Below are 72,089 nucleotides of genomic sequence, written 5' to 3' on the forward strand. Positions count from 1 at the left end.
CACACTCAGCCTTTGTTCTAACTGAATATGGACTCAGTCTATGTTTAAAGAATACTCACTCATCCTGTGTTTTAACAGAATACTCACTCAGCTTGCGATCTAACAGAATATCTACTCAGTCTAGGTTTAAAGTATACACATTTCTCCTGTGTTCTAACAGAATATGGACTCACTCTATTTTTAAAGAATACTCACTCATCCTGTGTTTTAACAGAATACTCACTCAGCTTGCGATCTAACAGAATATCTACTCAGACTAGGTTTAAAGTATACACATTCAGCCTGTGTTCTAACAGAATATGGACTCACTCTATTTTTAAAGAATACTCACTCATCCTGTGTTTTAACAGAATACTCACTCAGCTTGCGATCTAACAGAATATTTACTCAGTCTAGGTTTAAAGTTCACTCACTGAGTCTGTGTTCTAACAGAATATAAACTCAGTCTATGTTTAAACAATACTCACTAAACCTGTGTTTTAAGAAAGTACTCGCTCAGCCTGCGTTCTAATAGAATAGTTACTCAACCTGTGTTCTAACAGAATATGGACTTAGTTTATGTTTAAAAATAGTGACAGCCTGCGATCTAACAGAATACACACTCAGCCTTTGTTCTAACTGAATAGGGACTCAGTCTATGTTTAAAGAATACTGCCTCATCCTGTGTTTTAACAGATTATGAACTCAGCCTGTGTTCCGAATAAATATGGACTCAGTCTATGTTTAAAGAAAACTCACTGAGCAAGTGTTCTAAGAGAATACTCAGTAAACCAGTGTTTTAACAGAATATGGACTCAGTCTATGTTTAAAACATACTCACTCTCCTGTGTTCTAACAGAAATTGGATTTAGTCTATGTTTGAAAAGAACTCACTCGGCCCGTGTTCTAAATGAATAAGGACTCAGTCTAGGTTTAGAGAACACTCAATGAGTACATGTTTATTGAATACCCACTCAGCCTTTGTTCTAACAGAATATGGACTCAGTCTATGTTTCAAGAATACTAACTCAGCCTGTGTTCTAACAGAATATGAACTCAGGCTATGTTTAGGGAATACACCCTCAGCCTGTATTTTAACAGAATCTGGACTCAGTCTATGTTTAAAAATTACTGCCTCAGCCTGTGTTCTAACATAATACACACTCAGCCGGTGTTCTAACAGAATATGTACTCAGCCTGTGTTCTACCAGTGTACGGACTCAGTCTAGGTTTAAAGTATACACATTCAGCCTGTGTTCTAAAAGAATATGGACTCACTCTATTTTTAAAGAATACTCACTCATCCTGTGTTTTAACAGAATACTCACTCAGCTTGCGATCTAACAGAATATTTACGCAGTCTAGGTTTAAAGTTCACTCACTGAGTCTGTGTTCTAACAGAATATAAACTCAGTCTATGTTTAAACAATACTCACTAAATCTGTGTTTTAACAAAGTACTCGCTCAGCCTGCGTTCTAATAGAATAGTTACTCAACCTGTGTTCTAACAGAATATGGACTTAGTTTATGTTTAAAAATAGTGACAGACTGCGTTCTAACAGAATACACACTCAGCCTTTGTTCTAACTGAATATGGACTCAGTCTATGTTTAAAGAATACTGCCTCAGCCTGTGTTTTAACAGATTATGAACTCAGCCTGTGTTCCGAATAAATATGGACTCAGTCTATGTTTAAAGAAAACTCACTCAGCAAGTGTTCTAAGACAATACTCAGTAAACCAGTGTTTTAACAGAATATGGACTCAGTCTATGTTTAAAACCTACTCACTCTCCTGTGTTCTAACAGAAATTGGATTTAGTCTATGTTTGAAAAGAACTCACTCGGCCCGTGTTCTAAATGAATAAGGACTCAGTCTACGTTTAGAGAATACTCAATGAGTACATGTTTATAGAATACCCACTCAGCCTTTGTTCTAACAGAATATGGACTCAGTCTATGTTTCAAGAATACTAACTCAGCCTGTGTTCTAACAGAATATGAACTCAGGCTATGTTTAGGGAATACACCCTCAGCCTGTATTTTAACAGAATCTGGACTCAGTCTATGTTTAAAAAATACTGACTCAGCCTGTGTTCTAACAGAATACACACTCAGCCGGTGTTCTAACAGAATATGTACTCAGCCTGTGTTCTACCAGTGTACGGACTCAGTCTAGGTTTAAAGTATACACATTCCTCCTGTGTTCTAACAGAATATGGACTCACTCTATTTTTAAAGAATACTCACTCATCCTGTGTTTTAACAGAATACTCACTCAGCTTGCGATCTAACAGAATATCTACTCAGTCTAGGTTTAAGGTATAAACATTCAGCTTGTGTTCTAACAGAATATGGACTCACTCTATTTTTAAAGAATACTCACTCATCCTGTGTTTTAACAGAATACTCACTCAGCTTGCGATCTAACAGAATATTTACTCAGTCTAGGTTTAAAGTTCACTCACTGAGTCTGTGTTCTAACAGAATATAAACTCAGTCTATGTTTAAACAATACTCACTAAACCTGTGTTTTAACAAAGTACTCGCTCAGCCTGCGTTCTAATAGAATAGTTACTCAACCTGTGTTCTAACAGAATATGGACTTAGTTTATGTTTAAAAATAGTGACAGACTGCGTTCTAACAGAATACACACTCAGCCTTTGTTCTAACTGAATAGGGACTCAGTCTATGTTTAAAGAATACTGCCTCATCCTGTGATTTAACAGATTATGAACTCAGCCTGTGTTCCGAATAAATATGGACTCAGTCTATGTTTAAAGAAAACTCACTCAGCAAGTGTTCTAAGAGAATACTCAGTAAACCAGTGTTTTAACAGAATATGGACTCAGTCTATGTTTAAAACATACTCACTCTCCTGTGTTCTAACAGAAATTGGATTTAGTCTATGTTTGAAAGGAACTCACTCGGCCCGTGTTCTAAATGAATAAGGACTCAGTCTATGTTTAGAGAGTACTCAATCTGTACATGTTTATAGAATACCCACTCAGTCTTTGTTCTAACAGAATATGGACTCAGTCTATGTTTCAAGAATACTAACTCAGCCTGTGTTCTAACAGAATATGAACTCAGGCTATGTTTAGGGAATACACCCTCAGCCTCTATTTTAACAGAATCTGGACTCAGTCTATGTTTAAAAAATACTGCCTCAGCCTGTGTTCTAACAGAATACACACTCAGCCGGTGTTCTAACAGAATATGTACTCAGCCTGTGTTCTACCAGTGTACGGACTCAGTCTAGGTTTAAAGTATACACATTCAGCCTGTGTTCTAACAGAATATGGACTCACTCTATTTTTAAAGAATACTCACTCATCCTGTGTTTTAACAGAATACTCACTCAGCTTGCGATCTAACAGAATATCTACTCAGTCTAGGTTTAAAGTATACACATTCAGCCTGTGTTCTAACAGAATATGGACTCACTCTATTTTTAAAGAATACTCACTCATCCTGTGTTTTAACAGAATACTCACTCAGCTTGCGATCTAACAGAATATTTACTCAGTCTAGGTTTAAAGTTCACTCACTGAGTCTGTGTTCTAACAGAATATAAACTCAGTCTATGTTTAAACTATACTCACTAAATCTGTGTTTTAACAAAGTACTCGCTCAGCCTGCGTTCTAATAGAATAGTTACTCAACCTGTGTTCTAACAGAATATGGACTTAGTTTATGTTTAAAAATAGTGACAGCCTGCGTTCTAACAGAATACACACTCAGCCTTTGTTCCAACTGAATAGGGACTCAGTCTATGTTTAAAGAATACTGCCTCAGCCTGTGTTTTAACAGATTATGAACTCAGCCTGTGTTCCGAATAAATATGGACTCAGTCTATGTTTAAAGAAAACTCACTCAGCAAGTGTTCTAAGAGAATACTCAGTAAACCAGTGTTTTAACAGAATATGGACTCAGTCTATGTTTAAAACATACTCACTCTCCTGTGTTCTAACAGAAATTGGATTTAGTCTATGTTTGAAAAGAACTCACTCGGCCCGTGTTCTAAATGAATAAGGACTCAGTCTATGTTTAGAGAGTACTCAATCTGTACATGTTTAAAGAATACCCACTCAGCCTTTGTTCTAACAGAATATGGACTCAGTCTATGTTTAAAGAATACTGCCTCAGCCTGTGTTTTAACAGATTATGAACTCAGCCTGTGTTCCGAATAAATATGGACTCAGTCTATGTTTAAAGAAAACTCACTCAGCAAGTGTTCTAAAAGAATACTCAGTAAACCAGTGTTTTAACAGAATATGGACTCAGTCTATGTTTAAAACATACTCACTCTCCTGTGTTCTAACAGAAATTGGGTTTAGTCTATGTTTGAAAAGAACTCACTCGGCCCGTGTCCTAAATGAATAAGGACTCAGTCTACGTTTAGAGAGTACTCAATCTGTACATGTTTATAGAATACCCACTCAGCATTTGTTCTAACAGAATATGGACTCAGTCTATGTTTCAAGAATACTAACTCAGCCTGTGTTCTAACAGAATATGAACTCAGGCTATGTTTAGGGAATACACCCTCAGCCTCTATTTTAACAGAATCTGGACTCAGTCTATGTTTAAAAAATACTGCCTCAGCCTGTGTTCTAACAGAATACACACTCAGCCGGTGTTCTAACAGAATATGTACTCAGCCTGTGTTCTACCAGTGTACGGACTCAGTCTAGGTTTAAAGTATACACATTCAGCCTGTGTTCTAACAGAATATGGACTCACTCTATTTTTAAAGAATACTCACTCATCCTGTGTTTTAACAGAATACTCACTCAGCTTGCGATCTAACAGAATATTTACGCAGTCTAGGTTTAAAGTTCACTCACTGAGTCTGTGTTTTAACAGAATATAAACTCAGTCTATGTTTAAACAATACTCACTAAACCTGTGTTTTAACAAAGTACTCGCTCAGCCTGCGTTCTAATAGAATAGTTACTCAACCTGTGTTCTAACAGAATATGGACTTAGTTTATGTTTAAAAATAGTGACAGCCTGCGTTCTAACAGAATACACACTCAGCCTTTGTTCTAACTGAATATGGACTCAGTCTATGTTTAAAGAATACTGCCTCAGCCTGTGTTTTAACAGATTATGAACTCAGCCTGTGTTCCGAATAAATATGGACTCAGTCTATGTTTAAAGAAAACTCACTCAGCAAGTGTTCTAAGAGAATACTCAGTAAACCAGTGTTTTAACAGAATATGGACTCAGTCTATGTTTAAAACATACTCACTCTCCTGTGTTCTAACAGAAATTGGATTTAGTCTATGTTTGAAAAGAACTCACTCGGCCCGTGTTCTAAATGAATAAGGACTCAGTCTAGGTTTAGAGAACACTCAATGAGTACATGTTTATAGAATACCCACTCAGCCTTTGTTCTAACAGAATATGGACTCAGTTTATGTTTCAAGAATACTAACTCAGCCTGTGTTCTAACAGAATATGAACTCAGGCTATGTTTAGGGAATACACCCTCAGCCTGTATTTTAACAGAATCTGGACTCAGTCTATGTTTAAAAAATACTGCCTCAGCCTGTGTTCTAACAGAATACACACTCAGCCGGTGTTCTAACAGAATATGTACTCAGCCTGTGTTCTACCAGTGTACGGACTCAGTCTAGGTTTAAAGTATACACATTCCTCCTGTGTTCTAACAGAATATGGACTCACTCTATTTTTAAAGAATACTCACTCATCCTGTGTTTTAACAGAATACTCACTCAGCTTGCGATCTAACAGAATATTTACACAGTCTAGGTTTAAAGTTCACTCACTGAGTCTGTGTTCTAACAGAGATATAAACTCAGTCTATGTTTAAACAATACTCACTAAACCTGTGTTTTAAGAAAGTACTCGCTCAGTCTGCGTTCTAATAGAATAGTTACTCAACCTGTGTTCTAACAGAATATGGACTTAGTTTATGTTTAAAAATAGTGACAGCCTGCGATCTAACAGAATACACACTCAGCCTTTGTTCTAACTGAATAGGGACTCAGTCTATGTTTAAAGAATACTGCCTCATCCTGTGTTTTAACAGATTATGAACTCAGCCTGTGTTCCGAATAAATATGGACTCAGTCTATGTTTAAAGAAAACTCACTGAGCAAGTGTTCTAAGAGAATACTCAGTAAACCAGTGTTTTAACAGAATATGGACTCAGTCTATGTTTAAAACATACTCACTCTCCTGTGTTCTAACAGAAATTGGATTTAGTCTATGTTTGAAAAGAACTCACTCAGCCCGTGTTCTAAATGAATAAGGACTCAGTCTAGGTTTAGAGAACACTCAATGAGTACATGTTTATAGAATACCCACTCAGCCTTTGTTCTAACAGAATATGGACTCAGTCTATGTTTCAAGAATACTAACTCAGCCTGTGTTCTAACAGAATATGAACTCAGGCTATGTTTAGGGAATACACCCTCAGCCTCTATTTTAACAGAATCTGGACTCAGTCTATGTTTAAAAAATACTGCCTCAGCCTGTGTTCTAACAGAATACACACTCAGCCGGTGTTCTAACAGAATATGTACTCAGCCTGTGTTCTACCAGTGTACGGACTCAGTCTAGGTTTAAAGTATACACATTCCTCCTGTGTTCTAACAGAATATGGACTCACTCTATTTTTAAAGAATACTCACTCATCCTGTGTTTTAACAGAATACTCACTCAGCTTGCGATCTAACAGAATATTTACACAGTCTAGGTTTAAAGTTCACTCACTGAGTCTGTGTTCTAACAGAGATATAAACTCAGTCTATGTTTAAACAATACTCACTAAACCTGTGTTTTAAGAAAGTACTCGCTCAGTCTGCGTTCTAATAGAATAGTTACTCAACCTGTGTTCTAACAGAATATGGACTTAGTTTATGTTTAAAAATAGTGACAGCCTGCGATCTAACAGAATACACACTCAGCCTTTGTTCTAACTGAATAGGGACTCAGTCTATGTTTAAAGAATACTGCCTCATCCTGTGTTTTAACAGATTATGAACTCAGCCTGTGTTCCGAATAAATATGGACTCAGTCTATGTTTAAAGAAAACTCACTGAGCAAGTGTTCTAAGAGAATACTCAGTAAACCAGTGTTTTAACAGAATATGGACTCAGTCTATGTTTAAAACATACTCACTCTCCTGTGTTCTAACAGAAATTGGATTTAGTCTATGTTTGAAAAGAACTCACTCAGCCCGTGTTCTAAATGAATAAGGACTCAGTCTAGGTTTAGAGAACACTCAATGAGTACATGTTTATAGAATACCCACTCAGCCTTTGTTCTAACAGAATATGGACTCAGTCTATGTTTCAAGAATACTAACTCAGCCTGTGTTCTAACAGAATATGAACTCAGGCTATGTTTAGGGAATACACCCTCAGCCTGTATTTTAACAGAATCTGGACTCAGTCTATGTTTAAAAAATACTGCCTCAGCCTGTGTTCTAACAGAATACACACTCAGCCGGTGTTCTAACAGAATATGTACTCAGCCTGTGTTCTACCAGTGTACGGACTCAGTCTAGGTTTAAAGTATACACATTCCTCCTGTGTTCTAACAGAATATGGACTCACTCTATTTTTAAAGAATACTCACTCATCCTGTGTTTTAACAGAATACTCACTCAGCTTGCGATCTAACAGAATATTTACACAGTCTAGGTTTAAAGTTCACTCACTGAGTCTGTGTTCTAACAGAATATAAACTCAGTCTATGTTTAAACAATACTCACTAAACCTGTGTTTTAAGAAAGTACTCGCTCAGTCTGCGTTCTAATAGAATAGTTACTCAACCTGTGTTCTAACAGAATATGGACTTAGTTTATGTTTAAAAATAGTGACAGCCTGCGATCTAACAGAATACACACTCAGCCTTTGTTCTAACTGAATAGGGACTCAGTCTATGTTTAAAGAATACTGCCTCATCCTGTGTTTTAACAGATTATGAACTCAGCCTGTGTTCCGAATAAATATGGACTCAGTCTATGTTTAAAGAAAACTCACTGAGCAAGTGTTCTAAGAGAATACTCAGTAAACCAGTGTTTTAACAGAATATGGACTCAGTCTATGTTTAAAACATACTCACTCTCCTGTGTTCTAACAGAAATTGGATTTAGTCTATGTTTGAAAAGAACTCACTCGGCCCGTGTTCTAAATGAATAAGGACTCAGTCTAGGTTTAGAGAACACTCAATGAGTACATGTTTATAGAATACCCACTCAGCCTTTGTTCTAACAGAATATGGACTCAGTCTATGTTTCAAGAATACTAACTCAGCCTGTGTTCTAACAGAATATGAACTCAGGCTATGTTTAGGGAATACACCCTCAGCCTGTATTTTAACAGAATCTGGACTCAGTCTATGTTTAAAAAATACTGCCTCAGCCTGTGTTCTAACAGAATACACACTCAGCCAGTGTTCTAACAGAATATGTACTCAGCCTGTGTTCTACCAGTGTACGGACTCAGTCTAGGTTTAAAGTATACACATTCAGCCTGTGTTCTAACAGAATATGGACTCACTCTATTTTTAAAGAATACTCACTCATCCTGTGTTTTAACAGAATACTCACTCAGCTTGCGATCTAACAGAATATTTACGCAGTCTAGGTTTAAAGTTCACTCACTGAGTCTGTGTTCTAACAGAATATAAACTCAGTCTATGTTTAAACAATACTCACTAAATCTGTGTTTTAACAAAGTACTCGCTCAGCCTGCGTTCTAATAGAATAGTTACTCAACCTGTGTTCTAACAGAATATGGACTTAGTTTATGTTTAAAAATAGTGACAGACTGCGTTCTAACAGAATACACACTCAGCCTTTGTTCTAACTGAATATGGACTCAGTCTATGTTTAAAGAATACTGCCTCAGCCTGTGTTTTAACAGATTATGAACTCAGCCTGTGTTCCGAATAAATATGGACTCAGTCTATGTTTAAAGAAAACTCACTCAGCAAGTGTTCTAACAGAATACTCAGTAAACCAGTGTTTTAACAGAATATGGACTCAGTCTATGTTTAAAACATACTCACTCTCCTGTGTTCTAACAGAAATTGGATTTAGTCTATGTTTGAAAAGAACTCACTCGGCCCGTGTTCTAAATGAATAAGGACTCAGTCTAGGTTTAGAGAATAGTCAATGGAGAGGTAAGATGGCGGAGGAGTGAGGAGAGGTTGCGGTTTTAGGCTCCGGAGACCCGTCTACAGTTTGGTCTAATTGCAGACAGAACATCTCAGTGAGCAGCTGGACATTGGCGGGAGTTGAGCCAAGGCACTGCTGGATTAGAGAAAATCCACCTGGAAACAACCTGTTTAGTGAGGATAGCGGAGAAAAAGGGGACGAAACGGGATTCCTGACTGGGGCGGCTGCCCGAGCTGTGGCGGGAAGCACACAAAGGATTTTTGGCGACCACAGGCTACCCCAGAGAGGAGTCAGGAGGAGAGCGGATCTCTGCCCGCTGGCAGAGACGGGACTCGACCAAGTGGCATTGGCGCTGAAGGACAGGAGACAGCGTGCTACCGGGCAAGTGAGAACATAATTCTCCTTTATATTTTTCTCTAGTGGATGGTGGAGACGGGAGGAAAGTTTGGGTGGGGTAGGCCGTTCTGGAGGAGCCCAGGCGCAGGGGCGCGCTAATCCACTCCTCAACCCTACCATTGGGTCGCGGGGGCGCACATAGGGAAGTGCTCTCATTCACTGGCCCAGGTGCGCGGGGCCGTGAGTCCAGGCGTCCCTCGGACATTCCCCAACGGACATAAGATCAGTGCCCCAACGGGCACAGGGAGGGCCCACTGAACACGCAGAGGACTGTGCACAGACACCCCTAGACAGCTCCCGTGGGCGTAGGGCCCCAGGCCGGAAAGCAGACCACTAGCGCAGGTTCTGTTTGTGCCCGCCCAGACGGGTGAGGGAAGGCGGGCGGCTGCAGCACGGGAACAGCGAGAGGCGGCGACCCACGGACGCTCGATTCCACTGAGCGCAAGTGTCCCTGGCCCTGCCCTAAGAGGCGAGAGACCAACTCCCGGAGCTCGGCTCAGCGGGACTGAGGGCACGGGGCAGCGTGCGAGCGTGAAAGCACCTCAGCCCGGGGTCAGTGGGAGCTCTCTGGCCGCCTGTGCGGGCAGGGTCACCTTGGCGCAAACGGGGAACCGCCGCGGCCCAGCGAAAGAAGGAGCCAATCCCGGGGAAAGCGCTCGGGCCGTCCGCGCGGGCAGGGTCACCTCGGCGCGAACGGGGAACTGCCGCGCCCCAGCGAAAGAAGGAGCCAATCCCGGGGAAAGCGCTCGGGCCGTCCGCGCGGGCAGGGTCACCTCGGCGCGAACGGGGAACTGCCGCGCCCCAGCGAAAGAAGGAGCCAATCCCGGGGAAAGCGCTCGGGCCGTCCGCGCGGGCAGGGTCACCTCGGCGCGAACGGGGAACTGCCGCGCCCCAGCGAAAGAAGGAGCCAATCCCGGGGAAAGCGCTCGGGCCGCCCGCGCGGACAGAGACACCTTGGCACGAACGGGGAACCACCGCGGCCCGGCAGCAGTGGGCTCCAACCGCGGGGCAAACTCTCGGGCCGTCAGAGCGCGCAGGGGCTTACGCGCAAGGGCACCTCAACTGGCTACAGCGGGCAGCAAGGTAGCGCGCCGCGCCGGCAATCGCGGGCGCGCACCATAGCGGCAACCGGGTGCGCACACCAGTCCGGCAAAAGAACAAGAACCTCTGACCTGCCACACTAGACCAGCTGCGGACCCAGAAAAAGAAGGCAACACACCAAGGCTAAAACGCAGTAAAAACATCGTTTTTTTTTTTTCTCCAAATTTTTTCTCCCAAATTTTTTCTCCCTTGTTCTTTCTTTCTTCTTAATAATTTCTTTTCTTTCCTTCTTTCTTTATTCTTTTCCTGGGGTTTTTTTGGGGGGGGGTTTTGGGGGGTATATATATATATATATATATTTTTTTTTTTTTTGGTTCAATTTTTTTTTCTCTCTCTTTTTTCTTTCTTCTGTATTCTTTCTTTTCTATCTTTCTTTGTTCCTTTCTTGCTAACCTTTTGGGGTTTTTTGGGGGGGTTGTGGTAAATTTTTTATTTTCTTCTCTTTCTCTCTTTCTTCTTTTCTTTCTCCTATTTTCTTGGGGATTTTTTGGGGGAGTGTTTTTCCTCCACCTCTTCCAATAATAACAAACTTTATCTCTAACGTGTTGCATATAACCTCTCCTTCTCATCCTTTCTCTTTAATAGTGGTTTATTCGTTTGTGTGTCTAGCTTAGCCCCCCTATTACTTTAAATAATACAATATAATTACTATATAAACCCAAATACAATACAATCCCACTTTCTTACTATACTAAGTATTTTTCTATCCTTTTCTTCTATTTTTCTTAACATACAATGTAAATATTACTAACTGGCTTGCACAGTCTCAACTATTATTAATCTATCAACCCCTCTATCAAAAATTATATTTTTCCTCCCCAAAAACAACTCGTATCTATTCTTCTTATAGTATAAAAGCTCAAATCTCTTTACATTTATATTAATACGGGCTAGTTGGCTAACGATAGCAGGATAGAGTGGGGGATACTTTCTGAGGGTGTGGGTCTCCTGCCTGGGCTGTGTGTTTATGTCTTTAACAGCATATCCACAAAAGAACTCAAGACAAAGCAGATAGAGTGACTCTCAACCAAGTAGCCAGAAGGAAGATCCTATCAAAGAACATCTGAAATATAACCGAACAGCATAAACAAACGACATAAAGGGTAACTTAAGACCATCAGGCTCAGGATATCAAAGAGACTGCACCACTGAAACTCCCAGACCTTCGATAAAGAATATTACACCACAAAGGAGGGAAGTCAAAGCAGACTACCCCCCCAATAAATAAATAGATAAATAAATAAATAAATAAATAAAAACAAAAAGAATCCAACATGGTAAGACGCAAAAATAACCCCTCAATGAAAAGAAAAGAGGAATCCTCAGAAAGAGAGATAGACGAAATAGACATAGCCCAAATGTCAGACATGGAATTCAAAACAATGGTGGTAAAGAAGCTCAATATACTCGACATCCTTAAAATCAACTATGACAACCTTCAAGGAAGTTACCAGCAGCTCCAAGAAAATTACAGGGAACTGGCAGAGAACTACACCAGCATAAAAAAAGACATAGAAATCGTTAACAAGAACCAGGAAGAACTTAAGAATACAATCTCTGAACTGAAAAACACAGTAGAATCAGTCAAAAGCAGACTAAACGAAGCAGAAGATCGGATTAGTGAGTTAGAAGATAATGTAGAGAAAAACTCCCAGACAATACAGCAAAATGAAAAACGATTGAAAAAATATGAACAAGATGTAAGGGAATTACAGGATAGCATTAGGAAAAATAATTTAAGGATCATCGGAATACGAGAGGAAGAAGAAAAGGAACATGGAATTGAAAATCTGATAGGAGAAATAGTGACAGAAAATTTTCCGAACCTGATGAGAGGAAAAGCTATGCAAGTCCAAGAAGCACTGAGAGTTCCAATCAAGAGGAACCCCCAAAAACCCACTCCAAGGCACATCATAGTTAAAATGGCAACATTCCAACACAAAGAGAGAATCCTAAAAGCAGCAAGAGAAAAGCAGCAAATAACATACAAGGGAGCTCCGATAAGGCTATCAACTGATTTCTCAACAGAAACATTACAAGCCAGAAGGGAATGGTCAAAAATATTTCAAGCAATGAAAAACAAAGGCCTACAACCAAGAATACTCTACCCAGCAAGGCTCTCATTCAAAATAGAAGGTGAAATAAGGAGTTTCTCAGACAAAGGAAGACTGAAAGAATACATCTCCACCAAACCAGCATTGCAAGAGATGCTAAAGGGACTGTTCTAGGAAAAAACAAGAGAGGAGAGGAACAGAGGTACAAAGGGAAATGAATAAATACACGTCAATAATAACCTTAAATGTAAATGGATTAAATGCTCCAATTAAAAGACATAGGGTAACGGAATGGATAAGAAAACAGGACCCACATATTTGCTGTCTACAAGAAACACACCTCAAAACAAAAGATTTACACAGACTGAAAGTAAAGGGATATAAAAAAATATTCCAAGCAAACGGACCGGAAAAAAAAGCCGGGGTAGCAGTTCTCATATCAGACAAAATGGATTTCAAAGCAAGGACAATAAAAAGAGACAAAGAAGGACATTTCATAATACTTAAAGGAACAATCCATCAAGAAGATATGACTTTGATAAACATATATGCACCCAACATAGGAGCACCCAAATACATAAAGCAAATACTAGAAGACCACAAAAAGGATATCAACAACAACACACTCATAGTAGGGGACTTCAACACTCCATTATCAACAATAGACAGATCATCAAAGCAAAGAAACACCAAGGATATACAGGCATTGAACAACACACTAAACCACATGGATCTAACTGATATATATAGAACTTTTCACCCCAAAGAAGCAAAATATACATTCTTTTCAAGTGCACATGGGACATTTTCAAAGATAGACCACATGATAGGTCACAAAACAAGCCTCAACAAATTCAAGAAAATTGAAATCATATCAAGCATCTTTTCAGATCACAATGCCTTGAAACTAGAAATCAACCTCAGAGGAAAAAATCAAAGACACCCAAACTCATGGAGATTGAATAACATGCTATTAAATAATGAATGGGCTAACAATGACATCAAAGAAGCAATCAAGAAATTTCTAGAAACTAATGATAATGAGCACACAACAACCCAAAACCTGTGGGACACAGCAAAAGCAGTCCTGAGAGGGAAGTTTATAGCAATACAGGCATATCTGAAAAGGCTAGAAGAATCTCAAATAAAAAACCTAACCACAATGCTACAAGAACTAGAACAACAACAACAAACAAAGCCTAGGGCAAGAAGAAGGAATGAAATCATCAAGATCAGAGCAGAACTAAATGACATAGAGACTAAACAAACAATCCAAAAGATCAACGAAACTAGGAGCTGGTTCTTCGAAAAAGTCAACAAAATCGACAAGCCTCTAGCCAGTCTAATCAAGAAAAAAAGAGAGAAGACACAAATAAACAAAATCAGAAATGAAAGAGGAGAAATCACGACTGATACCTCAGAAATACAAATGATAGTTAGAAATTACTTCAGACAACTGTATGACAAGAAATTTGACAATCTAGAAGAAATGGACAAATTTCTAGAAACATACAACCTTCCAAAACTGAATCAAGAAGAAGTGGAAAGTCTCAACAGACCAATAACAAAGAAGGAAATTGAAACAGTAATCCAAAATCTCCCGGCACACAAAAGCCCTGGACCGGATGGCTTCACAGGCGAATTCTACAAAACATTCAGGGAAGAACTAACTCCTATCCTCCTCAAACTGTTCCAAAAAATCCAAGAAGAAGGGAAAATCCCAAACTCTTTCTATGAAGCCAGTATTATCCTAATCCCCAAACCAGGTCAAGACACAACAAAGAAAGAAAACTACAGGCCAATATCACTGATGAACATCGATGCTAAAATCCTCAATAAAATATTGGCAAACAGGATCCAGCAACACATCAAAAAGATCATACATCATGATCAAGTGGGCTTCATTCCAGGGATGCAAGGATGGTTTAATATTCGCAAATCAATAAATATAATACATCACCTAAACAGAATGAAAGACAAAAATCACATGATCATATCAATAGATGCAGAAAAAGCATTTGATAAAGTTCAACACCCATTTATGATGAAAACACTCAGCAAAATGGGAATAAAGGGAGCATATCTTAACATAATTAAGGCTATATATGAGAAGCCTGAGGCCAACATCATACTCAATGGACAAAAACTGAAAGCATTCCCCCTGAACTCAGGAACGAGACAAGGTTGTCCACTCTCTCCACTCCTTTTCAACATAGTGTTGGAAGTCCTAGCCACAGCAATCAGACAAGAAAAAGAAATAAAAGGAATCCAAATTGGGAAAGAGGAAGTGAAACTTTCATTATATGCAGATGATATGATAGTATACCTAGAAAATCCTATAAACTCCACTAAAAGACTACTCAATATAATAAGTGAATTTGGCAAAATCGCAGGGTACAAAATAAATATACAGAAATCCAAGGCATTTCTGTACACCAACAATAAAATAGCAGAGACAGAGACAAAAAAGAAAATACCATTTACTATAGCAACAAGAAAAATAAAGTACCTAGGAGTAAACTTAACCAAAGAGATAAAAGACCTGTACTCTGAAAATTACATAACATTGAAGAAAGAAATTAAGGAAGAAACAAATAAATGGAAGCAAATACCATGTTCTTGGATGGGAAGAATCAACATCATCAAAATGGCCATACTACCCAAAGCAATTTACAAATTCAATGCAATCCCTATTAAAATACCAATGACATATTTCACAGACCTAGAACAAATACTCCATAAATTCATATGGAACCAAAAAAGACCCCGAATAGCAAAAGCAATCTTGAGACAGAAGAACACAGCAGGAGGAATCACAACACCAGATATCAAACAATACTACAAAGCCACTGTAATCAAAACACTATGGTACTGGCATAAGAACAGACATATAGATCAGTGGAACAGAATAGAGAGTCCAGAAATAAACCCAGGCCTCTATGGTCAACTAATCTTTGATAAAGGAGGAAGGAACATAAAATGGAGTGAGAAGAGCCTCTTTAACAAATGGTGCTGGGAGAACTGGATAGGGACCTGCAAAAAAATGAAACTAGACCACCAACTTACACCACACACGAGAATAAACTCAAGATGGATCAAAGACTTAAATGTAAGCCGTGACACCATAAAAGTCCTAGAGGAAAACATAGGCAAGAAAATATCAGATATCTCACGTAACAATCTCTTCACGGATACATCTCCTAAAGCAAGAGAAATAAAGGAAAAAATAAATAAATGGGATTACATCAAACTGAAGAGTTTCTGCTCAGCAAAAGAAAACAACAGCAAATTGAAAAGGAAACCAACCATATGGGAAAACATATTTGCCAATGACATCACAGACAGGGGACTGATATCCAAAATATATAAAGAGCTGATACGACTCAACATCAAGAAAACAAACAACCCAATTAAAAAATGGGCAAGGGACCTGAACAAACACTTCTCCGAAGAGGACATACAGAAGGTCCATAGACACATGAAAAAATGCTCAACATCATTAGCCATCAGGGAGATGCAAATAAAAACCACAATGAGATACCACCTTACACCAGTCAGAATGGCCATCATCAACAAATCAACAAGCAACAAGTGCTGGCGAGGATGTGGAGAAACGGGAACCCTACTGCACTGTTGGTGGGAATGCAGACTGGTGCAACCACTATGGAGAACAGTATGGAATTACCTCAAAAGATTAAAAATGGAACTGCCTTTTGAACCAGCGACTCCACTACTAGGATTATACCCGAAGAATCTTGAAACACCAATTCAAAAGAACTTATGCACCCCTATGTTCATAGCAGCACTGTTTACAATAGCTAAGTGCTGGAAACAACCTAAGTGCCCATCTGTAGATGAGTGGATCAAAAAACTGTGGTACATTTACACAATGGAATACAATGTAGCAGAAAGAAAGAAGGAACTCCTACCATTTGCAACAACATGGATGGAACTAGAGAGGATTATGCTTAGTGAAATAAGCCAGGCAAAGAAAGAAAAATACCATATGATATCACCTAATACAGGAAACTAAAGAACAACACAGACAAAGGAACTAAATAGAACAAAAAGCAGATTAGCAGTCAATAGGGGGGAGGGGAGAGGGAGAGAAGGGGGATAAGTAAGGGAAGGGTTTAATTAAAGAGCCTGTATGAAGGACTCATGGACATGGACAGCGGGGAGGGATATGATTGCGGGAGAGGGGGTGGGCTGGGTGGGGGAGAGAAATTGGGGGAAAAGGGGACAACTGTAATTGAAAAACCAAAATAAAAAAAAAAAAAAAAAAAAAAAAAAAGAGAATACTCAATGAGTACATGTTTATAGAATACCCACTCAGCCTTTGTTCTAACAGAATATGGACTCAGTCTATGTTTCAAGAATACTAACTCAGCCTGTGTTCTAACAGAATATGAACTCAGGCTATGTTTAGGGAATACACCCTCAGCCTGTATTTTAACAGAATCTGGACTCAGTCTATGTTTAAAAAATACTGACTCAGCCTGTGTTCTAACAGAATACACACTCAGCCGGTGTTCTAACAGAATATGTACTCAGCCTGTGTTCTACCAGTGTACGGACTCAGTCTAGGTTTAAAGTATACACATTCCTCCTGTGTTCTAACAGAATATGGACTCACTCTATTTTTAAAGAATACTCACTCATCCTGTGTTTTAACAGAATACTCACTCAGCTTGCGATCTAACAGAATATCTACTCAGTCTAGGTTTAAGGTATACACATTCAGCTTGTGTTCTAACAGAATATGGACTCACTCTATTTTTAAAGAATACTAACTCATCCTGTGTTTTAACAGAATACTCACTCAGCTTGCGATCTAACAGAATATTTACTCAGTCTAGGTTTAAAGTTCACTCACTGAGTCTGTGTTCTAACAGAATATAAACTCAGTCTATGTTTAATCAGTACTCACTAAACCTGTGTTTTAACAAAGTACTCGCTCAGCCTGCGTTCTAATAGAATAGTTACTCAACCTGTGTTCTAACAGAATATGGACTTAGTTTATGTTTAAAAATAGTGACAGCCTGCGTTCTAACAGAATACACACTCAGCCTTTGTTCTAACTGAATAGGGACTCAGTCTATGTTTAAAGAATACTGCCTCATCCTGTGATTTAACAGATTATGAACTCAGCCTGTGTTCCGAATAAATATGGACTCAGTCTATGTTTAAAGAAAACTCACTCAGCAAGTGTTCTAAGAGAATACTCAGTAAACCAGTGTTTTAACAGAATATGGACTCAGTCTATGTTTAAAACATACTCACTCTCCTGTGTTCTAACAGAAATTGGATTTAGTCTATGTTTGAAAAGAACTCACTCGGCCCGTGTTCTAAATGAATAAGGACTCAGTCTATGTTTAGAGAGTACTCAATCTGTACATGTTTATAGAATACCCACTCAGCCTTTGTTCTAACAGAATATGGACTCAGTCTATGTTTCAAGAATACTAACTCAGCCTGTGTTCTAACAGAATATGAACTCAGGCTATGTTTAGGGAATACACCCTCAGCCTCTATTTTAACAGAATCTGGACTCAGTCTATGTTTAAAAAATACTGCCTCAGCCTGTGTTCTAACAGAATACACACTCAGCCGGTGTTCTAACAGAATATGTACTCAGCCTGTGTTCTACCAGTGTACGGACTCAGTCTAGGTTTAAAGTATACACATTCAGCCTGTGTTCTAACAGAATATGGACTCACTCTATTTTTAAAGAATACTCACTCATCCTGTGTTTTAACAGAATACTCACTCAGCTTGCGATCTAACAGAATATTTACGCAGTCTAGGTTTAAAATTCACTCACTGAGTCTGTGTTTTAACAGAATATAAACTCAGTCTATGTTTAAACAATACTCACTAAACCTGTGTTTTAACAAAGTACTCGCTCAGCCTGCGTTCTAATAGAATAGTTACTCAACCTGTGTTCTAACAGAATATGGACTTAGTTTATGTTTAAAAATAGTGACAGACTGCGTTCTAACAGAATACACACTCAGCCTTTGTTCTAACTGAATATGGACTCAGTCTATGTTTAAAGAATACTGCCTCAGCCTGTGTTTTAACAGATTATGAACTCAGCCTGTGTTCCGAATAAATATGGACTCAGTCTATGTTTAAAGAAAACTCACTCAGCAAGTGTTCTAAGAGAATACTGAGTAAACCAGTGTTTTAACAGAATATGGACTCAGTCTATGTTTAAAACATACTCACTCTCCTGTGTTCTAACAGAAATTGGATTTAGTCTATGTTTGAAAAGAACTCACTCGGCCCGTGTTCTAAATGAATAAGGACTCAGTCTAGGTTTAGAGAACACTCAATGAGTACATGTTTATAGAATACCCACTCAGCCTTTGTTCTAACAGAATATGGACTCAGTCTATGTTTCAAGAATACTAACTCAGCCTGTGTTCTAACAGAATATGAACTCAGGCTATGTTTAGGGAATACACCCTCAGCCTGTATTTTAACAGAATCTGGACTCAGACTATGTTTAAAAAATACTGCCTCAGCCTGTGTTCTAACAGAATACACACTCAGCCGGTGTTCTAACAGAATATGTACTCATCCTGTGTTCTACCAGTGTACGGACTCAGTCTAGGTTTAAAGTATACACATTCCTCCTGTGTTCTAACAGAATATGGACTCACTCTATTTTTAAAGAATACTCACTCATCCTGTGTTTTAACAGAATACTCACTCAGCTTGCGACCTAACAGAATATTTACGCAGTCTAGGTTTAAAGTTCACTCACTGAGTCTGTGTTCTAACAGAATATAAACTCAGTCTATGTTTAAACAATACTCACTAAATCTGTGTTTTAACAAAGTACTCGCTCAGCCTGCGTTCTAATAGAATAGTTACTCAACCTGTGTTCTAACAGAATATGGACTTAGTTTATGTTTAAAAATAGTGACAGACTGCGTTCTAACAGAATACACACTCAGCCTTTGTTCTAACTGAATATGGACTCAGTCTATGTTTAAAGAATACTGCCTCAGCCTGTGTTTTAACAGATTATGAACTCAGCCTGTGTTCCGAATAAATATGGACTCAGTCTATGTTTAAAGAAAACTCACTCAGCAAGTGTTCTAAGACAATACTCAGTAAACCAGTGTTTTAACAGAATATGGAATCAGTCTATGTTTAAAACATACTCACTCTCCTGTGTTCTAACAGAAATTGGATTTAGTCTATGTTTGAAAAGAACTCACTCGGCCCGTGTTCTAAATGAATAAGGACTCAGTCTACGTTTAGAGAATACTCAATGAGTACATGTTTATAGAATACCCACTCAGCCTTTGTTCTAACAGAATATGGACTCAGTCTATGTTTCAAGAATACTAACTCAGCCTGTGTTCTAACAGAATATGAACTCAGGCTATGTTTAGGGAATACACCCTCAGCCTGTATTTTAATAGAATCTGGACTCAGTCTATGTTTAAAAAATACTGCCTCAGCCTGTGTTCTAACAGAATACACACTCAGCCGGTGTTCTAACAGAATATGTACTCAGCCTGTGTTCTACCAGTGTACGGACTCAGTCTAGGTTTAAAGTATACACATTCCTCCTGTGTTCTAACAGAATAAGGACTCACTCTATTTTTAAAGAATACTCACTCATCCTGTGTTTTAACAGAATACTCACTCAGCTTGCGATCTAACAGAATATCTACTCAGTCTAGGTTTAAAGTATACACATTCAGCCTGTGTTCTAACAGAATATGGACTCACTCTATTTTTAAAGAATACTCACTCATCCTGTGTTTTAACAGAATACTCACTCAGCTTGCGATCTAACAGAATATTTACTCAGTCTAGGTTTAAAGTTCACTCACTGAGTCTGTGTTCTAACAGAATATAAACTCAGTCTATGTTTAAACTATACTCACTAAATCTGTGTTTTAACAAAGTACTCGCTCAGCCTGCGTTCTAATAGAATAGTTACTCAACCTGTGTTCTAACAGAATATGGACTTAGTTTATGTTTAAAAATAGTGACAGACTGCGTTCTAACAGAATACACACTCAGCCTTTGTTCTAACTGAATATGGACTCAGTCTATGTTTAAAGAATACTGCCTCAGCCTGTGTTTTAACAGATTATGAACTCAGCCTGTGTTCCGAATAAATATGGACTCAGTCTATGTTTAAAGAAAACTCACTCAGCAAGTGTTCTAAGAGAATACTCAGTAAACCAGTGTTTTAACAGAATATGGACTCAGTCTATGTTTAAAACATACTCACTCTCCTGTGTTCTAACAGAAATTGGATTTAGTCTATGTTTGAAAAGAACTCACTCGGCCCGTGTTCTAAATGAATAAGGACTCAGTCTACGTTTAGAGAATACTCAATGAGTACATGTTTATAGAATACCCACTCAGCCTTTGTTCTAACAGAATATGGACTCAGTCTATGTTTCAAGAATACTAACTCAGCCTGTGTTCTAACAGAATATGAACTCAGGCTATGTTTAGGGAATACACCCTCAGCCTGTATTTTAACAGAATCTGGACTCAGTCTATGTTTAAAAAATACTGCCTCAGCCTGTGTTCTAACAGAATACACACTCAGCCGGTGTTCTAACAGAATATGTACTCAGCCTGTGTTCTACCAGTGTACGGACTCAGTCTAGGTTTAAAGTATACACATTCAGCCTGTGTTCTAACAGAATATGGACTCACTCTATTTTTAAAGAATACTCACTCATCCTGTTTTTTAACAGAATACTCACTCAGCTTGCGATCTAACAGAATATCTACTCAGTCTAGGTTTAAAGTATACACATTCAGCCTGTGTTCTAACAGAATATGGACTCACTCTATTTTTAAAGAATACTCACTCATCCTGTGTTTTAACAGAATACTCACTCAGCTTGCGATCTAACAGAATATTTACTCAGTCTAGGTTTAAAGTTCACTCACTGAGTCTGTGTTCTAACAGAATATAAACTCAGTCTATGTTTAAACTATACTCACTAAATCTGTGTTTTAACAAAGTACTCGCTCAGCCTGCGTTCTAATAGAATAGTTACTCAACCTGTGTTCTAACAGAATATGGACTTAGTTTATGTTTAAAAATAGTGACAGACTGCGTTCTAACAGAATACACACTCAGCCTTTGTTCTAACTGAATATGGACTCAGTCTATGTTTAAAGAATACTGCCTCAGCCTGTGTTTTAACAGATTATGAACTCAGCCTGTGTTCCGAATAAATATGGACTCAGTCTATGTTTAAAGAAAACTCACTCAGCAAGTGTTCTAACAGAATACTCAGTAAACCAGTGTTTTAACAGAATATGGACTCAGTCTATTTTTAAAACATACTCACTCTCCTGTGTTCTAACAAAAATTGGATTTAGTCTATGTTTGAAAAGAACTCACTCGGCCCGTGTTCTAAATGAATAAGGACTCAGTCTACGTTTAGAGAATACTCAATGAGTACATGTTTATAGAATACCCACTCAGCCTTTGTTCTAACAGAATATGGACTCAGTCTATGTTTCAAGAATACTAACTCAGCCTGTGTTCTAACAGAATATGAACTCAGGCTATGTTTAGGGAATACACCCTCAGCCTCTATTTTAACAGAATCTGGACTCAGTCTATGTTTAAAAAATACTGCCTCAGCCTGTGTTCTAACAGAATACACACTCAGCCGGTGTTCTAACAGAATATGTACTCATCCTGTGTTCTACCAGTGTACGGACTCAGTCTAGGTTTAAAGTATACACATTCAGCCTGTGTTCTAACAGAATATGGACTCACTCTATTTTTAAAGAATACTCACACATCCTGTGTTTTAACAGAATACTCACTCAGCTTGCGATCTAACAGAATATCTACTCAGTCTAGGTTTAAAGTTCACTCACTGAGCCTGTGTTCTAACAGAATATAAACTCAGTCTATGTTTAATCAGTACTCACTAAACCTGTGTTTTAACAAAGTACTCGCTCAGCCTGCGTTCTAACAGAATAGTTACTCAACCTGTGTTCTAACAGAATATGGACTTAGTTTATGTTTAAAAAATAGTGACAGCCTGCGTTCTAACAGAATACACACTCAGCCTTTGTTCCAACTGAATAGGGACTCAGTCTATGTTTAAAGAATACTGCCTCAGCCTGTGTTTTAACAGATTATGAACTCAGCCTGTGTTCCGAATAAATATGGACTCAGTCTATGTTTAAAGAAAACTCACTCAGCAAGTGTTCTAACAGAATACTCAGTAAACCAGTGTTTTAACAGAATATGGACTCAGTCTATGTTTAAAACATACTCACTCTCCTGTGTTCTAACAGAAATTGGATTTAGTCTATGTTTGAAAAGAACTCACTCGGCCCGTGTTCTAAATGAATAAGGACTCAGTCTACATTTAGAGAATACCCAATGAGTACATGTTTATAGAATACCCACTCAGCCTTTGTTCTAACAGAATATGGACTCAGTCTATGTTTCAAGAATACTAACTCAGCCTGTGTTCTAACAGAATATGAACTCAGGCTATGTTTAGGGAATACACCCTCAGCCTCTATTTTAACAGAATCTGGACTCAGTCTATGTTTAAAAAATACTGCCTCAGCCTGTGTTCTAACAGAATACACACTCAGCCGGTGTTCTAACAGAATATGTACTCATCCTGTGTTCTACCAGTGTACGGACTCAGTCTAGGTTTAAAGTATACACATTCCTCCTGTGTTCTAACAGAATATGGACTCACTCTATTTTTAAAGAATACTCACTCATCCTGTGTTTTAACAGAATACTCACTCAGCTTGCGATCTAACAGAATATCTACTCAGTCTAGGTTTAAAGTTCACTCACTGAGCCTGTGTTCTAACAGAATATAAACTCAGTCTATGTTTAATCAGTACTCACTAAACCTGTGTTTTAACAAAGTACTCGCTCAGCCTGCGTTCTAACAGAATAGTTACTCAACCTGTGTTCTAACAGAATATGGACTTAGTTTATGTTTAAAAAATAGTGACAGCCTGCGTTCTAACAGAATACACACTCAGCCTTTGTTCCAACTGAATAGGGACTCAGTCTATGTTTAAAGAATACTGCCTCAGCCTGTGTTTTAACAGATTATGAACTCAGCCTGTGTTCCGAATAAATATGGACTCAGTCTATGTTTAAAGAAAACTCACTCAGCAAGTGTTCTAACAGAATACTCAGTAAACCAGTGTTTTAACAGAATATGGACTCAGTCTATGTTTAAAACATACTGACTCTCCTGTGTTCTAACAGAAATTGGATTTAGTCTATGTTTGAAAAGAACTCACTCGGCCCGTGTTCTAAATGAGTAAGGACTCAGTCTACGTTTAGAGAATACCCAATGAGTACATGTTTATAGAATACCCACTCAGCCTTTGTTCTAACAGAATATGGACTCAGTCTATGTTTCAAGAATACTAACTCAGCCTGTGTTCTAACAGAATATGAACTCAGGCTATGTTTAGGGAATACACCCTCAGCCTCTATTTTAACAGAATCTGGACTCAGTCTATGTTTAAAAAATACTGCCTCAGCCTGTGTTCTAACAGAATACACACTCAGCCGGTGTTCTAACAGAATATGTACTCAGCCTGTGTTCTACCAGTGTACGGACTCAGTCTAGGTTTAAAGTATACACATTCAGCCTGTGTTCTAACAGAATATGGACTCACTCTATTTTTAAAGAATACTCACTCATCCTGTGTTTTAACAGAATACTCACTCAGCTTGCGATCTAACAGAATATCTACTCAGTCTAGGTTTAAAGTTCACTCACTGAGCCTGTGTTCTAACAGAATATAAACTCAGTCTATGTTTAGTCAGTACTCACTAAACCTGTGTTTTAACAAAGTACTCGCTCAGCCTGCGTTCTAACAGAATAGTTACTCAACCTGTGTTCTAACAGAATATGGACTTAGTTTATGTTTAAAAAATAGTGACAGCCTGCGTTCTAACAGAATACACACTCAGCCTTTGTTCCAACTGAATAGGGACTCAGTCTATGTTTAAAGAATACTGCCTCAGCCTGTGTTTTAACAGATTATGAACTCAGCCTGTGTTCCGAATAAATATGGACTCAGTCTATGTTTAAAGAAAACTCACTCAGCAAGTGTTCTAACAGAATACTCAGTAAACCAGTGTTTTAACAGAATATGGACTCAGTCTATGTTTAAAACATACTCACTCTCCTGTGTTCTAACAGAAATTGGATTTAGTCTATGTTTGAAAAGAACTCACTCGGCCCGTGTTCTAAATGAATAAGGACTCAGTCTACGTTTAGAGAATACCCAATGAGTACATGTTTATAGAACACCCACTCAGCCTTTGTTCTAACAGAATATGGACTCAGTCTATGTTTCAAGAATACTAACTCAGCCTGTGTTCTAACAGAATATGAACTCAGGCTATGTTTAGGGAATACACCCTCAGCCTCTATTTTAACAGAATCTGGACTCAGTCTATGTTTAAAAAATACTGCCTCAGCCTGTGTTCTAACAGAATACACACTCAGCCGGTGTTCTAACAGAATATGTACTCAGCCTGTGTTCTACCAGTGTACGGACTCAGTCTAGGTTTAAAGTATACACATTCAGCCTGTGTTCTAACAGAATATGGACTCACTCTATTTTTAAAGAATACTCACTCATCCTGTGTTTTAACAGAATACTCACTCAGCTTGCGATCTAACAGAATATCTACTCAGTCTAGGTTTAAAGTTCACTCACTGAGCCTGTGTTCTAACAGAATATAAACTCAGTCTATGTTTAATCAGTACTCACTAAACCTGTGTTTTAACAAAGTACTCGCTCAGCCTGCGTTCTAACAGAATAGTTACTCAACCTGTGTTCTAACAGAATATGGACTTAGTTTATGTTTAAAAAATAGTGACAGCCTGCGTTCTAACAGAATACACACTCAGCCTTTGTTCCAACTGAATAGGGACTCAGTCTATGTTTAAAGAATACTGCCTCAGCCTGTGTTTTAACAGATTATGAACTCAGCCTGTGTTCCGAATAAATATGGACTCAGTCTATGTTCAAAGAAAACTCACTCAGCAAGTGTTCTAACAGAATACTCAGTAAACCAGTGTTTTAACAGAATATGGACTCAGTCTATGTTTAAAACATACTCACTCTCCTGTGTTCTAACAGAAATTGGATTTAGTCTATGTTTGAAAAGAACTCACTCGGCCCGTGTTCTAAATGAATAAGGACTCAGTCTACGTTTAGAGAATACCCAATGAGTACATGTTTATAGAACACCCACTCAGCCTTTGTTCTAACAGAATATGGACTCAGTCTATGTTTCAAGAATACTAACTCAGCCTGTGTTCTAACAGAATATGAACTCAGGCTATGTTTAGGGAATACACCCTCAGCCTGTATTTTAACAGAATCTGGACTCAGTCTATGTTTAAAAAATACTGCCTCAGCCTGTGTTCTAACAGAATACACACTCAGCCGGTGTTCTAACAGAATATGTACTCAGCCTGTGTTCTACCAGTGTACGGACTCAGTCTAGGTTTAAAGTATACACATTCAGCCTGTGTTCTAACAGAATATGGACTCACTCTATTTTTAAAGAATACTCACTCATCCTGTGTTTTAACAGAATACTCACTCAGCTTGCGATCTAACAGAATATCTACTCAGTCTAGGTTTAAAGTTCACTCACTGAGCCTGTGTTCTAACAGAATATAAACTCAGTCTATGTTTAATCAGTACTCACTAAACCTGTGTTTTAACAAAGTACTCGCTCAGCCTGCGTTCTAACAGAATAGTTACTCAACCTGTGTTCTAACAGAATATGGACTTAGTTTATGTTTAAAAAATAGTGACAGCCTGCGTTCTAACAGAATACACACTCAGCCTTTGTTCCAACTGAATAGGGACTCAGTCTATGTTTAAAGAATACTGCCTCAGCCTGTGTTTTAACAGATTATGAACTCAGCCTGTGTTCCGAATAAATATGGACTCAGTCTATGTTTAAAGAAAACTCACTCAGCAAGTGTTCTAACAGAATACTCAGTAAACCAGTGTTTTAACAGAATATGGACTCAGTCTATGTTTAAAACATACTGACTCTCCTGTGTTCTAACAGAAATTGGATTTAGTCTATGTTTGAAAAGAACTCACTCGGCCCGTGTTCTAAATGAATAAGGACTCAGTATACGTTTAGAGAATACCCAATGAGTACATGTTTATAGAATACCCACTCAGCCTTTGTTCTAACAGAATATGGACTCAGTCTATGTTTCAAGAATACTAACTCAGCCTGTGTTCTAACAGAATATGAACTCAGGCTATGTTTAGGGAATACACCCTCAGCCTCTATTTTAACAGAATCTGGACTCAGTCTATGTTTAAAAAATACTGCCTCAGCCTGTGTTCTAACAGAATACACACTCAGCCGGTGTTCTAACAGAATATGTACTCAGCCTGTGTTCTACCAGTGTACGGACTCAGTCTAGGTTTAAAGTATACACATTCAGCCTGTGTTCTAACAGAATATGGACTCACTCTATTTTTAAAGAATACTCACTCATCCTGTGTTTTAACAGAATACTCACTCAGCTTGCGATCTAACAGAATATCTACTCAGTCTAGGTTTAAAGTTCACTCACTGAGCCTGTGTTCTAACAGAATATAAACTCAGTCTATGTTTAATCAGTACTCACTAAACCTGTGTTTTAACAAAGTACTCGCTCAGCCTGCGTTCTAACAGAATAGTTACTCAACCAGTGTTCTAACAGAATATGGACTTAGTTTATGTTTAAAAATAGTGACAGACTGCGTTCTAACAGAATACACACTCAGCCTTTGTTCTAACTGAATATGGACTCAGTCTATGTTTAAAGAATACTGCCTCAGCCTGTGTTTTAACAGATTATGAACTCAGCCTGTGTTCCGAATAAATATGGACTCAGTCTATGTTTAAAGAAAACTCACTCAGCAAGTGTTCTAACAGAATACTCAGTAAACCAGTGTTTTAACAGAATATGGACTCAGTCTATGTTTAAAACATACTCACTCTCCTGTGTTCTAACAGAAATTGGATTTAGTCTATGTTTGAAAAGAACTCACTCGGCCCGTGTTCTAAATGAATAAGGACTCAGTCTACGTTTAGAGAATACTCAATGAGTACATGTTTATAGAATACCCACTCAGCCTTTGTTCTAACAGAATATGGACTCAGTCTATGTTTCAAGAATACTAACTCAGCCTGTGTTCTAACAGAATATGAACTCAGGCTATGTTTAGGGAATACACCCTCAGCCTGTATTTTAACAGAATCTGGACTCAGTCTATGTTTAAAAAATACTGCCTCAGCCTGTGTTCTAACAGAATACACACTCAGCCGGTGTTCTAACAGAATATGTACTCATCCTGTGTTCTACCAGTGTACGGACTCCGTCTAGGTTTAAAGTATACACATTCCTCCTGTGTTCTAACAGAATATGGACTCACTCTATTTTTAAAGAATACTCACTCATCCTGTGTTTTAACAGAATACTCACTCAGCTTGCGATCTAACAGAATATTTACGCAGTCTATGTTTAAAGTTCACTCACTGAGTCTGTGTTCTAACAGAATATAAACTCAGTCTATGTTTAAACAATACTCACTAAACCTGTGTTTTAACAAAGTACTCGCGCAGCCTGCGTTCTAATAGAATAGTTACTCAACCTGTGTTCTAACAGAATATGGACTTAGTTTATGTTTAAAAATAGTGACAGCCTGCGTTCTAACAGAATACACACTCAGCCTTTGTTCTAACTGAATATGGACTCACTCTATGTTTAAAGAATACTGCCTCAGCCTGTGTTTTAACAGATTATGAACTCAGCCTGTGTTCCAAATAAATATGGACTCAGTCTATGTTTAAAGAAAACTCACTCAGCAAGTGTTCTAAGAGAATACTCAGTAAACCAGTGTTTTAACAGAATATGGACTCAGTCTATGTTTAAAACATACTCACTCTCCTGTGTTCTAACAGAAATTGGATTTAGTCTATGTTTGAAAAGAACTCACTCGGCCCGTGTTCTAAATGAATAAGGACTCAGTCTAGGTTTAGAGAATACTCAATGAGTACATGTTTATAGAATACCCACTCAGCCCTTGTTCTAACAGAATATGGACTCAGTCAATGTTTCAACAATACTAACTCAGCCTGTGTTCTAACAGAATATGAACTCAGGCTATGTTTAGGGAATACACCCTCAGCCTGTATTTTAACAGAATCTGGACTCAGTCTATGTTTAAAAAATACTGCCTCAGCCTGTGTTCTAACAGAATACACACTCAGCCGGTGTTCTAACAGAATATGTACTCATCCTGTGTTCTACCAGTGTACGGACTCAGTCTAGGTTTAAAGTATACACATTCAGCCTGTGTCCTAACAGAATATGGACTCACTCTATTTTTAAAGAATACTCACTCATCCTGTGTTTTAACAGAATACTCACTCAGTTTGCGATCTAACAGAATATTTACGCAGTCTAGGTTTAAAGTTCACTCACTGAGCCTGTGTTCTAACAGAATATAAACTCACTCTATGTTTAATCAGTACTCACTAAACCTGTGTTTTAACAAAGTACTCGCTCAGCCTGCGTTCTAACAGAATAGTTACTCAACCTGTGTTCTAACAGAATATGGACTTAGTTTATGTTTAAAAAATAGTGACAGCCTGCGTTCTAACAGAATACACACTCAGCCTTTGTTCCAACTGAATAGGGACTCAGTCTATGTTTAAAGAATACTGCCTCAGCCTGTGTTTTAACAGATTATGAACTCAGCCTGTGTTCCGAATAAATATGGACTCAGTCTATGTTTAAAGAAAACTCACTCAGCAAGTGTTCTAACAGAATACTCAGTAAACCAGTGTTTTAACAGAATACGGACTCAGTCTATGTTTAAAACATACTCACTCTCCTGTGTTCTAACAGAAATTGGATTTAGTCTATGTTTGAAAAGAACTCACTCGGCCCGTGTTCTAAATGAATAAGGACTCAGTCTACGTTTAGAGAATACCCAATGAGTACATGTTTATAGAATACCCACTCAGCCTTTGTTCTAACAGAATATGGACTCAGTCTATGTTTCAAGAATACTAACTCAGCCTGTGTTCTAACAGAATATGAACTCAGGCTATGTTTAGGGAATACACCCTCAGCCTGTATTTTAACAGAATCTGGACTCAGTCTATGTTTAAAAAATACTGCCTCAGCCTGTGTTCTAACAGAATACACACTCAGCCGGTGTTCTAACAGAATATGTACTCAGCCTGTGTTCTACCAGTGTACGGACTCAGTCTAGGTTTAAAGTATACACATTCAGCCAGTGTCCTAACAGAATATGGACTCACTCTATTTTTAAAGAATACTCACTAATCCTGTGTTTTAACAGAATACTCACTCAGCTTGCGATCTAACAGAATATATACTCAGTCTAGGTTTAAAGTTCACTCACTGAGTCTGTGTTCTAACAGAATATAAACTCAGTCTATGTTTAATCAGTACTCACTAAACCTGTGTTTTAACAAAGTACTCGCTCAGCCTGCGTTCTAATAGAATAGTTACTCAACCTGTGTTCTAACAGAATATGGACTTAGTTTATGTTTAAAAATAATGACAGCCTGCGTTCTAACAGAATACACACTCAGCCTTTGTTCTAACTGAATATGGACTCAGTCTATGTTTAAAGAATACTGCCTCAGCCTGTGTTTTAACAGATTATGAACTCAGCCTGTGTTCCGAATAAATATGGACTCAGTCTATGTTTAAAGAAAACTCACTCAGCAAGTGTTCTAACAGAATACTCAGTAAACCAGTGTTTTAACAGAATATGGACTCAGTCTATGTTTAAAACATACTCACTCTCCTGTGTTCTAACAGAAATTGGATTTAGTCTATGTTTGAAAAGAACTCACTCGGCCCGTGTTCTAAATGAATAAGGACTCAGTCTACGTTTAGAGAATACCCAATGAGTACATGTTTATAGAATACCCACTCAGCCTTTGTTCTAACAGAATATGGACTCAGTCTATGTTTCAAGAATACTAACTCAGCCTGTGTTCTAACAGAATATGAACTCAGGCTATGTTTAGGGAATACACCCTCAGCCTGTATTTTAACAGAATCTGGACTCAGTCTATGTTTAAAAAATACTGCCTCAGCCTGTGTTCTAACAGAATACACACTCAGCCGGTGTTCTAACAGAATATGTACTCATCCTGTGTTCTACCAGTGTACGGACTCAGTCTAGGTATAAAGTATACACATTCCTCCTGTGTTCTAACAGAATATGGACTCACTCTATTTTTAAAGAATACTCACTCATCCTGTGTTTTAACAGAATACTCACTAAGCTTGCGATCTAACAGAATATCTACTCAGTCTAGGTTTAAAGTTCACTCACTGAGCCTGTGTTCTAACAGAATATAAACTCAGTCTATGTTTAATCAGTACTCACTAAACCTGTGTTTTAACAAAGTACTCGCTCAGCCTGCGTTCTAACAGAATAGTTACTCAACCTGTGTTCTAACAGAATATGGACTTAGTTTATGTTTAAAAAATAGTGACAGCCTGCGTTCTAACAGAATACACACTCAGCCTTTGTTCTAACTGAATAGGGACTCAGTCTATGTTTAAAGAATACTGCCTCAGCCTGTGTTTTAACAGATTATGAACTCAGCCTGTGTTCCGAATAAATATGGACTCAGTCTATGTTTAAAGAAAACTCACTCAGCAAGTGTTCTAAGAGAATACTCAGTAAACCAGTGTTTTAACAGAATATGGACTCAGTCTATGTTTAAAACATACTCACTCTCCTGTGTTCTAACAGAAATTGGATTTAGTCTATGTTTGAAAAGAACTCACTCGGCCCGTGTTCTAAATGAATAAGGACTCAGTCTACGTTTAGAGAATACCCAATGAGTACATGTTTATAGAATACCCACTCAGCCTTTGTTCTAACAGAATATGGACTCAGTCTATGTTTCAAGAATACTAACTCAGCCTGTGTTCTAACAGAATATGAACTCAGGCTATGTTTAGGGAATACACCCTCAGCCTGTATTTTAACAGAATCTGGACTAAGTCTATGTTTAAAAAATACTGCCTCAGCCTGTGTTCTAACAGAATACACACTCAGCCGGTGTTCTAACAGAATATGTACTCATCCTGTGTTCTACCAGTGTACGGACTCAGTCTGGGTTTAAAGTATACACATTCAGCCTGTGTCCTAACAGAATATGGACTCACTCTATTTTTAAAGAATACTCACTAATCCTGTGTTTTAACAGAATACTCACTCAGCTTGCGATCTAACAGAATATATACTCAGTCTAGGTTTAAAGTTCACTCACTGAGTCTGTGTTCTAACAGAATATAAACTCAGTCTATGTTTAATCAGTACTCACTAAACCTGTGTTTTAACAAAGTACTCGCTCAGCCTGCGTTCTAATAGAATAGTTACTCAACCTGTGTTCTAACAGAATATGGACTTAGTTTATGTTTAAAAATAATGACAGCCTGCGTTCTAACAGAATACACACTCAGCCTTTGTTCTAACTGAATATGGACTCAGTCTATGTTTAAAGAATACTGCCTCAGCCTGTGTTTTAACAGATTATGAACTCAGCCTGTGTTCCGAATAAATATGGACTCAGTCTATGTTTAAAGAAAACTCACTCAGCAAGTGTTCTAACAGAATACTCAGTAAACCAGTGTTTTAACAGAATATGGACTCAGTCTATGTTTAAAACATACTCACTCTCCTGTGTTCTAACAGAAATTGGATTTAGTCTATGTTTGAAAAGAACTCACTCGGCCCGTGTTCTAAATGAATAAGGACTCAGTCTACGTTTAGAGAATACCCAATGAGTACATGTTTATAGAATACCCACTCAGCCTTTGTTCTAACAGAATATGGACTCAGTCTATGTTTCAAGAATACTAACTCAGCCTGTGTTCTAACAGAATATGAACTCAGGCTATGTTTAGGGAATACACCCTCAGCCTGTATTTTAACAGAATCTGGACTCAGTCTATGTTTAAAAAATACTGCCTCAGCCTGTGTTCTAACAGAATACACACTCAGCTGGTGTTCTAACAGAATATGTACTCAGCCTGTGTTCTACCAGTGTACGGACTCAGTCTAGGTATAAAGTATACACATTCAGCCTGTGTCCTAACAGAATATGGACTCACTCTATTTTTAAAGAATACTCACTCATCCTGTGTTTTAACAGAATACTCACTCAGCTTGCGATCTAACAGAATATTTACGCAGTCTAGGTTTAAAGTTCACTCACTGAGCCTGTGTTCTAACAGAATATAAACTCAGTCTATGTTTAATCAGTACTCACTAAACCTGTGTTTTAACAAAGTACTCGCTCAGCCTGCGTTCTAACAGAATAGTTACTCAACCTGTGTTCTAACAGAATATGGACTTAGTTTATGTTTAAAAAATAGTGACAGCCTGCGTTCTAACAGAATACACACTCAGCCTTTGTTCTAACTGAATAGGGACTCAGTCTATGTTTAAAGAATACTGCCTCAGCCTGTGTTTTAACAGATTATGAACTCAGCCTGTGTTCCGAATAAATATGGACTCAGTCTATGTTTAAAGAAAACTCACTCAGCAAGTGTTCTAACAGAATACTCAGTAAACCAGTGTTTTAACAAAATATGGACTCAGTCTATGTTTAAAACATACTCACTCTCCTGTGTTCTAACAGAAATTGGATTTAGTCTATGTTTGAAAAGAACTCACTCGGCCCGTGTTCTAAATGAATAAGGACTCAGTCTACGTTTAGAGAATACCCAATGAGTACATGTTTATAGAATACCCACTCAACCTTTGTTCTAACAGAATATGGACTCAGTCTATGTTTCAAGAATACTAACTCAGCCTGTGTTCTAACAGAATATGAACTCAGGCTATGTTTAGGGAATAAACCCTCAGCCTGTATTTTAACAGAATCTGGACTCAGTCTATGTTTAAAAAATACTGCCTCAGCCTGTGTTCTAACAGAATACACACTCAGCCGGTGTTCTAACAGAATATGTACTCATCCTGTGTTCTACCAGTGTACGGACTCAGTCTAGGTTTAAAGTATACACATTCCTCCTGTGTTCTAACAGAATATGGACTCACTCTATTTTTAAAGAATACTCACTCATCCTGTGTTTTAACAGAATACTCACTAAGCTTGCGATCTAACAGAATATCTACTCAGTCTAGGTTTAAAGTTCACTCACTGAGCCTGTGTTCTAACAGAATATAAACTCAGTCTATGTTTAATCAGTACTCACTAAACCTGTGTTTTAACAAAGTACTCGCTCAGCCTGCGTTCTAACAGAATAGTTACTCAACCTGTGTTCTAACAGAATATGGACTTAGTTTATGTTTAAAAAATAGTGACAGCCTGCGTTCTAACAGAATACACACTCAGCCTTTGTTCTAACTGAATAGGGACTCAGTCTATGTTTAAAGAATACTGCCTCAGCCTGTGTTTTAACAGATTATGAACTCAGCCTGTGTTCCGAATAAATATGGACTCAGTCTATGTTTAAAGAAAACTCACTCAGCAAGTGTTCTAAGAGAATACTCAGTAAACCAGTGTTTTAACAGAATATGGACTCAGTCTATGTTTAAAACATACTCACTCTCCTGTGTTCTAACAGAAATTGGATTTAGTCTATGTTTGAAAAGAACTCACTCGGCCCGTGTTCTAAATGAATAAGGACTCAGTCTACGTTTAGAGAATACCCAATGAGTACATGTTTATAGAATACCCACTCAGCCTTTGTTCTAACAGAATATGGACTCAGTCTATGTTTCAAGAATACTAACTCAGCCTGTGTTCTAACAGAATATGAACTCAGGCTATGTTTAGGGAATACACCCTCAGCCTGTATTTTAACAGAATCTGGACTAAGTCTATGTTTAAAAAATACTGCCTCAGCCTGTGTTCTAACAGAATACACACTCAGCCTGTGTTCTAACAGAATATGTACTCATCCTGTGTTCTACCAGTGTACGGACTCAGTCTGGGTTTAAAGTATACACATTCAGCCTGTGTTCTAACAGAATATGGACTCACTCTATTTTTAAAGAATACTCACTCATCCTGTGTTTTAACAGAATACTCACTCAGCTTGCGATCTAACAGAATATTTACTCAGTCTAGGTTTAAAATTCACTCACTGAGCCTGTGTTCTAACACAATATAAACTCAGTCTATGTTTAATCAGTACCCACTAAACCTGTGTTTTAACAAAGTACTCGCTCAGCCTGCGTTCTAACAGAATAGTTACTCAACCTGTGTTCTAACAGAATATGGACTTAGTTTATGTTTAAAAATAGTGACAGCCTGCGTTCTAACAGAATACACACTCAGCCTTTGTTCTAACTGAATATGGACTCAGTCTATGTTTAAAGAATACTGCCTCAGCCTGTGTTTTAACAGATTATGAACTCAGCCTGTGTTCCGAATAAATATGGACTCAGTCTATGTTTAAAGAAAACTCACTCAGCAAGTGTTCTAAGAGAATACTCAGTAAACCAGTGTTTTAACAGAATATGGACTCAGTATATGTTTAAAACATACTCACTCTCTTGTGTTCTAACAGAAATTGGATTTAGTCTATGTTTGAAAAGAACTCACTCGGCCCGTGTTCTAAATGAATAAGGACTCAGTCTACGTTTAGAGAATACTCAATCAGTACATGTTTATAGAATACCCACTCAGCCTTTGTTCTAACAGAATATGGACTCAGTCTATGTTTCAAGAATACTAACTCAGTCTGTGTTCTAACAGAATATGAACGCAGGCTATGTTTAGGGAATACACCCTCAGCCTGTATTTTAACAGAATCTGGACTCAGTCTATGTTTAAAAAATACTGCCTCAGCCTGTGTTCTAACAGAATACACACTCAGCCGGTGTTCTAACAGAATATGTACTCATCCTGTGTTCTACCAGTGTACGGACTCAGTCTAGGTTTAAAGTATACACATTCCTCCTGTGTTCTAACAGAATATGGACTCACTCTATTTTTAAAGAATACTCACTCATCCTGTGTTTTAACAGAATACTCACTAAGCTTGCGATCTAACAGAATATCTACTCAGTCTATGTTTAAAGTTCACTCACTGAGCCTGTGTTCTAACAGAATATAAACTCAGTCTATGTTTAATCAGTACTCACTAAACCTGTGTTTTAACAAAGTACTCGCTCAGCCTGCGTTCTAACAGAATAGTTACTCAACCTGTGTTCTAACAGAATATGGACTTAGTTTATGTTTAAAAAATAGTGACAGCCTGCGTTCTAACAGAATACACACTCAGCCTTTGTTCTAACTGAATAGGGACTCAGTCTATGTTTAAAGAATACTGCCTCAGCCTGTGTTTTAACAGATTATGAACTCAGCCTGTGTTCCGAATAAATATGGACTCAGTCTATGTTTAAAGAAAACTCACTCAGCAAGTGTTCTAACAGAATACTCAGTAAACCAGTGTTTTAACAGAATATGGACTCAGTCTATGTTTAAAACATACTCACTCTCCTGTGTTCTAACAGAAATTGGATTTAGTCTATGTTTGAAAAGAACTCACTCGGCCCGTGTTCTAAATGAATAAGGACTCAGTCTACGTTTAGAGAATACCCAATGAGTACATGTTTATAGAATACCCACTCAGCCTTTGTTCTAACAGAATATGGACTCAGTCTATGTTTCAAGAATACTAACTCAGCCTGTGTTCTAACAGAATATGAACTCAGGCTATGTTTAGGGAATACACCCTCAGCCTGTATTTTAACAGAATCTGGACTCAGTCTATGTTTAAAAAATACTGCCTCAGCCTGTGTTCTAACAGAATACACACTCAGCCGGTGTTCTAACAGAATATGTACTCATCCTGTGTTCTACCAGTGTACGGACTCAGTCTAGGTTTAAAGTATACACATTCAGCCTGTGTCCTAACAGAATATGGACTCACTCTATTTTTAAAGAATACTCACTCATCCTGTGTTTTAACAGAATACTCACTCAGCTTGCGATCTAACAGAATATTTACGCAGTCTAGGTTTAAAGTTCACTCACTGAGTCTGTGTTCTAACAGAATATAAACTCAGTCTATGTTTAAACAATACTCACTAAACCTGTGTTTTAACAAAGTACTCGCTCAGCCTGCGTTCTAATAGAATAGTTACTCAACCTGTGTTCTAACAGAATATGGACTTAGTTTATGTTTAAAAATAGTGACAGCCTGCGTTCTAACAGAATACACACTCAGCCTTTGTTCTAACTGAATATGGACTCAGTCTATGTTTAAAGAATACTGCCTCAGCCTGTGTTTTAACAGATTATGAACTCAGCCTGTGTTCCGAATAAATATGGACTCAGTCTATGTTTAAAGAAAACTCACTCAGCAAGTGTTCTAAGAGAATACTCAGTAAACCAGTGTTTTAACAGAATATGGACTCAGTCTATGTTTAAAACATACTCACTCTCCTGTGTTCTAACAGAAATTGGATTTAGTCTATGTTTGAAAAGAACTCACTCGGCCCGTGTTCTAAATGAATAAGGACTCAGTCTAGGTTTAGAGAATACTCAATGAGTACATGTGTATAGAATACCCACTCAGCCCTTGTTCTAACAGAATATGGACTCAGTCTATGTTTCAACAATACTAACTCAGCCTGTCTTCTAACAGAATATGAACTCAGGCTATGTTTAGGGAATACACCCTCAGCCTGTATTTTAACAGAATCTGGACTAAGTCTATGTTTAAAAAATACTGCCTCAGCCTGTGTTCTAACAGAATACACACTCAGCCGGTGTTCTAACAGAATATGTACTCATCCTGTGTTCTACCAGTGTACGGACTCAGTCTGGGTTTAAAGTATACACATTCAGCCTGTGTCCTAACAGAATATGGACTCACTCTATTTTTAAAGAATACTCACTCATCCTGTGTTTTAACAGAATACTCACTCAGCTTGCGATCTAACAGAATATTTACTCAGTCTAGGTTTAAAATTCACTCACTGAGCCTGTGTTCTAACACAATATAAACTCAGTCTATGTTTAATCAGTACCCACTAAACCTGTGTTTTAACAAAGTACTCGCTCAGCCTGCGTTCTAACAGAATAGTTACTCAACCTGTGTTCTAACAGAATATGGACTTAGTTTATGTTTAAAAATAGTGACAGCCTGCGTTCTAACAGAATACACACTCAGCCTTTGTTCTTACTGAATAGGGACTCAGTCTATGTTTAAAGAATACTGCCTCAGCCTGTGTTTTAACAGATTATGAACTCAGCCTGTGTTCCGAATAAATATGGACTCAGTCTATGTTTAAAGAAAACTCACTCAGCAAGTGTTCTAACAGAATACTCAGTAAACCAGTGTTTTAACAGAATATGGACTCAGTCTATGTTTAAAACATACTCACTCTCTTGTGTTCTAACAGAAATTGGATTTAGTCTATGTTTGAAAAGAACTCACTCGGCCCGTGTTCTAAATGAATAAGGACTCAGTCTACGTTTAGAGAATACTCAATCAGTACATGTTTATAGAATACCCACTCAGCCTTTGTTCTAACAGAATATGGACTCAGTCTATGTTTCAAGAATACTAACTCAGTCTGTGTTCTAACAGAATATGAACGCAGGCTCTGTTTAGGGAATACACCCTCAGCCTGTATTTTAACAGAATCTGGACTCAGTCTATGTTTAAAAAATACTGCCTCAGCCTGTGTTCTAACAGAATACACACTCAGCCGGTGTTCTAACAGAATATGTACTCATCCTGTGTTCTACCAGTGTACGGACTCAGTCTGGGTTTAAAGTATACACATTCAGCCTGTGTCCTAACAGAATATGAACTCACTCTATTTTTAAAGAATACTCACTCATCCTGTGTTTTAACAGAATACTCACTCAGCTTGCGATCTAACAGAATATTTACTCAGTCTAGGTTTAAAATTCACTCACTGAGCCTGTGTTCTAACACAATATAAACTCAGTCTATGTTTAATCAGTACCCACTAAACCTGTGTTTTAACAAAGTACTCGCTCAGCCTGCGTTCTAACAGAATAGTTACTCAACCTGTGTTCTAACAGAATATGGACTTAGTTTATGTTTAAAAATAGTGACAGCCTGCGTTCTAACAGAATACACACTCAGCCTTTGTTCTAACTGAATATGGACTCAGTCTATGTTTAAAGAATACTGCCTCAGCCTGTGTTTTAACAGATTATGAACTCAGCCTGTGTTCCGAATAAATATGGACTCAGTCTATGTTTAAAGAAAACTCACTCAGCAAGTGTTCTAAGAGAATACTCAGTAAACCAGTGTTTTAACAGAATATGGACTCAGTCTATGTTTAAAACATACTCACTCTCCTGTGTTCTAACAGAAATTGGATTTAGTCTATGTTTGAAAAGAACTCACTCGGCCCGTGTTCTAAATGAATAAGGACTCAGTCTACGTTTAGAGAATACTCAATCAGTACATGTTTATAGAATACCCACTCAGCCTTTGTTCTAACAGAATATGGACTCAGTCTATGTTTCAAGAATACTAACTCAGCCTGTGTTCTAACAGAATATGAACTCAGGCTATGTTTAGGGAATACACCCTCAGCCTGTATTTTAACAGAATCTGGACTAAGTCTATGTTTAAAAAATACTGCCTCAGCCTGTGTTCTAACAGAATACACACTCAGCCTGTGTTCTAACAGAATATGTACTCATCCTGTGTTCTACCAGTGTACGGACTCAGTCTGGGTTTAAAGTATACACATTCAGCCTGTGTTCTAACAGAATATGGACTCACTCTATTTTTAAAGAATACTCACTCATCCTGTGTTTTAACAGAATACTCACTCAGCTTGCGATCTAACAGAATATTTACTCAGTCTAGGTTTAAAATTCACTCACTGAGCCTGTGTTCTAACACAATATAAACTCAGTCTATGTTTAATCAGTACCCACTAAACCTGTGTTTTAACAAAGTACTCGCTCAGCCTGCGTTCTAACAGAATAGTTACTCAACCTGTGTTCTAACAGAATATGGACTTAGTTTATGTTTAAAAATAGTGACAGCCTGCGTTCTAACAGAATACACACTCAGCCTTTGTTCTAACTGAATATGGACTCAGTCTATGTTTAAAGAATACTGCCTCAGCCTGTGTTTTAACAGATTATGAACTCAGCCTGTGTTCCGAATAAATATGGACTCAGTCTATGTTTAAAGAAAACTCACTCAGCAAGTGTTCTAAGAGAATACTCAGTAAACCAGTGTTTTAACAGAATATGGACTCAGTCTATGTTTAAAACATACTCACTCTCTTGTGTTCTAACAGAAATTGGATTTAGTCTATGTTTGAAAAGAACTCACTCGGCCCGTGTTCTAAATGAATAAGGACTCAGTCTACGTTTAGAGAATACTCAATCAGTACATGTTTATAGAATACCCACTCAGCCTTTGTTCTAACAGAATATGGACTCAGTCTATGTTTCAAGAATACTAACTCAGTCTGTGTTCTAACAGAATATGAACGCAGGCTATGTTTAGGGAATACACCCTCAGCCTGTATTTTAACAGAATCTGGACTCAGTCTATGTTTAAAAAATACTGCCTCAGCCTGTGTTCTAACAGAATACACACTCAGCCGGTGTTCTAACAGAATATGTACTCATCCTGTGTTCTACCAGTGTACGGACTCAGTCTAGGTTTAAAGTATACACATTCCTCCTGTGTTCTAACAGAATATGGACTCACTCTATTTTTAAAGAATACTCACTCATCCTGTGTTTTAACAGAATACTCACTAAGCTTGCGATCTAACAGAATATCTACTCAGTCTAGGTTTAAAGTTCACTCACTGAGCCTGTGTTCTAACAGAATATAAACTCAGTCTATGTTTAATCAGTACTCACTAAACCTGTGTTTTAACAAAGTACTCGCTCAGCCTGCGTTCTAACAGAATAGTTACTCAACCTGTGTTCTAACAGAATATGGACTTAGTTTATGTTTAAAAAATAGTGACAGCCTGCGTTCTAACAGAATACACACTCAGCCTTTGTTCTAACTGAATAGGGACTCAGTCTATGTTTAAAGAATACTGCCTCAGCCTGTGTTTTAACAGATTATGAACTCAGCCTGTGTTCCGAATAAATATGGACTCAGTCTATGTTTAAAGAAAACTCACTCAGCAAGTGTTCTAACAGAATACTCAGTAAACCAGTGTTTTAACAGAATATGGACTCAGTCTATGTTTAAAACATACTCACTCTCCTGTGTTCTAACAGAAATTGGATTTAGTCTATGTTTGAAAAGAACTCACTCGGCCCGTGTTCTAAATGAATAAGGACTCAGTCTACGTTTAGAGAATACCCAATGAGTACATGTTTATAGAATACCCACTCAGCCTTTGTTCTAACAGAATATGGACTCAGTCTATGTTTCAAGAATACTAACTCAGCCTGTGTTCTAACAGAATATGAACTCAGGCTATGTTTAGGGAATACACCCTCAGCCTGTATTTTAACAGAATCTGGACTCAGTCTATGTTTAAAAAATACTGCCTCAGCCTGTGTTCTAACAGAATACACACTCAGCCGGTGTTCTAACAGAATATGTACTCAGCCTGTGTTCTACCAGTGTACGGACTCAGTCTAGGTATAAAGTATACACATTCAGCCTGTGTCCTAACAGAATATGGACTCACTCTATTTTTAAAGAATACTCACTCATCCTGTGTTTTAACAGAATACTCACTCAGCTTGCGATCTAACAGAATATTTACGCAGTCTAGGTTTAAAGTTCACTCACTGAGTCTGTGTTCTAACAGAATATAAACTCAGTCTATGTTTAAACAATACTCACTAAACCTGTGTTTTAACAAAGTACTCGCTCAGCCTGCGTTCTAATAGAATAGTTACTCAACCTGTGTTCTAACAGAATATGGACTTAGTTTATGTTTAAAAATAGTGACAGCCTGCGTTCTAACAGAATACACACTCAGCCTTTGTTCTAACTGAATATGGACTCAGTCTATGTTTAAAGAATACTGCCTCAGCCTGTGTTTTAACAGATTATGAACTCAGCCTGTGTTCCGAATAAATATGGACTCAGTCTATGTTTAAAGAAAACTCACTCAGCAAGTGTTCTAACAGAATACTCAGTAAACCAGTGTTTTAACAGAATATGGACTCAGTCTATGTTTAAAACATACTCACTCTCCTGTGTTCTAACAGAAATTGGATTTAGTCTATGTTTGAAAAGAACTCACTCGGCCCGTGTTCTAAATGAATAAGGACTCAGTCTAGGTTTAGAGAATACTCAATGAGTACATGTGTATAGAATACCCACTCAGCCCTTGTTCTAACAGAATATGGACTCAGTCTATGTTTCAACAATACTAACTCAGCCTGTCTTCTAACAGAATATGAACTCAGGCTATGTTTAGGGAATACACCCTCAGCCTGTATTTTAACAGAATCTGGACTAAGTCTATGTTTAAAAAATACTGCCTCAGCCTGTGTTCTAACAGAATACACACTCAGCCGGTGTTCTAACAGAATATGTACTCATCCTGTGTTCTACCAGTGTACGGACTCAGTCTGGGTTTAAAGTATACACATTCAGCCTGTGTCCTAACAGAATATGGACTCACTCTATTTTTAAAGAATACTCACTCATCCTGTGTTTTAACAGAATACTCACTCAGCTTGCGATCTAACAGAATATTTACTCAGTCTAGGTTTAAAATTCACTCACTGAGCCTGTGTTCTAACACAATATAAACTCAGTCTATGTTTAATCAGTACCCACTAAACCTGTGTTTTAACAAAGTACTCGCTCAGCCTGCGTTCTAACAGAATAGTTACTCAACCTGTGTTCTAACAGAATATGGACTTAGTTTATGTTTAAAAATAGTGACAGCCTGCGTTCTAACAGAATACACACTCAGCCTTTGTTCTTACTGAATAGGGACTCAGTCTATGTTTAAAGAATACTGCCTCAGCCTGTGTTTTAACAGATTATGAACTCAGCCTGTGTTCCGAATAAATATGGACTCAGTCTATGTTTAAAGAAAACTCACTCAGCAAGTGTTCTAAGAGAATACTCAGTAAACCAGTGTTTTAACAGAATATGGACTAAGTCTATGTTTAAAACATACTCACTCTCTTGTGTTCTAACAGAAATTGGATTTAGTCTATGTTTGAAAAGAACTCACTCGGCCCGTGTTCTAAATGAATAAGGACTCAGTCTACGTTTAGAGAATACTCAATCAGTACATGTTTATAGAATACCCACTCAGCCTTTGTTCTAACAGAATATGGACTCAGTCTATGTTTCAAGAATACTAACTCAGCCTGTGTTCTAACAGAATATGAACTCAGGCTATGTTTAGGGAATACACCCTCAGCCTGTATTTTAACAGAATCTGGACTCAGTCTATGTTTAAAAAATACTGCCTCAGCCTGTGTTCTAACAGAATACACACTCAGCCGGTGTTCTAACAGAATATGTACTCATCCTGTGTTCTACCAGTGTACGGACTCAGTCTGGGTTTAAAGTATACACATTCAGCCTGTGTCCTAACAGAATATGGACTCACTCTATTTTTAAAGAATACTCACTCATCCTGTGTTTTAACAGAATACTCACTCAGCTTGCGATCTAACAGAATATTTACTCAGTCTAGGTTTAAAATTCACTCACTGAGCCTGTGTTCTAACACAATATAAACTCAGTCTATGTTTAATCAGTACCCACTAAACCTGTGTTTTAACAAAGTACTCGCTCAGCCTGCGTTCTAACAGAATAGTTACTCAACCTGTGTTCTAACAGAATATGGACTTAGTTTATGTTTAAAAATAGTGACAGCCTGCGTTCTAACAGAATACACACTCAGCCTTTGTTCTAACTGAATATGGACTCAGTCTATGTTTAAAGAATACTGCCTCAGCCTGTGTTTTAACAGATTATGAACTCAGCCTGTGTTCCGAATAAATATGGACTCAGTCTATGTTTAAAGAAAACTCACTCAGCAAGTGTTCTAAGAGAATACTCAGTAAACCAGTGTTTTAACAGAATATGGACTCAGTCTATGTTTAAAACATACTCACTCTCTTGTGTTCTAACAGAAATTGGATTTAGTCTATGTTTGAAAAGAACTCACTCGGCCCTTGTTCTAAATGAATAAGGACTCAGTCTACGTTTAGAGAATACTCAATCAGTACATGTTTATAGAATACCCACTCAGCCTTTGTTCTAACAGAATATGGACTCAGTCTATGTTTCAAGAATACTAACTCAGCCTGTGTTCTAACAGAATATGAACGCAGGCTATGTTTAGGGAATACACCCTCAGCCTGTATTTTAACAGAATCTGGACTCAGTCTATGTTTAAAAAATACTGCCTCAGCCTGTGTTCTAACAGAATACACACTCAGCCGGTGTTCTAACAGAATATGTACTCATCCTGTGTTCTACCAGTGTACGGACTCAGTCTAGGTTTAAAGTATACACATTCCTCCTGTGTTCTAACAGAATATGGACTCACTCTATTTTTAAAGAATACTCACTCATCCTGTGTTTTAACAGAATACTCACTCAGCTTGCGATCTAACAGAATATTTACGCAGTCTAGGTTTAAAGTTCACTCACTGAGTCTGTGTTCTAACAGAATATAAACTCAGTCTATGTTTAAACAATACTCACTAAACCTGTGTTTTAACAAAGTACTCGCTCAGCCTGCGTTCTAATAGAATAGTTACTCAACCTGTGTTCTAACAGAATATGGACTTAGTTTATGTTTAAAAATAGTGACAGACTGCGTTCTAACAGAATACACACTCAGCCTTTGTTCTAACTGAATATGGACTCAGTCTATGTTTAAAGAATACTGCCTCAGCCTGTGTTTTAACAGATTATGAACTCAGCCTGTGTTCCGAATAAATATGGACTCAGTCTATGTTTAAAGAAAACTCACTCAGCAAGTGTTCTAACAGAATACTCAGTAAACCAGTGTTTTAACAGAATATGGACTCAGTCTATGTTTAAAACATACTCACTCTCCTGTGTTCTAACAGAAATTGGATTTAGTCTATGTTTGAAAAGAACTCACTCGGCCCGTGTTCTAAATGAATAAGGACTCAGTCTAGGTTTAGAGAATACTCAATGAGTACATGTGTATAGAATACCCACTCAGCCCTTGTTCTAACAGAATATGGACTCAGTCTATGTTTCAACAATACTAACTCAGCCTGTGTTCTAACAGAATATGAACTCAGGCTATGTTTAGGGAATACACCCTCAGCCTGTATTTTAACAGAATCTGGACTAAGTCTATGTTTAAAAAATACTGCCTCAGCCTGTGTTCTAACAGAATACACACTCATCCGGTGTTCTAACAGAATATGTACTCATCCTGTGTTCTACCAGTGTACGGACTCAGTCTGGGTTTAAAGTATACACATTCAGCCTGTGTCCTAACAGAATATGGACTCACTCTATTTTTAAAGAATACTCACTCATCCTGTGTTTTAACAGAATACTCACTCAGCTTGCGATCTAACAGAATATTTACTCAGTCTAGGTTTAAAATTCACTCACTGAGCCCGTGTTCTAACACAATATAAACTCAGTCTATGTTTAATCAGTACCCACTAAACCTGTGTTTTAACAAAGTACTCGCTCAGCCTGCGTTCTAACAGAATAGTTACTCAACCTGTGTTCTAACAGAATATGGAATTAGTTTATGTTTAAAAATAGTGACAGCCTGCGTTCTAACAGAATACACACTCAGCCTTTGTTCTTACTGAATAGGGACTCAGTCTATGTTTAAAGAATACTGCCTCAGCCTGTGTTTTAACAGATTATGAACTCAGCCTGTGTTCCGAATAAATATGGACTCAGTCTATGTTTAAAGAAAACTCACTCAGCAAGTGTTCTAAGAGAATACTCAGTAAACCAGTGTTTTAACAGAATATGGACTCAGTCTATGTTTAAAACATACTCACTCTCCTGTGTTCTAACAGAAATTGGATTTAGTCTATGTTTGAAAAGAACTCACTCGGCCCGTGTTCTAAATGAATAAGGACTCAGTCTACGTTTAGAGAATACTCAATGAGTACATGTTTATAGAATACCCACTCAGCCTTTGTTCTAACAGAATATGGACTCAGTCTATGTTTCAAGAATACTAACTCAGCCTGTGTTCTAACAGAATATGAACTCAGGCTATGTTTAGGGAATACACCCTCAGCCTGTATTTTAACAGAATCTGGACTCAGTCTATGTTTAAAAAATACTGCCTCAGCCTGTGTTCTAACAGAATACACACTCAGCCGGTGTTCTAACAGAATATGTACTCATCCTGTGTTCTACCAGTGTACGGACTCCGTCTAGGTTTAAAGTATACACATTCCTCCTGTGTTCTAACAGAATATGGACTCACTCTATTTTTAAAGAATACTCACTCATCCTGTGTTTTAACAGAATACTCACTCAGCATGCGATCTAACAGAATATCTACTCAGTCTAGGTTTAAAGTTCACTCACTGAGCCTGTGTTCTAACAGAATATAAACTCAGTCTATGTTTAATCAGTACTCACTAAACCTGTGTTTTAACAAAGTACTCGCTCAGCCTGCGTTCTAACAGAATAGTTACTCAACCTGTGTTCTAACAGAATATGGACTTAGTTTATGTTTAAAAAATAGTGACAGCCTGCGTTCTAACAGAATACACACTCAGCCTTTGTTCTAACTGAATAGGGACTCAGTCTATGTTTAAAGAATACTGCCTCAGCCTGTGTTTTAACAGATTATGAACTCAGCCTGTGTTCCGAGTAAATATGGACTCAGTCTATGTTTAAAGAAAACTCACTCAGCAAGTGTTCTAAGAGAATACTCAGTAAACCAGTGTTTTAACAGAATATGGACTCAGTCTATGTTTAAAACATACTCACTCTCCTGTGTTCTAACAGAAATTGGATTTAGTCTATGTTTGAAAAGAACTCACTCGGCCCGTGTTCTAAATGAATAAGGACTCAGTCTACGTTTAGAGAATACTCAATCAGTACATGTTTATAGAATACCCACTCAGCCTTTGTTCTAACAGAATATGGACTCAGTCTATGTTTCAAGAATACTAACTCAGCCTGTGTTCTAACAGAATATGAACTCAGGCTATGTTTAGGGAATACACCCTCAGCCTGTATTTTAACAGAATCTGGACTCAGTCTATGTTTAAAAAATACTGCCTCAGCCTGTGTTCTAACAGAATACACACTCAGCCGGTGTTCTAACAGAATATGTACTCATCCTGTGTTCTACCAGTGTACGGACTCAGTCTGGGTTTAAAGTATACACATTCAGCCTGTGTCCTAACAGAATATGGACTCACTCTATTTTTAAAGAATACTCACTCATCCTGTGTTTTAACAGAATACTCACTCAGCTTGCGATCTAACAGAATATTTACTCAGTCTAGGTTTAAAATTCACTCACTGAGCCTGTGTTCTAACACAATATAAACTCAGTCTATGTTTAATCAGTACCCACTAAACCTGTGTTTTAACAAAGTACTCGCTCAGCCTGCGTTCTAACAGAATAGTTACTCAACCTGTGTTCTAACAGAATATGGACTTAGTTTATGTTTAAAAATAGTGACAGCCTGCGTTCTAACAGAATACACACTCAGCCTTTGTTCTAACTGAATATGGACTCAGTCTATGTTTAAAGAATACTGCCTCAGCCTGTGTTTTAACAGATTATGAACTCAGCCTGTGTTCCGAATAAATATGGACTCAGTCTATGTTTAAAGAAAACTCACTCAGCAAGTGTTCTAAGAGAATACTCAGTAAACCAGTGTTTTAACAGAATATGGACTCAGTCTATGTTTAAAACATACTCACTCTCTTGTGTTCTAACAGAAATTGGATTTAGTCTATGTTTGAAAAGAACTCACTCGGCCCGTGTTCTAAATGAATAAGGACTCAGTCTACGTTTGGAGAATACTCAATCAGTACATGTTTATAGAATACCCACTCAGCCTTTGTTCTAACAGAATATGGACTCAGTCTATGTTTCAAGAATACTAACTCAGCCTGTGTTCTAACAGAATATGAACGCAGGCTATGTTTAGGGAATACACCCTCAGCCTGTATTTTAACAGAATCTGGACTCAGTCTATGTTTAAAAAATACTGCCTCAGCCTGTGTTCTAACAGAATACACACTCAGCCGGTGTTCTAACAGAATATGTACTCAGCCTGTGTTCTACCAGTGTACGGACTCAGTCTAGGTTTAAAGTATACACATTCAGCCTGTGTTCTAACAGAATATGGACTCACTCTATTTTTAAAGAATACTCACTCATCCTGTGTTTTAACAGAATACTCACTCAGCTTGCGATCTAACAGAATATTTACGCAGTCTATGTTTAAAGTTCACTCACTGAGTCTGTGTTCTAACAGAATATAAACTCAGTCTATGTTTAAACAATACTCACTAAACCTGTGTTTTAACAAAGTACTCGCGCAGCCTGCGTTCTAATAGAATAGTTACTCAACCTGTGTTCTAACAGAATATGGACTTAGTTTATGTTTAAAAATAGTGACAGCCTGCGTTCTAACAGAATACACACTCAGCCTTTGTTCTAACTGAATATGGACTCACTCTATGTTTAAAGAATACTGCCTCAGCCTGTGTTTTAACAGATTATGAACTCAGCCTGTGTTCCAAATAAATATGGACTCAGTCTATGTTTAAAGAAAACTCACTCAGCAAGTGTTCTAAGAAAATACTCAGTAAACCAGTGTTTTAACAGAATATGGACTCAGTCTATGTTTAAAACATACTCACTCTCCTGTGTTCTAACAGAAATTGGATTTAGTCTATGTTTGAAAAGAACTCACTCGGCCCGTGTTCTAAATGAATAAGGACTCAGTCTAGGTTTAGAGAATACTCAATGAGTACATGTTTATAGAATACCCACTCAGCCCTTGTTCTAACAGAATATGGACTCAGTCAATGTTTCAACAATACTAACTCAGCCTGTGTTCTAACAGAATATGAACTCAGGCTATGTTTAGGGAATACACCCTCAGCCTGTATTTTAACAGAATCTGGACTCAGTCTATGTTTAAAAAATACTGCCTCAGCCTGTGTTCTAACAGAATACACACTCAGCCGGTGTTCTAACAGAATATGTACTCATCCTGTGTTCTACCAGTGTACGGACTCAGTCTAGGTTTAAAGTATACACATTCAGCCTGTGTCCTAACAGAATATGGACTCACTCTATTTTTAAAGAATACTCACTCATCCTGTGTTTTAACAGAATACTCACTCAGTTTGCGATCTAACAGAATATTTACGCAGTCTAGGTTTAAAGTTCACTCACTGAGCCTGTGTTCTAACAGAATATAAACTCACTCTATGTTTAATCAGTACTCACTAAACCTGTGTTTTAACAAAGTACTCGCTCAGCCTGCGTTCTAACAGAATAGTTACTCAACCTGTGTTCTAACAGAATATGGACTTAGTTTATGTTTAAAAAATAGTGACAGCCTGCGTTCTAACAGAATACACACTCAGCCTTTGTTCCAACTGAATAGGGACTCAGTCTATGTTTAAAGAATACTGCCTCAGCCTGTGTTTTAACAGATTATGAACTCAGCCTGTGTTCCGAATAAATATGGACTCAGTCTATGTTTAAAGAAAACTCACTCAGCAAGTGTTCTAACAGAATACTCAGTAAACCAGTGTTTTAACAGAATATGGACTCAGTCTATGTTTAAAACATACTCACTCTCCTGTGTTCTAACAGAAATTGGATTTAGTCTATGTTTGAAAAGAACTCACTCGGCCCGTGTTCTAAATGAATAAGGACTCAGTCTACGTTTAGAGAATACCCAATGAGTACATGTTTATAGAATACCCACTCAGCCTTTGTTCTAACAGAATATGGACTCAGTCTATGTTTCAAGAATACTAACTCAGCCTGTGTTCTAACAGAATATGAACTCAGGCTATGTTTAGGGAATACACCCTCAGCCTGTATTTTAACAGAATCTGGACTCAGTCTATGTTTAAAAAATACTGCCTCAGCCTGTGTTCTAACAGAATACACACTCAGCCGGTGTTCTAACAGAATATGTACTCAGCCTGTGTTCTACCAGTGTACGGACTCAGTCTAGGTTTAAAGTATACACATTCAGCCTGTGTCCTAACAGAATATGGACTCACTCTATTTTTAAAGAATACTCACTAATCCTGTGTTTTAACAGAATACTCACTCAGCTTGCGATCTAACAGAATATATACTCAGTCTAGGTTTAAAGTTCACTCACTGAGTCTGTGTTCTAACAGAATATAAACTCAGTCTATGTTTAATCAGTACTCACTAAACCTGTGTTTTAACAAAGTACTCGCTCAGCCTGCGTTCTAATAGAATAGTTACTCAACCTGTGTTCTAACAGAATATGGACTTAGTTTATGTTTAAAAATAATGACAGCCTGCGTTCTAACAGAATACACACTCAGCCTTTGTTCTAACTGAATATGGACTCAGTCTATGTTTAAAGAATACTGCCTCAGCCTGTGTTTTAACAGATTATGAACTCAGCCTGTGTTCCGAATAAATATGGACTCAGTCTATGTTTAAAGAAAACTCACTCAGCAAGTGTTCTAACAGAATACTCAGTAAACCAGTGTTTTAACAGAATATGGACTCAGTCTATGTTTAAAACATACTCACTCTCCTGTGTTCTAACAGAAATTGGATTTAGTCTATGTTTGAAAAGAACTCACTCGGCCCGTGTTCTAAATGAATAAGGACTCAGTCTACGTTTAGAGAATACCCAATGAGTACATGTTTATAGAATACCCACTCAGCCTTTGTTCTAACAGAATATGGACTCAGTCTATGTTTCAAGAATACTAACTCAGCCTGTGTTCTAACAGAATATGAACTCAGGCTATGTTTAGGGAATACACCCTCAGCCTGTATTTTAACAGAATCTGGACTCAGTCTATGTTTAAAAAATACTGCCTCAGCCTGTGTTCTAACAGAATACACACTCAGCCGGTGTTCTAACAGAATATGTACTCAGCCTGTGTTCTACCAGTGTACGGACTCAGTCTAGGTATAAAGTATACACATTCAGCCTGTGTCCTAACAGAATATGGACTCACTCTATTTTTAAAGAATACTCACTCATCCTGTGTTTTAACAGAATACTCACTCAGCTTGCGATCTAACAGAATATTTACGCAGTCTAGGTTTAAAGTTCACTCACTGAGCCTGTGTTCTAACAGAATATAAACTCAGTCTATGTTTAATCAGTACTCACTAAACCTGTGTTTTAACAAAGTACTCGCTCAGCCTGCGTTCTAATAGAATAGTTACTCAACCTGTGTTCTAACAGAATATGGACTTAGTTTATGTTTAAAAATAATGACAGCCTGCGTTCTAACAGAATACACACTCAGCCTTTGTTCTAACTGAATATGGACTCAGTCTATGTTTAAAGAATACTGCCTCAGCCTGTGTTTTAACAGATTATGAACTCAGCCTGTGTTCCGAATAAATATGGACTCAGTCTATGTTTAAAGAAAACTCACTCAGCAAGTGTTCTAACAGAATACTCAGTAAACCAGTGTTTTAACAGAATATGGACTCAGTCTATGTTTAAAACATACTCACTCTCCTGTGTTCTAACAGAAATTGGATTTAGTCTATGTTTGAAAAGAACTCACTCGGCCCGTGTTCTAAATGAATAAGGACTCAGTCTACGTTTAGAGAATACCCAATGAGTACATGTTTATAGAATACCCACTCAGCCTTTGTTCTAACAGAATATGGACTCAGTCTATGTTTCAAGAATACTAACTCAGCCTGTGTTCTAACAGAATATGAACTCAGGCTATGTTTAGGGAATACACCCTCAGCCTGTATTTTAACAGAATCTGGACTCAGTCTATGTTTAAAAAATACTGCCTCAGCCTGTGTTCTAACAGAATACACACTCAGCCGGTGTTCTAACAGAATATGTACTCAGCCTGTGTTCTACCAGTGTACGGACTCAGTCTAGGTATAAAGTATACACATTCAGCCTGTGTCCTAACAGAATATGGACTCACTCTATTTTTAAAGAATACTCACTCATCCTGTGTTTTAACAGAATACTCACTCAGCTTGCGATCTAACAGAATATTTACGCAGTCTAGGTTTAAAGTTCACTCACTGAGCCTGTGTTCTAACAGAATATAAACTCAGTCTATGTTTAATCAGTACTCACTAAACCTGTGTTTTAACAAAGTACTCGCTCAGCCTGCGTTCTAACAGAATAGTTACTCAACCTGTGTTCTAACAGAATATGGACTTAGTTTATGTTTAAAAAATAGTGACAGCCTGCGTTCTAACAGAATACACACTCAGCCTTTGTTCTAACTGAATAGGGACTCAGTCTATGTTTAAAGAATACTGCCTCAGCCTGTGTTTTAACAGATTATGAACTCAGCCTGTGTTCCGAATAAATATGGACTCAGTCTATGTTTAAAGAAAACTCACTCAGCAAGTGTTCTAACAGAATACTCAGTAAACCAGTGTTTTAACAGAATATGGACTCAGTCTATGTTTAAAACATACTCACTCTCCTGTGTTCTAACAGAAATTGGATTTAGTCTATGTTTGAAAAGAACTCACTCGGCCCGTGTTCTAAATGAATAAGGACTCAGTCTACGTTTAGAGAATACCCAATGAGTACATGTTTATAGAATACCCACTCAACCTTTGTTCTAACAGAATATGGACTCAGTCTATGTTTCAAGAATACTAACTCAGCCTGTGTTCTAACAGAATATGAACTCAGGCTATGTTTAGGGAATAAACCCTCAGCCTGTATTTTAACAGAATCTGGACTCAGTCTATGTTTAAAAAATACTGCCTCAGCCTGTGTTCTAACAGAATACACACTCAGCCGGTGTTCTAACAGAATATGTACTCATCCTGTGTTCTACCAGTGTACGGACTCAGTCTAGGTTTAAAGTATACACATTCAGCCTGTGTCCTAACAGAATATGGACTCACTCTATTTTTAAAGAATACTCACTCATCCTGTGTTTTAACAGAATACTCACTAAGCTTGCGATCTAACAGAATATCTACTCAGTCTAGGTTTAAAGTTCACTCACTGAGCCTGTGTTCTAACAGAATATAAACTCAGTCTATGTTTAATCAGTACTCACTAAACCTGTGTTTTAACAAAGTACTCGCTCAGCCTGCGTTCTAACAGAATAGTTACTCAACCTGTGTTCTAACAGAATATGGACTTAGTTTATGTTTAAAAAATAGTGACAGCCTGCGTTCTAACAGAATACACACTCAGCCTTTGTTCTAACTGAATAGGGACTCAGTCTATGTTTAAAGAATACTGCCTCAGCCTGTGTTTTAACAGATTATGAACTCAGCCTGTGTTCCGAATAAATATGGACTCAGTCTATGTTTAAAGAAAACTCACTCAGCAAGTGTTCTAAGAGAATACTCAGTAAACCAGTGTTTTAACAGAATATGGACTCAGTCTATGTTTAAAACATACTCACTCTCCTGTGTTCTAACAGAAATTGGATTTAGTCTATGTTTGAAAAGAACTCACTCGGCCCGTGTTCTAAATGAATAAGGACTCAGTCTACGTTTAGAGATACCCAATGAGTACATGTTTATAGAATACCCACTCAGCCCTTGTTCTAACAGAATATGGACTCAGTCTATGTTTCAAGAATACTAACTAAGCCTGTGTTCTAACAGAATATGAACTCAGGCTATGTTTAGGGAATACACCCTCAGCCTGTATTTTAACAGAATCTGGACTCAGTCTATGTTTAAAAAATACTGCCTCAGCCTGTGTTCTAACAGAATACACACTCAGCCGGTGTTCTAACAGAATATGTACTCATCCTGTGTTCTACCAGTGTACGGACTCAGTCTAGGTTTAAAGTATACACATTCCTCCTGTGTCCTAACCGAATATGGACTCACTCTATTTTTAAAAAATACTCACTCATCCTGTGTTTTAACAGAATACTCACTCAGCTTGCGATCTAACAGAATATCTACTCAGTCTAGGCTTAAAGTTCACTCACTGAGCCTGTGTTCTAACAGAATATAAACTCAGTCTATGTTTAATCAGTACTCACTAAACCTGTGTTTTAACAAAGTACTCGCTCAGCCTGCGTTCTAACAGAATAGTTACTCAACCTGTGTTCTAACAGAATATGGACTTAGTTTATGTTTAAAAAATAGTGACAGCCTGCGTTCTAACAGAATACACACTCAGCCTTTGTCCTAACTGAATAGGGACTCAGTCTATGTTTAAAGAATACTGCCTCAGCCTGTGTTTTAACAGATTATGAACTCAGCCTGTGTTCCGAATTAATATGGACTCAGTCTATGTTTAAAGAAAACTCACTCAGCAAGTGTTCTAACAGAATACTCAGTAAACCAGTGTTTTAACAGAATATGGACTCAGTCTATGTTTAAAACATACTCACTCTCCTGTGTTCTAACAGAAATTGGATTTAGTCTATGTTTGAAAAGAACTCACTCGGCCCGTGTTCTAAATGAATAAGGACTCAGTCTACGTTTAGAGAATACTCAATGAGTACATGTTTATAGAATACCCACTCAGCCTTTGTTCTAACAGAATATGGACTCAGTCTATGTTTCAAGAATACTAACTCAGCCTGTGTTCTAACAGAATATGAACGCAGGCTATGTTTAGGGAATACACCCTCAGCCTGTATTTTAACAGAATCTGGACTCAGTCTATGTTTAAAAAATACTGCCTCAGCCTGTGTTCTAACAGAATACACACTCAGCCTGTGTTCTAACAGAATATGTACTCAGCCTGTGTTCTACCAGTGTACGGACTCAGTCTAGGTTTAAAGTATACACATTCAGCCTGTGTTCTAACAGAATATGGACTCACTCTATTTTTAAAGAATACTCACTCATCCTGTGTTTTAACAGAATACTCACTCAGCTTGCGATCTAACAGAATATCTACTCAGTCTAGGCTTAAAGTTCACTCACTGAGCCTGTGTTCTAACAGAATATAAACTCAGTCTATGTTTAATCAGTACTCACTAAACCTGTGTTTTAACAAAGTACTCGCTCAGCCTGCGTTCTAACAGAATAGTTACTCAACCTGTGTTCTAACAGAATATGGACTTAGTTTCTGTTTAAAAAATAGTGACAGCCTGCGTTCTAACAGAATACACACTCAGCCTTTGTTCTAACTGAATAGGGACTCAGTCTATGTTTAAAGAATACGGCCTCAGCCTGTGTTTTAACAGATTATGAACTCAGCCTGTGTTCCGAATAAATATGGACTCAGTCTATGTTTAAAGAAAACTCACTCAGCAAGTGTTCTAACAGAATACTCAGTAAACCAGTGTTTTAACAGAATATGGACTCAGTCTATGTTTAAAACATACTCACTCTCCTGTGTTCTAACAGAAATTGGATTTAGTCTATGTTTGAAAAGAACTCACTCGGCCCGTGTTCTAAATGAATAAGGACTCAGTCTACGTTTAGAGAATACTCAATGAGTACATGTTTATAGAATACCCACTCAGCCTTTGTTCTAACAGAATATGGACTCAGTCTATGTTTCAAGAATACTAACTCAGCCTGTGTTCTAACAGAATATGAACTCAGGCTATGTTTAGGGAATACACCCTCAGCCTGTATTTTAACAGAATCTGGACTCAGTCTATGTTTAAAAAATACTGCCTCAGCCTGTGTTCTAACAGAATACACACTCAGCCGGTGTTCTAACAGAATATGTACTCATCCCGTGTTCTACCAGTGTACGGACTCAGTCTAGGTTTAAAGTATACACATTCAGCCTGTGTCCTAACAGAATATGGACTCAGTCTATTTTTAAAGAATACTCACTCATCCTGTGTTTTAACAGAATACTCACTCAGCTTGCGATCTAACAGAATATTTACGCAGTCTATGTTTAAAGTTCACTCACTGAGTCTGTGTTCTAACAGAATATAAACTCAGTCTATGTTTAAACAATACCCACTAAACCTGTGTTTTAACAAAGTACTCGCTCAGCCTGCGTTCTAATAGAATAGTTACTCAACCTTTGTTCTAACAGAATATGGACTTAGTTTATGTTTAAAAATAGTGACAGCCTGCGTTCTAACAGAATACACACTCAGCCTTTGTTCTAACTGAATATGGACTCACTCTATGTTTAAAGAATACTGCCTCAGCCTGTGTTTTAACAGATTATGAACTCAGCCTGTGTTCCGAATAAATATGGACTCAGTCTATGTTTAAAGAAAACTCACTCAGCAAGTGTTCTAACAGAATACTCAGTAAACCAGTGTTTTAACATAATATGGACTCAGTCTATGTTTAAAACATACTCACTCTCCTGTGTTCTAACAGAAATTGGATTTAGTCTATGTTTGAAAAGAACTCACTCGGCCCGTGTTCTAAATGAATAAAGACTCAGTCTAGGTTTAGAGAATACTCAATGAGTACATGTTTATAGAATACCCACTCAGCCCTTGTTCTAACAGAATATGGACTCAGTCTATGTTTCAAGAATACTAACTCAGCCTGTGTTCTAACAGAATATGAACTCAGGCTATGTTTAGGGAATACACCCTCAGCCTGTATTTTAACAGAATCTGGACTCAGTCTATGTTTAAAAAATACTGCCTCAGCCTGTGTTCTAACAGAATACACACTCAGCCGGTGTTCTAACAGAATATGTACTCAGCCTGTGTTCTACCAGTGTACGGACTCAGTCTAGGTTTAAAGTATACACATTCAGCCTGTGTCCTAACAGAATATGGACTCACTCTATTTTTAAAGAATACTCACTCATCCTGTGTTTTAACAGAATACTCACTCAGCTTGCGATCTAACAGAATATTTACGCAGTCTATGTTTAAAGTTCACTCACTGAGTCTGTGTTCTAACAGAATATAAACTCAGTCTATGTTTAAACAATACTCACTAAACCTGTGTTTTAACAAAGTACTCGCTCAGCCTGCGTTCTAATAGAATAGTTACTCAACCTTTGTTCTAACAGAATATGGACTTAGTTTATGTTTAAAAATAGTGACAGCCTGCGTTCTAACAGAATACACACTCAGCCTTTGTTCTAACTGAATATGGACTCACTCTATGTTTAAAGAATACTGCCTCAGCCTGTGTTTTAACAGATTATGAACTCAGCCTGTGTTCCGAATAAATATGGACTCAGTCTATGTTTAAAGAAAACTCACTCAGCAAGTGTTCTAGCAGAATACTCAGTAAACCAGTGTTTTAACAGAATATGGACTCAGTCTATGTTTAAAACATACTCACTCTCCTGTGTTCTAACAGAAATTGGATTTAGTCTATGTTTGAAAAGAACTCACTCGGCCCGTGTTCTAAATGAATAAGGACTCAGTCTAGGTTTAGAGAATACTCAATGAGTACATGTTTATAGAATACCCACTCAGCCTTTGTTCTAACAGAATATGGACTCAGTCTATGTTTCAAGAATACTAACTCAGCCTGTGTTCTAACAGAATATGAACTCAGGCTATGTTTAGGGAATACACCCTCAGCCTCTTTTTTAACAGAATCTGGACTCAGTCTATGTTTAAAAAATACTGCCTCAGCCTGTGTTCTAACAGAATACACACTCAGCCGGTGTTCTAACAGAATATGTACTCATCCTGTGTTCTACCAGTGTACGGACTCAGTCTAGGTTTAAAGTATACACATTCCTCCTGTGTTCTAACAGAATATGGACTCACTCTATTTTTAAAGAATACTCACTCATCCTGTGTTTTAACAGAATACTCACTCAGCTTGCGATCTAACAGAATATCTACTCAGTCTAGGCTTAAAGTTCACTCACTGAGCCTGTGTTCTAACAGAATATAAACTCAGTCTATGTTTAATCAGTACTCACTAAACCTGTGTTTTAACAAAGTACTCGCTCAGCCTGCGTTCTAACAGAATAGTTACTCAACCTGTGTTCTAACAGAATATGGACTTAGTTTATGTTTAAAAATAGTGACAGCCTGCGTTCTAACAGAATACACACTCAGCCTTTGTTCTAACTGAATATGGACTCACTCTATGTTTAAAGAATACTGCCTCAGCCTGTGTTTTAACAGATTATGAACTCAGCCTGTGTTCCGAATAAATATGGACTCAGTCTATGTTTAAAGAAAACTCACTCAGCAAGTGTTCTAACAGAATACTCAGTAAACCAGTGTTTTAACAGAATATGGACTCAGTCTATGTTTAAAACATACTCACTCTCCTGTGTTCTAACAGAAATTGGATTTAGTCTATGTTTGAAAAGAACTCACTCGGCCCGTGTTCTAAATGAATAAGGACTCAGTCTAGGTTTAGAGAATACTCAATGAGTACATGTTTATAGAATACCCACTCAGCCCTTGTTCTAACAGAATATGGACTCAGTCTATGTTTCAAGAATACTAACTAAGCCTGTGTTCTAACAGAATATGAACTCAGGCTATGTTTAGGGAATACACCCTCAGCCTGTATTTTAACAGAATCTGGACTCAGTCTATGTTTAAAAAATACTGCCTCAGCCTGTGTTCTAACAGAATACACACTCAGCCGGTGTTCTAACAGAATATGTACTCATCCTGTGTACTACCAGTGTACGGACTCAGTCTAGGTTTAAAGTATACACATTCCTCCTGTGTCCTAACCGAATATGGACTCACTCTATTTTTAAAAAATACTCACTCATCCTGTGTTTTAACAGAATACTCACTCAGCTTGCGATCTAACAGAATATCTACTCAGTCTAGGCTTAAAGTTCACTCACTGAGCCTGTGTTCTAACAGAATATAAACTCAGTCTATGTTTAATCAGTACTCACTAAACCTGTGTTTTAACAAAGTACTCGCTCAGCCTGCGTTCTAACAGAATAGTTACTCAACCTGTGTTCTAACAGAATATGGACTTAGTTTATGTTTAAAAATAGTGACAGCCTGCGTTCTAACAGAATACACACTCAGCCTTTGTTCTAACTGAATATGGACTCAGTCTATGTTTAAAGAATACTGCCTCAGCCTGTGTTTTAACAGATTATGAACTCAGCCTGTGTTCCGAATAAATATGGACTCAGTCTATGTTTAAAGAAAACTCACTCAGCAAGTGTTCTAACAGAATACTCAGTAAACCAGTGTTTTAACAGAATATGGACTCAGTCTATGTTTAAAACATACTCACTCTCCTGTGTTCTAACAGAAATTGGATTTAGTCTATGTTTGAAAAGAACTCACTCGGCCCGTGTTCTAAATGAATAAGGACTCAGTCTAGGTTTAGAGAATACTCAATGAGTACATGTTTATAGAATACCCACTCAGCCTTTGTTCTAACAGAATATGGACTCAGTCTATGTTTCAAGAATACTAACTCAGCCTGTGTTCTAACAGAATATGAACTCAGGCTATGTTTAGGGAATACACCCTCAGCCTGTATTTTAACAGAATCTGGACTCAGTCTATGTTTAAAAAATACTGCCTCAGCCTGTGTTCTAACAGAATACACACTCAGCCGGTGTTCTAACAGAATATGTACTCAGCCTGTGTTCTACCAGTGTACGGACTCAGTCTAGGTTTAAAGTATACACATTCCTCCTGTGTTCTAACAGAATATGGACTCACTCTATTTTTAAAGAATACTCACTCATCCTGTGTTTTAACAGAATACTCACTCAGCTTGCGATCTAACAGAATATCTACTCAGTCTAGGTTTAAAGTATACACATTCAGCCTGTGTTCTAACAGAATATGGACTCACTCTATTTTTAAAGAATACTCACTCATCCTGTGTTTTAACAGAATACTCACTCAGCTTGCGATCTAACAGAATATTTACTCAGTCTAGGTTTAAAGTTCACTCACTGAGTCTGTGTTCTAACAGAATATAAACTCAGTCTATGTTTAAACAATACTCACTAAACCTGTGTTTTAACAAAGTACTCGCTCAGCCTGCGTTCTAATAGAATAGTTACTCAACCTGTGTTCTAACAGAATATGGACTTAGTTTATGTTTAAAAATAGTGACAGACTGCGTTCTAACAGAATACACACTCAGCCTTTGTTCTAACTGAATATGGACTCAGTCTATGTTTAAAGAATACTGCCTCTGCCTGTGTTTTAACAGATTATGAACTCAGCCTGTGTTCCGAATAAATATGGACTCAGTCTATGTTTAAAGAAAACTCACTCAGCAAGTGTTCTAACAGAATACTCAGTAAACCAGTGTTTTAACAGAATATGGACTCAGTCTATGTTTAAAACATACTCACTCTCCTGTGTTTTAACAGAAATTGGATTTAGTCTATGTTTGAAAAGAACTCACTCGGCCCGTGTTCTAAATGAATAAGGACTCAGTCTACGTTTACAGAATACTCAATGAGTACATGTTTATAGAATACCCACTCAGACTTTGTTCTAACAGAATATGGACTCAGTCTATGTTTCAAGAATACTAACTCAGCCTGTGTTCTAACAGAATATGAACTCAGGCTATGTTTAGGGAATACACCCTCAGCCTGTATTTTAACAAAATCTGGACTCAGTCTATGTTTAAAAAATACTGCCTCAGCCTGTGTTCTAACAGAATACACACTCAGCCGGTGTTCTAACAGAATATGTACTCATCCTGTGTTCTACCAGTGTACGGACTCAGTCTAGGTTTAAAGTATACACATTCAGCCTGTGTTCTAACAGAATATGGACTCACTCTATTTTTAAAGAATACTCACTCATCCTGTGTTTTAACAGAATACTCACTCAGCTTGCGATCTAACAGAATATTTACCCAGTCTAGGTTTAAAGTTCACTCACTGAGTCTGTGTTCTAACCGAATATAAACTCAGTCTATGTTTAAACAATACTCACTAAACCTGTGTTTTAACAAAGTACTCGCTCAGCCTGCGTTCTAATAGAATAGTTACTCAACCTGTGTTCTAACAGAATATGGACTTAGTTTATGTTTAAAAATAGTGACAGACTGCGTTCTAACAGAATACACACTCAGCCTTTGTTCTAACTGAATATGGACTCAGTCTATGTTTAAAGAATACTGCCTCAGCCTGTGTTTTAACAGATTATGAACTCAGCCTGTGTTCCGAATAAATATGGACTCAGTCTATGTTTAAAGAAAACTCACTCAGCAAGTGTTCTAACAGAATACTCAGTAAACCAGTGTTTTAGCAGAATATGGACTCAGTCTATGTTTAAAACATACTCACTCTCCTGTGTTCTAACAGAAATTGGATTTAGTCTATGTTTGAAAAGAACTCACTCGGCACGTGTTCTAAATTAATAAGGACTCAGTCTACGTTTAGAGAATACCCAATGAGTACATGTTTATAGAATACCCACTCAGCCTTTGTTCTAACAGAATATGGACTCAGTCTATGTTTCAAGAATACTAACTCAGCCTGTGTTCTAACAGAATATGAACTCAGGCTATGTTTAGGGAATACACCCTCAGCCTCTATTTTAACAGAATCTGGACTCAGTCTATGTTTAAAAAATACTGCCTCAGCCTGTGTTCTAACAGAATACACACTCAGCCGGTGTTCTAACAGAATATGTACTCAGCCTGTGTTCTACCAGTGTACGGACTCAGTCTAGGTTTAAAGTATACACATTCCTCCTGTGTTCTAACAGAATATGGACTCACTCTATTTTTAAAGAATACTCACTCATCCTGTGTTTTAACAGAATACTCACTCAGCTTGCGATCTAACAGAATATCTACTCAGTCTAGGTTTAAAGTATACACATTCAGCCTGTGTTCTAACAGAATATGGACTCACTCTATTTTTAAAGAATACTCACTCATCCTGTGTTTTAACAGAATACTCACTCAGCTTGCTATCTAACAGAATATTTACTCAGTCTAGGTTTAAAGTTCACTCACTGAGTCTGTGTTCTAACAGAATATAAACTCAGTCTATGTTTAAACAATACTCACTAAACCTGTGTTTTAACAAAGTACTCGCTCAGCCTGCGTTCTAATAGAATAGTTACTCAACCTGTGTTCTAACAGAATATGGACTTAGTTTATGTTTAAAAATAGTGACAGACTGCGTTCTAACAGAATACACACTCAGCCTTTGTTCTAACTGAATATGGACTCAGTCTATGTTTAAAGAATACTGCCTCAGCCTGTGTTTTAACAGATTATGAACTCAGCCTGTGTTCCGAATAAATATGGACTCAGTCTATGTTTAAAGAAAACTCACTCAGCAAGTGTTCTAACAGAATACTCAGTAAACCAGTGTTTTAACAGAATATGGACTCAGTCTATGTTTAAAACATACTCACTCTCCTGTGTTCTAACAGAAATTGGATTTAGTCTATGTTTGAAAAGAACTCACTCGGCCCGTGTTCTAAATGAATAAGGACTCAGTCTACGTTTAGAGAATACTCAATGAGTACATGTTTATAGAATACCCACTCAGCCTTTGTTCTAACAGAATATGGACTCAGTCTATGTTTCAAGAATACTAACTCAGCCTGTGTTCTAACAGAATATGAACTCAGTCTATGTTTAGGGAATACACCCTCAGCCTCTATTTTAACAGAATCTGGACTCAGTCTATGTTTAAAAAATACTGCCTCAGCCTGTGTTCTAACAGAATACACACTCAGCCGGTGTTCTAACAGAATATGTACTCAGCCTGTGTTCTACCAGTGTACGGACTCAGTCTAGGTTTAAAGTATACACATTCAGCCTGTGTTCTAACAGAATATGGACTCACTCTATTTTTAAAGAATACTCACTCATCCTGTGTTTTAACAGAATACTCACTCAGCTTGCGATCTAACAGAATATTTACGCAGTCTAGGTTTAAAGTTCACTCACTGAGTCTGTGTTCTAACCGAATATAAACTCAGTCTATGTTTAAACAATACTCACTAAACCTGTGTTTTAACAAAGTACTCGCTCAGCCTGCGTTCTAATAGAATAGTTACTCAACCTGTGTTCTAACAGAATATGGACTTAGTTTATGTTTAAAAATAGTGAAAGCCTGCGTTCTAACAGAATACACACTCAGCCTTTGTTCTAACTGAATATGGACTCAGTCTATGTTTAAAGAATACTGCCTCAGCCTGTGTTTTAACAGATTATGAACTCAGCCTGTGTTCCGAATAAATATGGACTCAGTCTATGTTTAAAGAAAACTCACTCAGCAAGTGTTCTAAGAGAATACTCAGTAAACCAGTGTTTTAACAGAATATGGACTCAGTCTATGTTTAAAACATACTCACTCTCCTGTGTTCTAACAGAAATTGGATTTAGTCTATGTTTGAAAAGAACTCACTCGGCCCGTGTTCTAAATGAATAAGGACTCAGTCTACGTTTAGAGAATACTCAATGAGTACATGTTTATAGAATACCCACTCAGCCTTTGTTCTAACAGAATATGGACTCAGTCTATGTTTCAAGAATACTAACTCAGCCTGTGTTCTAACAGAATATGAACTCAGGCTATGTTTAGGGAATACACCCTCAGCCTGTATTTTAACAGAATCTGGACTCAGTCTATGTTTAAAAAATACTGCCTCAGCCTGTGTTCTAACAGAATACACACTCAGCCGGTGTTCTAACAGAATATGTACTCATCCTGTGTTCTACCAGTGTACGGACTCAGTCTAGGTTTAAAGTATACACATTCCTCCTGTGTTCTAACAGAATATGGACTCACTCTATTTTTAAAGAATACTCACTCATCCTGTGTTTTAACAGAATACTCACTCAGCTTGCGATCTAACAGAATATCTACTCAGTCTAGGTTTAAAGTATACACATTCAGCCTGTGTTCTAACAGAATATGGACTCACTCTATTTTTAAAGAATACTCACTCATCCTGTGTTTTAACAGAATACTCACTCAGCTTGCGATCTAACAGAATATTTACTCAGTCTAGGTTTAAAGTTCACTCACTGAGTCTGTGTTCTAACAGAATATAAACTCAGTCTATGTTTAAACAATACTCACTAAACCTGTGTTTTAACAAAGTACTCGCTCAGCCTGCGTTCTAATAGAATAGTTACTCAACCTGTGTTCTAACAGAATATGGACTTAGTTTATGTTTAAAAATAGTGACAGCCTGCGTTCTAACAGAATACACACTCAGCCTTTGTTCTAACTGAATATGGACTCAGTCTATGTTTAAAGAATACTGCCTCAGCCTGTGTTTTAACAGATTATGAACTCAGCCTGTGTTCCGAATAAATATGGACTCAGTCTATGTTTAAAGAAAACTCACTCAGCAAGTGTTCTAACAGAATACTCAGTAAACCAGTGTTTTAACAGAATATGGACTCAGTCTATGTTTAAATCATACTCACACTCCTGTGTTCTAACAGAAATTGGATTTAGTCTATGTTTGAAAAGAACTCACTCGGCCCGTGTTCTAAATGAATAAGGACTCAGTCTACGTTTAGAGAATACTGAATGAGTACATGTTTATAGAATACCCACTCAGCCTTTGTTCTAACAGAATATGGACTCAGTCTATGTTTCAAGAATACTAACTCAGCCTGTGTTCTAACAGAATATGAACTCAGGCTATGTTTAGGGAATACACCCTCAGCCTCTATTTTAACAGAATCTGGACTCAGTCTATGTTTAAAAAATACTGCCTCAGCCTGTGTTCTAACAGAATACACACTCAGCCGGTGTTCTAACAGAATATGTACTCAGCATGTGTTCTACCAGTGTACGGACTCAGTCTAGGTTTTAAGTATACACATTCCTCCTGTTTCTAACAGAATATGGACTCACTCTATTTTTAAAGAATACTCACTCATCCTGTGTTTTAACAGAATACTCACTCAGCTTGCGATCTAACAGAATATGTACTCAGTCAAGGTTTAAAGTATACACATTCAGCCTGTGTTCTAACAGAATATGGACTCACTCTATTTTTAAAGAATACTCACTCATCCTGTGTTTTAACAGAATACTCACTCAGCTTGCGATCTAACAGAATATTTACGCAGTCTAGGTTTAAAGTTCACTCACTGAGTCTGTGTTCTAACAGAATATAAACTCAGTCTATGTTTAAACAATACTCACTAAACCTGTGTTTTAACAAAGTACTCGCTCAGCCTGCGTTCTAATAGAATAGTTACTCAACCTTTGTTCTAACAGAATATGGACTTAGTTTATGTTTAAAAATAGTGACAGCCTGCGTTCTACCAGAATACACACTCAGCCTTTGTTCTAACTGAATATGGACTCAGTCTATGTTTAAAGAATACTGCCTCAGCCTGTGTTTTAACAGATTATGAACTCAGCCTGTGTTCCGAATAAATATGGACTCAGTCTATGTTTAAAGAAAACTCGCTCAGCAAGTGTTCTAAGAGAATACTCAGTAAACCAGTGTTTTAACAGAATATGGACTCAGTCTATGTTTAAAACATACTCACTCTCCTGTGTTCTAACAGAAATTGGATTTAGTCTATGTTTGAAAAGAACTCACTCGGCCCGTGTTCTAAATGAATAAGGACTCAGTCTACGTTTAGAGAATACTCAATGAGTACATGTTTATAGAATACCCACTCAGCCTTTGTTCTAACAGAATATGGACTCAGTCTATGTTTCAAGAATACTAACTCAGCCTGTGTTCTAACAGAATATGAACTCAGGCTATGTTTAGGGAATACACCCTCAGCCTGTATTTTAACAGAATCTGGACTCAGTCTATGTTTAAAAAATACTGCCTCAGCCTGTGTTCTAACAGAATACACACTCAGCCGGTGTTCTAACAGAATATGTACTCAGCCTGTGTTCTACCAGTGTACGGACTCAGTCTAGGTTTAAAGTATACACATTCCTCCTGTGTTCTAACAGAATATGGACTCACTCTATTTTTAAAGAATACTCACTCATCCTGTGTTTTAACAGAATACTCACTCAGCTTGCGATCTAACAGAATATCTACTCAGTCTAGGTTTAAAGTATACACATTCAGCCTGTGTTCTAACAGAATATGGACTCACTCTATTTTTAAAGAATACTCACTCATCCTGTGTTTTAACAGAATACTCACTCAGCTTGCGATCTAACAGAATATTTACTCAGTCTAGGTTTAAAGTTCACTCACTGAGTCTGTGTTCTAACAGAATATAAACTCAGTCTATGTTTAAACAATACTCACTAAACCTGTGTTTTAACAAAGTACTCGCTCAGCCTGCGTTCTAATAGAATAGTTACTCAACCTGTGTTCTAACAGAATATGGACTTAGTTTATGTTTAAAAATAGTGACAGACTGCGTTCTAACAGAATACACACTCAGCCTTTGTTCTAACTGAATATGGACTCAGTCTATGTTTAAAGAATACTGCCTCAGCCTGTGTTTTAACAGATTATGAACTCAGCCTGTGTTCCGAATAAATATGGACTCAGTCTATGTTTAAAGAAAACTCACTCAGCAAGTGTTCTAAGAGAATACTCAGTAAACCAGTGTTTTAACAGAATATGGACTCAGTCTATGTTTAAAACATACTCACTCTCCTGTGTTCTAACAGAAATTGGATTTAGTCTATGTTTGAAAAGAACTCACTCGGCCCGTGTTCTAAATGAATAAGGACTCAGTCTACGTTTAGAGAATACTCAATGAGTACATGTTTATAGAATACCCACTCAGCCTTTGTTCTAACAGAATATGGACTCAGTCTATGTTTCAAGAATACTAACTCAGCCTGTGTTCTAACAGAATATGAACTCAGGCTATGTTTAGGGAATACACCCTCAGCCTGTATTTTAACAGAATCTGGACTCAGTCTATGTTTAAAAAATACTGCCTCAGCCTGTGTTCTAACAGAATACACACTCAGCCGGTGTTCTAACAGAATATGTACTCAGCCTGTGTTCTACCAGTGTACGGACTCAGTCTAGGTTTAAAGTATACACATTCCTCCTGTGTTCTAACAGAATATGGACTCACTCTATTTTTAAAGTATACTCACTCATCCTGTGTTTTAACAGAATACTCACTCAGCTTGCGATCTAACAGAATATCTACTCAGTCTAGGTTTAAAGTTTACACATTCAGCCTGTGTTCTAACAGAATATGGACTCACTCTATTTTTAAAGAATACTCACTCATCCTGTGTTTTAACAGAATACTCACTCAGCTTGCGATCTAACAGAATATTTACTCAGTCTAGGTTTAAAGTTCACTCACTGAGTCTGTGTTCTAACAGAATATAAACTCAGTCTATGTTTAAACAATACTCACTAAACCTGTGTTTTAACAAAGTACTCGCTCAGCCTGCGTTCTAATAGAATAGTTACTCAACCTGTGTTCTAACAGAATATGGACTTAGTTTATGTTTAAAAATAGTGACAGACTGCGTTCTAACAGAATACACACTCAGCCTTTGTTCTAACTGAATATGGACTCAGTCTATGTTTAAAGAATACTGCCTCAGCCTGTGTTTTAACAGATTATGAACTCAGCCTGTGTTCCGAATAAATATGGACTCAGTCTATGTTTAAAGAAAACTCACTCAGCAAGTGTTCTAACAGAATACTCAGTAAACCAGTGTTTTAACAGAATATGGACTCAGTCTATGTTTAAAACATACTCACTCTCCTGTGTTCTAACAGAAATTGGATTTAGTCTATGTTTGAAAAGAACTCACTCGGCCCGTGTTCTAAATGAATAAGGACTCAGTCTACGTTTAGAGAATACTCAATGAGTACATGTTTATAGAATACCCACTCAGCCTTTGTTCTAACAGAATATGGACTCAGTCTATGTTTCAAGAATACTAACTCAGCCTGTGTTCTAACAGAATATGAACTCAGGCTATGTTTAGGGAATACACGCTCAGCCTGTATTTTAACAGAATCTGGACTCAGTCTATGTTTAAAAAATACTGCCTCAGCCTGTGTTCTAACAGAATACACACTCAGCCGGTGTTCTAACAGAATATGTACTCAGCCTGTGTTCTACCAGTGTACGGACTCAGTCTAGGTTTAAAGTATACACATTCAGCCTGTGTTCTAACAGAATATGGACTCACTCTATTTTTAAAGAATACTCACTCATCCTGTGTTTTAACAGAATACTCACTCAGCTTGCGATCTAACAGAATATTTACGCAGTCTAGGTTTAAAGTTCACTCACTGAGTCTGTGTTCTAACAGAATATAAACTCAGTCTATGTTTAAACAATACTCACTAAACCTGTGTTTTAACAAAGTACTCGCTCAGCCTGCGTTCTAATAAAATAGTTACTCAACCTGTGTTCTAACAGAATATGGACTTAGTTTATGTTTAAAAATAGTGACAGCCTGCGTTCTAACAGAATACACACTCAGCCTTTGTTCTAACTGAATATGGACTCAGTCTATGTTTAAAGAATACTGCCTCAGCCTGTGTTTTAACAGATTATGAACTCAGCCTGTGTTCCGAATAAATATGGACTCAGTCTATGTTTAAAGAAAACTCGCTCAGCAAGTGTTCTAAGAGAATACTCAGTAAACCAGTGTTTTAACAGAATATGGACTCAGTCTATGTTTAAAACATACTCACTCTCCTGTGTTCTAACAGAAATTGGATTTAGTCTATGTTTGAAAAGAACTCACTCGGCCCGTGTTCTAAATGAATAAGGACTCAGTCTACGTTTAGAGAATACTCAATGAGTACATGTTTATAGAATACCCACTCAGCCTTTGTTCTAACAGAATATGGACTCAGTCTATGTTTCAAGAATACTAACTCAGCCTGTGTTCTAACAGAATATGAACTCAGGCTATGTTTAGGGAATACACCCTCAGCCTGTATTTTAACAGAATCTGGACTCAGTCTATGTTTAAAAAATACTGCCTCAGCCTGTGTTCTAACAGAATACACACTCAGCCGGTGTTCTAACAGAATATGTACTCAGCCTGTGTTCTACCAGTGTACGGACTCAGTCTAGGTTTAAAGTATACACATTCCTCCTGTGTTCTAACAGAATATGGACTCACTCTATTTTTAAAGTATACTCACTCATCCTGTGTTTTAACAGAATACTCACTCAGCTTGCGATCTAACAGAATATCTACTCAGTCTAGGTTTAAAGTTTACACATTCAGCCTGTGTTCTAACAGAATATGGACTCACTCTATTTTTAAAGAATACTCACTCATCCTGTGTTTTAACAGAATACTCACTCAGCTTGCGATCTAACAGAATATTTACTCAGTCTAGGTTTAAAGTTCACTCACTGAGTCTGTGTTCTAACAGAATATAAACTCAGTCTATGTTTAAACAATACTCACTAAACCTGTGTTTTAACAAAGTACTCGCTCAGCCTGCGTTCTAATAGAATAGTTACTCAACCTGTGTTCTAACAGAATATGGACTTAGTTTATGTTTAAAAATAGTGACAGACTGCGTTCTAACAGAATACACACTCAGCCTTTGTTCTAACTGAATATGGACTCAGTCTATGTTTAAAGAATACTGCCTCAGCCTGTGTTTTAACAGATTATGAACTCAGCCTGTGTTCCGAATAAATATGGACTCAGTCTATGTTTAAAGAAAACTCACTCAGCAAGTGTTCTAACAGAATACTCAGTAAACCAGTGTTTTAACAGAATATGGACTCAGTCTATGTTTAAAACATACTCACTCTCCTGTGTTCTAACAGAAATTGGATTTAGTCTATGTTTGAAAAGAACTCACTCGGCCCGTGTTCTAAATGAATAAGGACTCAGTCTACGTTTAGAGAATACTCAATGAGTACATGTTTATAGAATACCCACTCAGCCTTTGTTCTAACAGAATATGGACTCAGTCTATGTTTCAAGAATACTAACTCAGCCTGTGTTCTAACAGAATATGAACTCAGGCTATGTTTAGGGAATACACGCTCAGCCTGTATTTTAACAGAATCTGGACTCAGTCTATGTTTAAAAAATACTGCCTCAGCCTGTGTTCTAACAGAATACACACTCAGCCGGTGTTCTAACAGAATATGTACTCAGCCTGTGTTCTACCAGTGTACGGACTCAGTCTAGGTTTAAAGTATACACATTCAGCCTGTGTTCTAACAGAATATGGACTCACTCTATTTTTAAAGAATACTCACTCATCCTGTGTTTTAACAGAATACTCACTCAGCTTGCGATCTAACAGAATATTTACGCAGTCTAGGTTTAAAGTTCACTCACTGAGTCTGTGTTCTAACAGAATATAAACTCAGTCTATGTTTAAACAATACTCACTAAACCTGTGTTTTAACAAAGTACTCGCTCAGCCTGCGTTCTAATAAAATAGTTACTCAACCTGTGTTCTAACAGAATATGGACTTAGTTTATGTTTAAAAATAGTGACAGCCTGCGTTCTAACAGAATACACACTCAGCCTTTGTTCTAACTGAATATGGACTCAGTCTATGTTTAAAGAATACTGCCTCAGCCTGTGTTTTAACAGATTATGAACTCAGCCTGTGTTCCGAATAAATATGGACTCAGTCTATGTTTAAAGAAAACTCACTCAGCAAGTGTTCTAAGAGAATACTCAGTAAACCAGTGTTTTAACAGAATATGGACTCAGTCTATGTTTAAAACATACTCACTCTCCTGTGTTCTAACAGAAATTGGATTTAGTCTATGTTTGAAAAGAACTCACTCGGCCCGTGTTCTAAATGAATAAGGACTCAGTCTACGTTTAGAGAATACTCAATGAGTACATGTTTATAGAATACCCACTCAGCCTTTGTTCTAACAGAATATGGACTCAGTCTATGTTTCAAGAATACTAACTCAGCCTGTGTTCTAACAGAATATGAACTCAGGCTATGTTTAGGGAATACACCCTCAGCCTGTATTTTAACAGAATCTGGACTCAGTCTATGTTTAAAAAATACTGCCTCAGCCTGTGTTCTAACAGAATACACACTCAGCCGGTGTTCTAACAGAATATGTACTCATCCTGTGTTCTACCAGTGTACGGACTCAGTCTAGGTTTAAAGTATACACATTCCTCCTGTGTTCTAACAGAATATGGACTCACTCTATTTTTAAAGAATACTCACTCATCCTGTGTTTTAACAGAATACTCACTCAGCTTGCGATCTAACAGAATATCTACTCAGTCTAGGTTTAAAGTATACACATTCAGCCTGTGTTCTAACAGAATATGGGCTCACTCTATTTTTAAAGAATACTCACTCATCCTGTGTTTTAACAGAATACTCACTCAGCTTGCGATCTAACAGAATATTTACTCAGTCTAGGTTTAAAGTTCACTCACTGAGTCTGTGTTCTAACAGAATATAAACTCAGTCTATGTTTAAACCATACTCACTAAACCTGTGTTTTAACAAAGTACTCGCTCAGCCTGCGTTCTAATAGAATAGTTACTCAACCTGTGTTCTAACAGAATATGGACTTAGTTTATGTTTAAAAATAGTGACAGACTGCGTTCTAACAGAATACACACTCAGCCTTTGTTCTAACTGAATATGGACTCAGTCTATGTTTAAAGAATACTGCCTCAGCCTGTGTTTTAACAGATTATGAACTCAGCCTGTGTTCCGAATAAATATGGACTCAGTCTATGTTTAAAGAAAACTCACTCAGCAAGTGTTCTAACAGAATACTCAGTAAACCAGTGTTTTAACAGAATATGGACTCCGTCTATGTTTAAAACATACTCACTCTCCTGTGTTCTAACAGAAATTGGATTTAGTCTATGTTTGAAAAGAACTCACTCGGCCCGTGTTCTAAATGAATAAGGACTCAGTCTACGTTTAGAGAATACTCAATGAGTACATGTTTATAGAATACCCACTCAGCCTTTGTTCTAACAGAATATGGACTCAGTCTATGTTTCAAGAATACTAACTCAGCCTGTGTTCTAACAGAATATGAACTCAGGCTATGTTTAGGGAATACACCCTCAGCCTGTATTTTAACAGAATCTGGACTCAGTCTATGTTTAAAAAATACTGCCTCAGCCTGTGTTCTAACAGAATACACACTCAGCCGGTGTTCTAACAGAATATGTACTCAGCCTGTGTTCTACCAGTGTACGGACTCAGTCTAGGTTTAAAGTATACACATTCCTCCTGTGTTCTAACAGAATATGGACTCACTCTATTTTTAAAGTATACTCACTCATCCTGTGTTTTAACAGAATACTCACTCAGCTTGCGATCTAACAGAATATCTACTCAGTCTAGGTTTAAAGTTTACACATTCAGCCTGTGTTCTAACAGAATATGGACTCACTCTATTTTTAAAGAATACTCACTCATCCT

This window comes from Furipterus horrens, unplaced genomic scaffold, assembly GCF_987537825.1.
Source record: "Furipterus horrens unplaced genomic scaffold, mFurHor1.1.pri manual_scaffold_11, whole genome shotgun sequence".
Lineage (NCBI taxonomy): Eukaryota > Metazoa > Chordata > Mammalia > Chiroptera > Furipteridae > Furipterus > Furipterus horrens.